At 45.8% G+C, this 60,557-nt stretch overlaps 1 protein-coding gene across 3 annotated transcripts; it reads right to left on the reverse strand.

Moving 5' to 3' along the window:
- Window positions 1-1,330: 1,330 nt before the first annotated feature.
- TM9SF4 (transmembrane 9 superfamily member 4) lies at window positions 1,331-56,100 on the reverse strand. 3 transcript variants are annotated; one of them, XM_082431886.1, is made up of 18 exons: window positions 55,954-56,100; window positions 33,892-34,005; window positions 29,496-29,595; window positions 24,561-24,729; window positions 24,332-24,461; window positions 22,985-23,108; window positions 21,367-21,485; window positions 21,152-21,263; window positions 19,741-19,811; window positions 15,482-15,614; window positions 13,963-14,044; window positions 13,792-13,867; window positions 10,906-10,989; window positions 9,054-9,229; window positions 8,495-8,558; window positions 7,208-7,327; window positions 6,308-6,397; window positions 1,331-3,295 (listed from the first exon to the last, which is right to left on the reverse strand). In XM_082431886.1, the coding sequence occupies exons 1-18, from the start codon at window positions 55,966-55,968 to the stop codon at window positions 3,146-3,148; spliced, it is 1,929 nt and encodes a 642-aa protein (XP_082288012.1). In that variant the 5' UTR covers window positions 55,969-56,100; the 3' UTR covers window positions 1,331-3,145. The 3 variants fall into 3 exon arrangements, with proteins under 3 accessions (XP_082288012.1, XP_082288011.1, XP_082288013.1); XM_082431885.1 differs by lacking the exon at window positions 55,954-56,100 and adding an exon at window positions 49,825-49,905; XM_082431887.1 differs by lacking the exons at window positions 9,054-9,229; window positions 55,954-56,100 and adding an exon at window positions 49,825-49,905 and having other exon boundaries at window positions 3,158-3,295.
- Between the last annotated feature and the right edge of the window lie 4,457 nt (window positions 56,101-60,557).

Genomic DNA, 60,557 nt, shown 5'->3' on the forward strand with positions numbered 1-60,557 from the left:
CGGCACAGCCAAAAAATAAATAAATAAATTGTATATACACACACACACACACACATACATCAGAACATATCAAATTGTGTAGTTTCTGTCAATTATAATTTATATTAAAAATATAAACATAAATACACATTCTCTTTTTTAAAATACACATTCTTTTAAAAAAGCAGCTATAATAGTGGTTGGAAGAACAGGTCTTGGAGTCTGGCTGCTTCAGTTGAGTACTACTCCAGCACTCACTTGCCATGGGACCCCCCAGCAGGCTACCTGAAGTACTGGTGCCTGTTACCTCCTCTGTAAAAGGGGGCTAATAACGGAACATGCCTCAGAGGATCATATTCAAGATTAAATGGGCTAACACATGGAAAGTGTTTGTAACAGTGTCTGGAACACAGGAAGTATCCCATGAATGGCAACCAGCACCTTTCTCACTGAGGTTTGGCATTGGAGTGGGTGGGTCTAACAGGCAAATGTTGCTTTTGTTTGCTGTGCATACCCTACAGTGGTTAACTGTTCTTTCATCACCCATTCCACGTGACTCTGGTGGGCTGAAATTCACAGTATCCAGTACACTTGGGGTATGCAGCCTGTAATAGGACTCTATCCCCCAGGATGTAGTGATTGGTCCAAGATGTATGAACAGTAACCCAAGACGGGCCCATCAGAGACCTTTCCTAGGATTTATCTATATTGAGTATCCTGACATAAGGCGATGTCTTTCTTTTTCTTCTGGGCTTTCTAAACTGGCTAATTTAAGCCTAGAGTGATCTGTGCCATGCTTTCCCTGCCTCCCCCATAGGAAAGAAGACTGTTGACAATGGGACAAATGGTACAGAGAAAAGCACAGTGGAGACAGGGAGAATCTTAAGGCTATCCTTTGTGCGCCTGGATCTGTCCAGACCTGAAGCCAAATCACTCCTTTCCTTGCTGACTTATGAGCTAGTCAATCCTCCTTGGGGCTTTAGGCTGTGTGACCCATTTCCACTGCCTGCAACTGAAGGTTTCTTACATGACAGAGAGGTGAAGTGAGTTAGCAGCAAAATATTGGAGCTGGGAATCATTTAAAAACCAGGTCTCACTGCTACCAAAGCTCACACATGATTACCATCTCCTACTTGTGGGACCAGAGGGGCATGCTTAGTGATTCAGTATCGAGGGGCTAAGCAGATGGCAGAGGCTGTGAACAAGCACCAGGCAGGGGAAGAGCAGTGGCCTGGGCCCTAGAAAGCCTGACATGAGACTGAGCTTTGAGGGAGACCACTCAGCTCAACACACTCGGGGAATCTGTCTCACCTCAGACCTGTAACCCTTGAAGAGATTCAAGAGACATGACAACAGGACAATGACATATTTATTTACAACTGGACCAAAAAAAGGCATACAGGCATCTTTTAATTAAAAATAATGATGATGATGATTTAAAAAGTCAGAAAAATCGATGCTGTTTGAACTCTTTACAAGGAGTCCGTTTCCCCACTCCCCCCAAAAGAGAATTTCTTAGGGAAAAATCCAACATTCGAATGAACAAGACTCCATTATCATACTCTACTGCTTGGGTTCCCTTTCCTCCAACCTGATTCTTGGTGGACGCCGCTTGGCACTGCGGAGTCGCTGTGAGGCAAGGTTGAGAAGATCACCGGTTTGACTGGTGGAGCTGGTGAGGGCTGCTGGGGGAGTGTGGGGGGAGGGCCGGCGGTGAGGGTGGTGTGTTCCTAGCTCAGCCAGCATCCTGAGCTTTGTCTTGTGGTGGGCTTCCTCAAGGGGCTGCAGCAAGGGCGAGCGGCTGCTACTTAAACCCCAACCCCAGGGTGGGTTTGGTCTCTTGCAGCTTAAGAGCAAACGTCTGTGACACGCACGGGGGCGGGGGCGGGGGGTTAGGAGGAGTGGGCGCTGACAGGGAAGCCAGGCCTGCACGTCAGTTCCGCTTTCTAACTTAGGCTCCTTGCCTATTTCTAGGACTTGGGGAAGGAATGACAGAACTGACTTTCCATCTTCCTTCTCGCAACCAGTGTTCTGGGTGTTCCTCAAAGGAGGCGAGAACTCAGACAGGAGGTGGAGGGCAGGGGTCTGGCTAGAAGAGCTGTGCGTGGGCACTAAGGCTGGGGGATGTCAGGGAGAGCGCCTCTTCCCAGCCACCTCAAGGAGGGCATCTGCGGTCTCCAGGCCTTGTCCCGCCCTGGAAATGGAGGAGAGGGCCCCCCCAGCACACTCTGCAAAGAGCAGCGACCCCCACAAGGAAGGGGCTGAGGAGCATCCTGCGGGGTGAGGCCCCTCAGCCCAGACACAGACACACGGATGCTTGGTTTGGCTCTGGAAACACTTGGCCCTGGATCCAGGGTTTCTTGGCACAAAGACAGTTCATTGCAAGTCTCTCCTCTGGTCCAGCAAACTCTCACTGCTCTGAGCAGGGGCAACTCCTGCTGTCCTGGGGCATTTGGTGCCCAGTACTTCCAGGGGATTTCCTTGTAGCAACCAAGACCTGGGCTTGCTCCCAGGGACAAGATGACCTGAGGCCTGGCGGGAAGCCCCGCCTCGAGCAGCCCTGGGAGGAGGCTGGGGAGGAGAGAAGAGGGAGGAAAAGGGGCTGGAAGAGGCTGGTTGGCACTGAGGATGCGTGCCCAGGCTGAGCTGTGCTTTGTCGCGGCATCAGTGGTGAGGACGGGCAGCGAGAGGCTCAGAAATCTCACTGAAGCCCTGGAAGGCCCAGCGTTTCCTCTTCCGGTCAGTCATGGGGTGGCCAACAGCCCTGAGGAACTGAGGTGGAGACAGTGACCAGAACCCAGTGTCTTGATGGGTTTATCCATCCTGGATCCATTTGTTAAAAAAACTAAGGAAAAAACTCCAAACCAAAAATAAACCTGAATAAACAGGTCTGAGAGTTCCTGCTGGAGGGATCTTTCTTAGCACTGAAGAAAAACAACCCACAAAAAACTCATCCCCCACAGAACTGGAATAAGATGATGAAGAAAAATGCAAGATTTATCTATAGGCCCTCCCGCCCCCTATGCAGCCCCAGGATCCAGGAACACTGTGCCAGGAGTTACATTCCAAACGAGCAGGAGTTATTTTATTTTACGTGCCTGCAGTTCCCCACGTGGGGTGGCGTCCTGTCCGTGGATGGAGTGGGCCAGGCCACGGCCCACCCCCATCAGTCTATCTTCACAGCAGCGTAGATCTTGCGGACAAACATGTAGGCTGCATAGAAGCCGATGGTGCCCGTGAGAAGCCAGAAGGACAGGACCATGAGGGCCGTGTAGCCAAAGTAGAGGAGAGAGGGAATGAACTCGACGATGTCCAGCTGGGGCACAAGCAGGGGAGAGAAGAGAGGGCACACGCTTAGTGCCAGCCTGCCGTAGCCAACTGGGTGTCCCCCTACCTTCTCACTGATCTCGTGGTGAAGCTGAAGCCTAGCAAGGGGAAGGGGCCTGCCCCAGGTGGGCAGCGAGGGGCAGGTGGGTCTCACAGTCATGGTGAACCTTCATCAGTACCAGGGCCCGTGCACCGCCTTGGATGCTCACAACCACTATGGTAGGTTATTAACTCACTTTACAGATGGGGCAGAGTTACACAGCTGGGAAACAGAAGGAGCTGGGATTTGAACCTGGGGCTAGAGGGCTAAGAGCCTAAGGCCCAAATCCACTGACTCAGGCCATTTCTTGTGGGGGTAGGAGGGAGTGGGAGTCTTCCTGGGGAAGGGCCTGGGAGCTCGCTGGGAGATGGGGCTGACCTCAGGGGCCAGTGCCAGAATGACAAAGGCAGCAATGGCCATAGCTGTCACTTCTTCACTCTCCACAGTCCCCAGAACAGTACAGTGAGACTCCTGGATGCTGGAGCACAGGAAGTGGGGGCAGGAGAGAGGCGTCCAGGGCTCCTGGCTTTAGGAACAGAGAGCCACCATGAGCCTGTCTCAGCCTACAGTCCTCTCCACCTGAGTGCGCTCTGTCACTTTCGTTACCCTCTCACGGGGATTTTTATCTTGGAGCATTTGAACTCCTTTGCAGAGTTCTGAGGCCTGGGCAGGGATGCTAGGGAGTCTGGGGTGTGGTGGGTTTGCTGGGCCAAGTGGAACTAATCTAGGACCTTGGTATCAAGACCTGCCCAGCCCACCGGGGCCTGAGTGGGGCCTGTTCTAGGGCTCATGGGCAGACACATGGTCACAAAATGCCAGAAGCCCAGAAGAAAATAATAAGGGTCACTATTTGAGACCGTCTCCCTGTAGTCAAATATCCTCAAACTAGGGGTGAAGGCCATGTTTTCCAGCTCAACTGCCTGTCTCCTTTTATGAGCTTTCTTATGACTGAAGATGGGGTGAAGGTGAGGGGGGAAACAGGGCAGTGGTAAATCCAGTGGTAAAACCAGGAAACGGATGAGGCAAAAAGGCAGTGCTGGAAAGTTCCTTAGAGTTCAGACAGGCCAAGGCCACCATTTTACAGACAGGGCTCTGGGGCTGGAGGAGGTTTTCGGAGCAGAGAAGAAAGCCTGGGCCAGAGGCAGGAAGGGCAGGAGGCTGAGACGTGACCCTCGTGTAGGCGGCTATGGTAGCAGGTTTTGCTTGCCCAACACTGGCTCCTGTCTTCCTTCTTCCTGGTGTCTCGGGTACCCACTCCCTACTTTGTGGTCCTACTGGGGCTGTCGGTCCTAATACAAAACCTAAGCTAGTCAATCAGAGTATGCCATCCTATTGGACATGAGGAACAGTGAGGGATGGCATGTAGCCTGGGCCAATGAGTGTCTTCCCTGGGATTTATAACATAATGATAGAGGAAAGATGTTCTTTTAGTTCTAGAGCTGCAAAGCTGAGAAAAGGAGACTCTAGGGCTGCTATTGGTCACTCTTCTACTTTGTGGAAAGATCCTGCCTGCAGATTGAAGCCAAGAAAACACACACAGAGCTGAGGAATAAACACAGAGCCCTGATACCATCTGAGCTGCTGGATCTAACGAAGCCTGAAGCTAGAACTCCAACTTCTTATTAAACTTACATCAGCCAAAACATTCTCTTTTTTGCTTAAGCCAGTTGGAACTGGTTTTGGTCACTTTCCATTCAAAATAGTTCTGATTAATATGGGCTGTAGAGAAGGAAAATTAGATTTGTTCTGCAGTGTTCCAGGAACAAGACTATGGTCTGAAGATGGAATTTACAGGGAGGCAGATTTCAGTGTGCCTTGATAACGACAGGAGCTATCCAGAGAATGGAAGCATCAGGAGGGAGTGTCTTCTGTTGCTGGATGTGCTAGAGCAGGGGTCAGCAAGCTTTTTCTTAAAGGACCAGATTATAAATAGTTTAGGCCATGTGGCCTCTGTCAAAACTACTCCACTCTGCCATTGTAGTGTAAAAACAGCCTTGACAATATGTAAATGAACAAGCATGGCTGTGTGCCAATAAAACTTTGTTTACAGAAGCAGGCCTGCTGGCCCATGGGCTACAGTTGGCTGACCCCTGAGCTAGATGATCACTTGTTGGGATCGCTGGAGAAGAGGGCAGTCAGCAAACTGGAAGCAGGGGTGGAGCACTGCACTCAAATATCTGGACAGTCCTTTCCAACCTGACATTTTCGGGAAAGGGAATTCCAAGCTTCGCCCAGCTGACCTATGCCTCTAGTTTGGGAATACACCCTGGTTCTAAGCAGAGGACTTCTCGGTTTGGGGTTCTGGATACCCAAAGTACAGCGGGTAAAACTGTCTTCAGAGTAAGCTCCAGAGGTAACATGGGGTCCACCAGAGCGACCCCAGACTCCTCTCCATGGCCCATCTGGTTTATGTGTTACACACAAATCTAATAAACCTGCTGTGGGGATCTGTCTGTATTCTTACTCTTATGCCACTCTTTGGGGACAGTGAGCTCTGTGAGTATAGCCGATTTCCTACATCTGAGTGCTAAAGGCTATTTCAGCAGTTTCTGCTTTTACCTTTATTAACGCTTCTCATTTACTTTCATTCTTTCAAGTTACTGTTCTTTTTTTTTTTTTTTCTTCTGTCTTCTTGTGGTGAACACTGTATTAGTCTCTCTTACTTCCTCTTAAAAGCACTGTAAGGTGATATACTCCCTTTAAGTTCTGCTTTGGTTGTATCTCACAGGTTTTGCATACAACATTCTCACTGTCATTTATCCTGAAGGCTTTTGTCACCCAAACATACTCTCTTTTCTAAAAAGATTATGTTCTAAGAGCAGGAACAGTTCTAGGATGACTTTGGTCCTCCTCATTCTTGGCAGAAAAGTAAGACTTAGACACTTGGGGTTTTCCCCAGCACCCTCCCCACCACAATCCTGCCCCGAAAGGGCTAGGGGGCTCCCTCATGCAGGGTGGTACCTTGTTAACAAAATAAAAGATGGCATAGACCAGGACATAGAATGCAGATCCCCCGGAGACTAGGAAATTCCTCCACCACCAGCGGTAATCCTGAGGAGGAAACACAGAAGGGTCATCGCTGTCTCCAGGCAGAACCTCTTCCCCAAGTTTCAGAGCTGCCTGAGGAACTAAAGACCCTGGGTAAGGACTGTAATATTTGGGGTGATGCGAAGCTTTTATACCTTGACTGTGATGGTGGTTACACAACTGTATGCATTTCTAAAAACTTACAGAACTGTAGATTAAAAAGGGTGAACTTTACTGTTTATAAATTATATCTCAATTAAAAAAAATCAGCAACAACAAAAGAACATTATTAACAACATTAGCATTTCTTGAGCAAACGCTCACCATGTGCCACATACTGTTCTAAGTGCTCTGTGTGAATCAGCTCACTGAGTCTCTGCAGCAGCCCTCTGAGTTAGGCCCGGAAGGCACACGGAGGTTAAACAACTGCCCAAGATCCAGAGCTACTAACAGAGGAGCCAGGGTTTCAGCTCAGGCTGCCTGTCCCAGAGCCCTTGTTTTGCCCGCCAAGAGCTAGTCCCCAGATGGAGGGCAGGTCACCCAAACTGCATCAGCTGTTGAAGAAACCACTACTGGAGCGGACTCAGTACTGATGAGTCTACTGTCATTAGGTCGTGGTGACTTCCCCGCAAGACTATGCAGTGAGGTAGGGATCATTAACTCTAGTCTACAGCTGAACAAATGGACGCTCGGCAAGGGGAAGTGATGTACTTGCCCAAGACCTCATGGCCAGAAGAGGCAGGACCACATGAGAAACCCAGACAGCCTCACTGACCCAATTCAATACTGGACCCAGCTGCCCCCACCCCAAACTGCGGGCCCCATTCCCCTCACCTCTGCACACAGCTGGAAGTACACCATGACGATGCTGATTTGTGAACAGGACACCACCAGGATGATGAAGACGAGGAACAGGAAGCCGAAAAGGTAATAGAACTGATTCTCCCAGATTGCCTGCGGATACACCACAGCCGGCCTTCAGCTAGCCTGCCCCCACTGCCCTGGCATTCCCTGCTTGTGCTCGGGAACTCCATCCCTTAGTCAGGACTGGCAGGAATGGAGACACCATCATGACACCACTGGGGCCTGCGGGCCTGGCTCGTGGCTGACTGGTCTCTCCTCCCTGGAGCAAAGGGTTCCTAGGGAGGGGCCGGGGCATGGCTGATCCCGAGATGGGCGGCCCCCGCCTGAACTCAGCAGCTTGCGGAAAATAATGAATCCCACTCCGATCAAAATTACACAGCAGCCACCACTACCTGGGGCAGCTCACCATGTGCCAGGCACAGTGCTACGTGCTTTACGTACAACACCACATGTCAGCCTATGAAAGCATGCCATTGTACAGTGGAAGAAGTCAAGGTTCAGAGAGGCTGGTGATTGGCCCAGTGTCACACAAACAGAACAGATGTAGCCTCCCTGCCCAGGCAGCCAACCTGTCCTAGGCAGGGCTGGGTGGGCGAGGGGGTCTCAGCAGGGACGGGCTGGGCCACTCCAGGGGAGTGGATGCTCGTCCAGCACTGACTTAGTGCAAGACCCTCTCTCCATGCTGGGCGCTGAGCTGCGTCAGCTGGACTTAGATGGCTCTGAAGAACCGTTCTGCCAACTTTCATCTTGGCATGCCTGGGAGAGGAGTAATCATCATTACAACAGCAGCTACAAGTTAACAAGCATTTCCTGAATGCCAAGCACTGTGCCTTTTATAGACATTATCACGTTCCAGCCTCACGAGGATCCTGAGAATCATCCCCCACACTTTCCTAGGAGTTTCGAGTAACTTAGGTAAAGACACGTAGGGACCCAGAAATCAAAGCAGACGCAACAATGATATTAATAATGGTGGTGACTGACTGCAATATTGCAAAAGCAGCCAAAGCAGCTTCTATTTACTGAGCCCTTCCCACACCAGACCCCGTACATATGGCACATCTCACATAACCTTCCAAGCTGTCCTGAGAGGCAGGACTGTTACCCTATTTTAGGGCAAAGAATGGGGGCTCTGAGAGGCTAAAAGGTCTGTCTGAAATTTCATAGGCGGTAAGAGGCAGAGCACCTAAGTGGAGGGGTAGGGACTAGGCTAGTGTGGGTGACGGTGAGGGGTGGGGAGCAAGTAGCGGTACTCACACTGAAGATGAAGAAAAGCTCGATGAACATGGCGCCGAAGGGCAGGATCCCAGCCATGAGAATGCTGCGGAGAACGGGAGGGTTAACACTGCTGGGAGACCTGGGCCACTGGAAGCTTCAGGCTCCCTCCTGAGCCAGCAAGAATGAGAATGCATACACTGCTTGGTGGGTCTAAATCGTTCGGCATGCTTTTGTACCATTATAGCCTCTCAAGAGGTGGGCATCATTCTCCCCATTTTGTAGATGGGAAAACTGAAGTACAGAGAGGTGGCGTGACTTGCCCAAGGTCCAAGGTAGTCTTTACCTGTCACCCTGCACCTTTCCACTCCACCCCTTCCCTGGCCAACACCGAGTCTGGCTACAACTTGGTCCTCTCTATCTTGGAGTGAAGCTAAGCTTTCAGGAAGTCTACTAGAGCCAGCCGGGGCTGCAGGAGCACCTGTCATAGCCCCCACAGGGGGAGGGTACCCCTGTCCATGTCTTTCCAAGGAGATGGCTCAGGGGAACGTTGGCCTTGCCTACTCCAGAAGCCCCCGCCTGGCCCTTGCCGGAGACTCACCCCACAAATCGGTTCATGTACCACCGCTGCTCAGGGATCTGCCGGGGAATCTGGTTGGTGCGCACAGGGTTGTCATATGGCTGCTTGCGGAAGCCGAAGTAGTAACCCAGGTAGACAAGGGGCAGGGAGATCCCGAACCACATGCATAGCAGGGCCACCATGGTGGGGAAGGGCACCTGTGGGCACAGCACCGTGAGGCTCCACAAGCCCTGAAGCCCAGGCTGGGGCCGTGCAGGGGGAGATGGACCTTCTGGGTCCCAGGCAGGAAGGGCACAGCAGGGCCACCATGGTGGGGAAGCTCCTGCAGACACGCCCCCCACAGGGCTCCTGGCCAGACTGTCCTGGGGCTGACCCCAGCCCTGGGAAAAGCAGAGGGCAGATGGAGGGCCAGTTGAGCCATGAAGTGAAGGAACCACGGCATCCTACAGGAGCTTGTCACCAGGGAGGACGTGGGGAAAGAACAAGGAAGGAGGGACTGACAGCATGAAGGGGAGAGGAAGGGCTGGAATGAAGGGAAATTACGTGTGGTCTGTTAAGTGAAAACAAAGGGGAAAAAACAGAAGTGCACAAATAGTGTGTTCCCAATTTCGCTCAATGAAAACACCACAATATACCACTAAGTGAAAAAAGCAGGATATAAAACTGTATGTAGAGAACTCCGTTTTAATAAAAACACCCCAATACTTATATGCATACGTGCCTGGAGAGGCCTACACCAAAAAGTTAACAGCACTTCCTCAGATGGGGTATGGGGCTTTGGAATTGACTTTTCATTTTTTTTTAATTCCCCTCTGCACAGTCTTAGGTTTTTACAACTCACACAAAATGGAAGAAATGAATTAATATTTGTAAAGTGTTCAGAACAATACTTATTCCAAAGTAAGCACTATATAAATGTTTGCTATTATTTTATAATTTTAAGATTACATTATTCCATTTTATATATATCTAAAAAGAGGTTAAAAGACTGCAAAAACAGGGAATTCCCTGGCAGTCCAGTGGTTGGGACTCTGCGCTTCCATTGCAGGGGGCACGGGTTTGATCCCTGGTCGGGGAACTAAGATCCTGCAAGCTGCATGGTGCGGCCCAGCCAAAAAAAAAAAAGACTGCCAAAACATACTAAAGATCTACATTAACTTTTCTGTACTTTCCTTTCTAAAATTTCTGCAATGAGTGTTTATAGTGAGCAGCTGGTAACTGGGAGAAAAATGTTGAGAGACAGAAGGGAGACAGGTATAAAAAAGAGGAAGTGAGAGGAAGAGCACGACCCTGTCTTTCCTGAGGGCAGCTCCCTGGACCGCGGGGAAGGACCAGTCCTCCCGCAGCCCGGACTGCAAGCCTCACCCAAGGACCTTCTGTGGGCACCTGCCAGTGGAGGGGGGGCGGCTCTCTCCGCTGGGGCTAGGATGGCAAACACCTGCCCCACCTCTCCCGCAGCTAATCCATCAAGACCATCTCCCCACCCCCAACTGAGTCCACAATCCTCGTAGTGGGGCTGGTGCTGAGCTCGGGGCAGGGACACTAGGAGGAGAGCCTTGTTTTGGGAGACTGACCTCGTCAAGTCGTACCAAGCAGCTTTCCCTTGGTTGAGACAAGGGAAATTCCCCAGTTGGCCCCTGGAGTGTGGAAATCTCCCTTTAGAGAAGTGAGCTTTGGTCAGCTGTCTGAAAGAGCCCACGAGAAGGGCAGGACAGATGGATGCATAGGGCTGGAGAAACCCTGGTCAGCCCTCAGCCCCCAGGGCTGGGAACAGCCCTCTGGGGACTTAGAAAAGGGAAGGAAGCAGCAGGAAGTGACCTGCAGGAATGGGCCTGAGCACAGCTGGCCCTCCCTTGCCGGGAAGGGCACTTACCGCCCCTGATGAGTGCTTTCCCCAGATGAAGCAATTCAATATGAAGCAGATGCCAAAAACCACGCCAGGGTACAATGTCGCCGTCTGAAAGCAAGAGAGACCAGGCTGGGGAGCTGCATCTAGGGAGAGTTCCCGCCTGCCCCATCAGGGCTCCCCGACTAGAGGGTCTCAAGCCCTCCCTGTCCTGTAGGACTCAGCGCAAGGATAAACCCTTCCAGAAAGCACTCCTTGATCCCCAGACTAGGCAAGCCTCCTGCTCTCTGTCCCTTTAGATCCCTGAACCGCACCGTCCTTGCCCTCATCCGAGTTCATAATCATGCGCTGTTGTTACCCCCACAGACATAAGCTCTCGGGAGGATCGCGTCTGCTCACTGACGTGCTCCCAGCACTCAGAGCACAGCAGTGTTCAATAAGCATTTGTTGAACAGGAATGACCAAACACAAGTTTTACTCAGCACGTAGGTCTGGGCCTCAACCCAAACCGTCCAGAGTGGTGGGTGGGCTTTAATCGAGTCTTAGGGGCGGTGGGTGCTCGCCTCCACGCGCATCAGTCGTCTCACCCCATCCTCACTACAGACCTAGATGGGAAGGGCTGTCACTATCCCTTTTCAAGAAGAGGACACTGAGGCCCAGGAACGTTAAATGCCCCACACCCCAACTTCACACAGTCAGTTAAGGGTGGAGCAGAGGTTCAAACCCAGGCAGTCTGACTCCAGAGGCCCTGCTCCTGACGCCCTGCGGTGTATTCTATCCAGTCAAGACCTCTGGGGCTGGGGCTCAGGCACTGGGAACCAAAGCCCTAGACCTACAGTGGAGCCTCCTTTACTCCTGCGGCTGCCTGAGCATCCAAGAGGGTCTGACCATGATGCCTGAGGCTCCCTGCAATCTGGTGCTCAGCCGCACGGCCAGTTTTATTTACCTTTAGCCTGTAGCCTCCCGCACCCACTAACTGGCCACTGCTCCTCCACGCCCCTGGCCCCGGGCCTTTGTGAGGTAGTCATCAGCATCTCAGGTATCCGCCGTCTGAGTGCCAGTGCTGGACCAGTGGCCTTCTGTATACAGTCTCCTTCCAACCACACGACGACCTGAGACGCAGGTGCAACCAGCCCCCAGTGGAGAGGTGGGGAAACCAAGGCTCAGAGGGCTGGTCAAGGTTACCAACCAAGGAGATAACAGAGCCAGGACTGGGATCCAGGAGGTTCCAGAACCTGAGGCCTCCTTGCTGGCTGCCTCCATCCAGCTGAAACCCTCCTCTCCGAGGCCCAGCTCAAATGTCATTTCCCCCCTTCCTGTGTGTTCCTGCTTTACTCTGCTGTGTAGCAGGGAATTCCTCATCTGTCCTCCTGGCTGAAATTTATGGACTGGGCACTGTGCTAGATACCAGGAAGAACAGGAAAAATGTTCAGACCCATAAATGGAGAACAACATAAGTGGCACTCATAGGCACAAGGCTCTGCCCAGGCCCCTCTGGGACGCCAAGGAGGACCCTGAAGTTAGAATTGGTGGGGGAGGAAGAGTGACCCCAGAGCTAAGACTTAGCCGCCCACGCAGGGCCGGAGGAGAGAAGAGCAGGTGTACACCTGCACAGCTGTGGCTGCAGCAGAGGCCCACCTGTGGAGCGAGGCAGAGCTCCACACCAGGGGAGGGTCAGAATCTTGCAGGGAAACTGAGGAGGCCTAGGACAGCCAAGGGCCCAGGCAGGAGGCAAAGATGCCTGAACCTGGGCAGGAGTCCTGGGGATGGAGATGGGAAGAAATTCGTGGACTATCTGGCAGGAGAACCATCCACACTTGATGTATGAGAGGAGGCAGGGGTGCTAGTGAGTCGGAGGAAGAAAGGGAGCCACCCAGGTGACTGCCTTGGGGGCCCGGGAGGATGATGGTGCCACCGGATGCAGGGAGCAGGTTTGGGGCAGAGAGACGGGGTTTGCCGGGGGACCAGTACAGGGAGACTTGGAGGGTATCTGGTGGGAGACCTCATCAGGGAAGTCTCACCAGGGGAGGAGAGGGCTGGGTTTTACAGCTCTGAAGATCCCTGGGTCTCGGCACACAGTAGCCTGACAAAAACACCTGATGCATCAAGAATTTAGGAAGCTCTTTTTGATCTTTCCAGAACAACCACTGTCACAGCTCTTCTATACTGAGGGCTTATTAATTGCCAGGGGTATTTGCCAGAATTGGGATAGCCTGAGTTCCCCTGCGCTTTTGATAGCTGTGAGAACGGTTTCAGAAGGCTTGGGTCTAGAGGCTTCTCTGAATTTGGCACCAGGGGTTTCCCTGGTCCTCTAAGGGCTCACTTGCTCTGGGAGAAGGGGCTCAGGGCTCCCTGGGAGGCAGGGTCAACTCCCAGGCGTCCTCCGGTTTCTGTGGTCTTTTCTGCAGCCAAGAACTCTCCTCACCACCAGCAGGACAGTGAACATCAGAAGTGGACCTTACTGAAGAGGAGCAGAGGCACCAGAGTCTGGAAAACAGGCTGACGGTGACGTGGGGCCTGGCTTCTCCCGCCCCGGCAGGTAAGTGTTCTCACAGCTGCCCTGCTGATCAGGTTTTGACCTTAAACTTTGACACCTGGGATGGTGTGTAAATCCTGTTATTCTGAATCCCCTATTTCTTCTTGTGCTTGAGCCATGGGACAATGTAGGCTAAAAATCACCTAAGTTCAATTCCCTCTTTTCATGGATGCGGCTACTAAGGCCTCAGAGGGAAGCACCCGTGGGTGAGAGCCCAGCACTCCTGGCCCTCGGGTGTGCTCCTCCCACCCCAGCGGGCTGCTGCTCAGCACCTGGCCCTAAACCCCCACCAGAGCCTGCCTACGCTGCTCCCGAGGAGCCCAGGAGGAAGCTTCCTGGCTCCCCAAGAACACGGGGAGGAGGTTTAGGACACTTACACAGAAGGCTCCTTTCTTCCACCGATGGCCTTTTAGAGTGCGGTACAGACGGCCGGCGGAAAATCCACCGAACACCCTGTGGGGAAACGGAAGGGATCCACACAAGGGGACCTGTTAGCTGCAGTGCAGGCGGTCTGCGCCAGCCCTGGGACCCCACTCATGCACACGTACCCCATGAACATGAAGAGGAAGCAGGCCGTGGTCATGAGAGCTCCCCGGCTGGAGGGTGACAGCATCCCAAGCATGGCCACAACTGAGGAGGGAGGGGCAAGAGAGGGAAAGTCAGGGTCTCTAGGCCCAAGGCCCAGTGGCGGGCTGGCTCACAGGGCCCCAGGGCAGGTGAGGCTAGATGAGGCTCCCTACTCCCTCTCCCTACTCTACTGGAGAAGACTGGGTCTTAGCTGGGGTTCAGAGGGGTGCAGCAGTTGCTGGGCCACGGCTGGCTGCATCTTTTTCTTTTTTTTTTAAATTTATTTTATTTTTATTTATTTATGGCTGCATTGGGTCTTTGTTGCTGCGCGCAGGCTTTCTCTAGTTGCGGTGAGTGGGGGCTACTCTTCATTGCAGTGCTCGGGCTTCTCATTGTGGTGGCTTCTCTTGTTGCGCAGCACGGGCTCTAGGTGCGTGAGCTTCAGTAGTTGTGGCTCGAGGGCTCTAGAGCGCAGGCTCAGTAGTTGTGGCATAGGGGCTTAGTTGCTCCGCGGCATGTGGGAATTTCCTGGACCAGGGCTTGAACCCGTGTCCCCTGCGTTGGCAGGCGTATTCTTAACCACTGTACCACCAGGGAAGCCCCATGCATCTTAATGGTAATGGCCAGCCCACAGAGCACTTGCAACCAACCAGGCACTGAGCTAAGAGCATTACGAATGCCAGCTCACTGAATCTACCTCATCAACCCTCTGAGGTGGAGGTTAGTTCCCACATTCCTCAGATGAGGAAACTGCGGCTCACGAGGTTAAATGAGAGGCTCACAGAAGTTAAATGACTTGTCCAAGGTCACAAAGCTTGGAGGCATGAGGCTGAGATAGAAATTTAGGCAGATTAGTTGTTAAGAGATTAGATTTTGAAAGTTCTCATCACAAGAAAAAAAAATTTGTAACTATGCGAGGTGATGGATATTAACTAAACTCACTATGGTAATCATTTTGCAATATATACATATAATATCAAATCATTATTTTATATACCTTAAACTAATACAGTGTAATATGTCAGCAAAAAAAAAAAAAAGAAGTTAAAATGGTAAAAAAAAAAAAAAAATTTAGGCAGATTGACTTCAGAACTGCCTGTAACTACTATATATTCATTTTGGGGGTGTTTTCTGAGAAAAAAGACCTGATTCCAGTCCTAATCCTGGTGCTGAAATGGGTAAGTCACTTAATGCCTGACTGCAAAAGGAGGCCAACCTCAGAGTGCTGATATGTGGCTTCATTGGTGGTGTGGATGTCGGGGGCTATCGATGGTGCTGGAAAGATCTGAGGAGGAGCAAATCACCAGGGCCTGTGGCTGAGAGGACCAGCCCTCTTGCTGGGATGGACGGCTCTGTCTGGCGCAGAGATGTTGACATGCCCCCCTGCCCCAGGAAGGGAAGCCCACCCTTTTCTCAGACTCAGGCCTGTGCTGCTCTGGTGACCACAGCTCCCCCTCCCCAAACCCTCACCCCACCTCCATCCCTGCCGGGCTTACTCACAGATGACGATGAGGATCATACAGAAGAGCTGAATGCCTGAGCCCAGCAGGGAGCTGAGGATCATGGGGTACTGGGGGGGCCTGAAGACGTCGCCGTGCACCAGCTTCCACCCGGACTCTTCCATCGTGTCTTCCTGCAGCAAAGGGCCAGAAAGCGAGGCTCTTCTTGGGCTCCGGAGAAGGCAGCTCCTGCAGGGACCACCCCCAAGGACCCACATCCCTGACCAGGGCTGAGGGTCCCTCAGGTGTCAACCAGCTCCACTCTGACACAGGAGTGTAAGTGACATGAGAACGTATTTCCCAGAGAACTGTCACACGGAAAAAGGAGGGCACAAACGTCGGCTTACAGCTATATACAAGGAAAATCTCCTCCCCACATTCCACAAACCAAATGCATGAAAAAATAACGTAAACCAGCACACTAAAATGTTAACTGTGATAGTTTTTGAGTGGTGTCTTTAGAAGCAACTTATTATTTTTTTAACTGATTATAAAAGTAAAATAGGCACACCTTATTTTATTGTGCTTCATTTTACAGCACTTTGCAGATATTGTATTTTTTACAAATTGAAGGTCTGTGGCAACCTGCATCAAGCAAGTCTATTGGCACCATTTTTCCAATAGCATTTCCTCACTTTGTGTCTCTGAGTCACATTTTAGTAATTCTCACAACATTTCAAAATTTTTCATTATTATTATATCTGTTATAGTGATCTGTTATCAGTGATCTCTGACGTTACTAGTGCAATTGTTTTGGGGTGCCGTGACCTGTGCCCATATAAGATGGCAAACTTAATCAGTAAACGTGTTCTGATTGCTCCACCAACCAGTTGTTCCCCCATCTCTCTCCCTCTCCTCCAGCCTCCCTATTCCCTGAGACATAACAATATTGAAATTAGGCCAATAACCCTACAGTGGCCTCTAAGTGTGTAAGTGAAAGGAAGAGTTGCCTGTCTCTCACGTTAAATCAAAAGCTAGAAATGATTAAGCTTAGCAAGGAACATGTGTCAAAGGCTGAGATTCCTGAAAACTAGACCTCTTGCACCAAATAATTAGCCAAGTTGTGAATGCAAAAGAGAAGTTCCTGAAAGAAATTAAAAGTGCTACTCCAGTGAATACAGGAATGATAGTAAGAAAGCAAAACAGCCTTACTGCTGTTACGGAGAAAGTCTGAGTGGTCTGGAGAGAAGATCAAAGCAGCCACAACATTCCCTTAAGCCAAAGCCTCATCCAGAGCAAGGCCTAACCCTCTTCAATTCTATGAAGGCTGAGAGAGGTGAGGAAGTGGCAGAAGAAAAGTCTGAAGCTAGGAGAGGTTGGTTCATGAGGTTTAAGGAGAGAAGCCCGTCTCCATAACATAAAAGCGCAAGGTAAAGCAGCAAGTGCTGATGTAGAAGGTGGCTACACTAAACATCAGATATTCCATGTAGACGAAACAGCCTTCGATTGGAAGAAGATGCCATCTAGGACTTCCATAGCTAGAAAGGAGAAGTCAATGCCTGGCTTAAAAGCTTCGAAGGACAGGCTGACTCTCATTAGAAGGTAATGCAGCTGGTGACTTTAAGTTGAAGCCGATGCTCATTTACCATTCCGAAAATCCTGGGGCCCTAAAGAATTATGCTAAATCTACTCTGCCTGTGCTCTAGAAATAGGACAACAAGCCTGGATGATAGCACATCTGTTTACAACATGGTTTACTGAATACTTTAAATCCACTGTTGAGACCTACTGCTCAGAAAGATTCCTTTCAAAATATCACTGCTCATTGACAATGCGCCTGGTCATCCAAGAGTTCTGCTGGAGATGTACAATGAGATTACTGTTATTTTCATGCTTGCTAACACAACATCCATCCTGCAGCCCATGGATCAAGGAGTCATTTTGACTTTGCAGTCTTATTATTTAAGAAATACATTTCATAAAGCTATAGCTGCCATACAGTGTGATTCCTCCGATGGATCTGGGCAAAGTAAACTGCAAACCTTCTGGAAAGGATTCACCATTCTAGATGCCATTAAGAACATTTGTAATTCATAGGAAGAGGTCAAAATATCAACATTAATAGGAGTTTTGAAGAAGCTGATTCCAACCCTCATGGATGGAATTGTGGGGTTCAAGACTTCAGAGGAAGAAGTAATTGCAGATGCAGTGGAAACAGCAAGAGAACTAGAATTAGAAGTGGAGCCTAAAGATGGGACTGAATTGCTGCCATCTCATGATAAAACTTCAACGGATAAGGAGTTATTTCTTACGGATAAGCAAAGAAAGTGGTTTCTTGAGATGGAATCTACTCCTGGTGAAGATACTGTGAAGACTGTTGAAATGACAACATTGAATTTAGAATATTACATAAACTTGGTTGATAAAGCAGAGGCAGCGTTTGAGAGGACTGACTCCAATTTTGAAAGAAATTCTGCTGTGGGTAAAATGCTATCAAACAGCATTGCATGTTTACAGAGAAACTGTCCATGAAAGGAAGAGTCACTTGATTTGGCAAATTTCACTGCTGTCTTATTTTAAGAAATCGCCACGGCCACCCCAGCCTACAGCAGCCACCACCCTGATCAGTCAGCAGCATCAGCACTGAGGTGAGACCCTCCACCAGCAAAAAAGATTAGGACTTGCTGAAGGCTCAGATGATGGTTAGCATTTTTAGCACTTAAGTATTTTTAAATTAAGGTATTTTTTTAGACATACTGTTACTGCACATTTAATAGACTGCAGTATAGTATAAACATAACTTTTATATGCACTGGGAAACCAAAAAATTTGTTTGACTCCCTTTACTGTGATAATCACTTTATTGTGATGGTCTGGAACTGAGCCCGCAATATCTCGGAGGTATGTCTGTATGTGCTCTTACTTGTGTAATAAGAAAAGTAAAAAAATTTTTTTGATATATGGCATGATATTCAAATGAACAAAAAGTAGTAAATGAGTATTGTAGACAATTTTTTAAAACTCCAGAAAGACTGAACAAAAAATATAAAACTCAAAAACATTCATAGATTAAAAAATAAACCAGAAAGATAGAGAAAATGATTTATATACTTAATAATACCACTGTTTTGACATATTTCCTTTAGTCCTTTATGTATGTACATGTGCATATAACATTTTTAACAATAAAATATTGTATTTACTGTGTAACAATACTTTGTTATTTTAAGCTGATGTATGATCATGAGCATTTCCTTATGTCAATAAACACTCTCTACAATTACTATTTTAATGTCTGTACAATTTTTCATTGTATGGCTGTACCATAATATAACCAATCCATTATTATGGAATATCAGGCAATTTCCAGTTTATTTAAATTATAAAATAGGCTGCAATAAATATTTCTAGACCAAATTTTTGTGGTTTTAATGCTTTCCTTAGGAAAATTCTAGAAGATAGTGGATCAAAACAAGTTAACTAGGACTTCCCCGGTGGTCCAATGGTTAAGACTCTGCGCTCCCACTGCAGGGGGTGCGGGTTCGATACCTGGTTGAGGAACTAAGATCCCACAGGCCGCACCAAAAGTTAAAAGTGCAGCCAAAAGTTAAAAACAAAACAAACAAACAAGTTAACTATTTGGCAGTTCATGATATGTACTGCCAATTAATAACTTTTCAGAAATCTACCAGTTTACACTTGCATGGGTGGCATGAAAAGGTGCTTATCTCACATTAACCTTGCTGGCAATTAGTACTATATATACGAATCTGTGCTAATTTGAAGGTCCAAAACTGTCTTCTCATGACTGTTTGACACTGCACGTTGGGGGCTTATCCCTGAGGTAAAAACAGTTTCTCACATGTTTACTGGCCATGTATGGTTCCTTGTCTGTAAATTTTTTGTTCCTTATCACATTAGAGATTTTAGTGGTTCTTTTTTTAGAGATTTTATACCAGTTCTTTTAACTATCATCTTTTAAAAAATTTGTTGCATATATTATTTTGCCATTTCACTTTTCTGTTGTTTATATATCTTAACATGCAGGATTAAGGTCAAATTAAACCAGTTTTCTTTCTGTGATTTCTTCCATTGTTTTTACGCTTAGAAATTAGAAAGCCTTAGCCCCATCACTTTGGGTCATTAAACATTTTGTTTTCCTTTTCAATATTTGGTTTATGCTATGAATGATAACACACACACAGAGAGGCATGTGCGTGCGCACGCGCATGTGCGCGTCCTGGTCTGGTAGGTCCAGAGCCCCACTGCTAGACTGCCCTCCCTCTGCAAGTCCATCCCTCCCCAGCCAAGACCTCGTACAATGTCATCCTCCTTATTATAGTTGGCGATGTCCTTCCGGAGGGTCCGAATGATAATCATACTCAGGATGCCTGAAACAAACAGGGGCGGGGAAGAAGAGGAATCGTCAGCAAAGGAGTCTTCCATGCTGCTTGCCCTCTGGGCACGCGTGGCTTCCTCTAGAGGGAACTGGCTATGCAGCCGCCCCAGGTCCTCTCCTGGGCATAGCTCCACCCCAGCTACAGGGCAGGGGAAACAGAGGGTCACCCCCCAAGGAGGGGGAAGAATGAGCTGCTGGGATGGGCGGAGGCAGTCACAGGACACCGCTTGTATTCCAGGGAGAACAGCATCCCAGCTCCTCCAGGGCTTGGTCCTTCCAGCCTCTCCAGCCTCACCTCCTCCCAGGCTCGCCTCTCACTTGCCTCTGGTTATTTGTTGCTTTTAGTTATCAGGTCACAGCCCCATCTCTCTCTCACCTGCGTGCCTGTAACCCAGGCTGTTCCCTTTACCCGAATGCCCCACTCTGTCCTAACTCCTACTCACACTTCAAGACATCTTCTCCTCTCAACACCCCAAACAGTTCAGAGGCACCCCCATTTGTACTTGCACAGCACCCTGTTTACCTATCTAGGCAGCACAGTGTAGTGGTTAAGACAATGGGTTGTAGGACCTTGAGCTAACTTAATGCTTTTTGGCTTAGCTCACGGGGCTGCGAGGATGGGGATGCGTGTAAAGTGTTTATTAGCACAGCAGCTGGCCCCTGGGTAAATGTTTAATAAAGACAGCATTATCTTTACTTCTCCTGATACTGAAACGATCAGTTTCATTCTGCCTCTGACAACCACCCTCACCCTGCTCACTGCCCTCTTGCCTTCTGGCTTCTCACCAAGCCTGGCGCACTGCAGGGCCGTGACCCTTGCTGGAACCGTCTTTCCCTAGGTCTCTGAATGGTGGCTCCTCATTCAGAGAGGTCTTCTCTAAAGCAGCCTTCACCCTTTCCTCAACAGCCATGCACATGCTTCACAGCACTTAGCACTATCTGGAACCCCACTACTTCTGTGCTCTCCTGTCTCTCTCCTGCCCCCAGAATACAGACCGTGAGGGCAGAGACTGGGTTGGGCTTGCTCAACACCACATCTAGCATGCGGCATGGGGCCCGAATAGGACGAGCAACGACGAAACACTGTTGAATGAGTCAATGAAGGTGTGCATGAAGAGGCGGCACAGTCTTCCCCTAGGGAGCTCTCCAGAGTAGAGGGTGAATCTTGTTTACCTCTGTGTACTGATGCCTTGCACAGAGCCCTAATGTCTGCTTTTGACCTATGCTTGGCTCCAAGGACACCCTAGAAGTCCCCTGGGAGTGATGTGACACCACAGCCCCTCATCCCTCACCCCCTTGTCCTCTCCACCCTCCAACCCACAGCTCTCTCACCTGACAGGAAGAAGACCACCACGACGGAGTTAATGATGGAAAACCAGTGGATCTGTACATCACTCATGGTCAGGTAGGTGTCCCAGCGAGAGGCCCATTTGATGTCACTCTCCTGGCGGTGGGGAGGAAGCACTTGAGAGTCAGGCCTCCACCTTGACAACTCCTGCCCGGACCAGAGCCCTCCTCCCCTGCTGTGGGCTCCAGCCCCTTCTCACCTCCCAGTGCACAGAGTAGGTGAAGTACAGCTGATTCTCCTTGGAAGGGTCAATTTCTTGGGGCGAGGAGTTGGTACCCTCAGGCAGGGTGCATGAGCTCTTCTCGTCTGTTTTGAGGTCTGTGAGAGACAGAGACTCAGTCTGTTCCTGCAAGGGCTGGTGCCACTACCCAGGGACTGTTCTGCGGGTGCCCTCAGAGGCAGCGTGCTGCGGAGCAGTGGCTGAGAGAACAGATGGCAACTAGAGCTTTAAAACTGTGCTCCCTTGGGTGGGATGGGGAGGGTGGGAGGGAGCCCCGAGAGGGAGGGGACATAGGTATACATAGAGCTGATTCACTTTGTTGTACAGCAGAAACTAACACAGCATTGTAAAGCAATTATACTCCAATAAAGATGAAAAAACAAAAACAAAAAAGAAACAAAAAACTGTGCTTCCCAGAGCCCTGACTTTCCAAAGGGCCTCAGGGGCTGCAGAGAGGTGTTTGTGGGGAGGGGTCTGAGTCCCTATTTAGTCAAATGAATTCTTCCTTCACTCAATTCAAACATTCATTTGCTCATTCAATCCGTCCCATTCAACAGGCAAAAACAACACTGACTCACTCTCTCATACGTTCACTCACTCATTTAGTCCCCAGAGTCCTGGCACTTTAGTAATTCAATCACTCAGATGCTTCCTTCCTTCATTTACACATTTGTTCATCTTGCTATCTGTCCATTCATTCAGCCAACAAACATACAATAAATAAGCACCTACTATGTGCCAGGTACTGTGCTGGAGAGAAAGTGGTGAGAAAAGGAGACAGGGTCTCTAACTTCGAAGAGCCAGTGGGGGAGCAGCTGCTGTCAAACACTCACACAGTAAATGTCAAGCTGTAACCATGACACAGACGGGAGGAGAGGCAGTATGATGCCCCGAAAGTGCAAGGTCTATGTTTTACATAAGACTTCCGCATATGACTTTGTTTGACTATGAGGTTCCACAGCTTAAAAAAACTCCAGAAACTCACCACCACTGTGGACAAAAGGCCAGGCATGCTAAATGGAAGTGCACCCTGTGGTGAGCTAGGGCTGCCAGGCAAGGTGAGGCCGACCAGATCCTGTCAGGCCCACAGGGCTGGGCCTGGGCTCTCAAATTCCTGCACAACTGTTGACCCGGGGCCGAGTTTAGTCTACGCCAATCACCCACACAGAGGAGCAGAAACACAGAAACCTGCTGCCCAACAGCTCTGTCGGTACCCCTGCCCCTTGTTCTTCAACCCTTTGCTCTTGAGCTGGCTGGTTCTTATGATAGGCCCAGCAAAGCCCCAAACTGCTGTTTGGTCTTGGCCACGTCACTGACCTCTCTGAGCCTCTGGCTCCTATCATAATCAGCACATACCTCCCGGGGTGGCTGGGAGGTGGTAAACTGGTAAGGTGCTGTGCCAGGCCAGGAGACAACATGTCAGCTCTCCCATTGCCCCTCACCTTCTCTAATGGGAATGTAGTGACCCTACCTTCGCTGGGCCCATATGCCACACTGGGGCCTATCAGCCATTTCAGGAATCAAGGGTGCAAAGACCCTGGGTGTGGAAGCCCAGGCCCGTCCAGCCCTGCCCCTCTGGTCACACCTCCCCACTCACCCTCCAGCCTGATGCTCTGGGGAATCACCTCGAAGCGGACGACGCGGTATGTGTGCTCCTGGTCCTCTTCCAGGTCCTCCCGGTGGTAGTAAAGGATGAACGAGAGGTGATTGTGCAGGTAGATCTAAGACAGAGCAACAAAGAGAACAAAATAGCTAGGAGCCAAGAAACCACCAGAAAAATCACACAGGGTGACCAACCAGGTATGAGGTCCCTTCCCTCATCTAGCAGACCCAACTGTACCAATGTTCCAAAAACACTGCTCTTATAGCAACCTGTTACTCATGAACCCTCCAGGGCTCTGTGGGGCTTACTAGGTACAAGTTCAGACCCCTTAGGCTGGTGTTCAAGGCCTTCTGTCACCCTAACATACCCAGCTGTCGTCACCCTCTCAGACATGTTAGTTCGCCTGGTCTCCCTGGGTCCCTCCCTGCCCCGTGAACAGTCCCCACCCTGAACGCCGTTCACGGGATTCACTTAACTAGAATGCCGTCCCAACTTCACTCAGCTCAAGCCTACCTACTTTTCAAGGCCCACCTCCTCCGTGACAACCTGAACGCACATTAGCTCCCTCTGAACTCCTCTGGCATTGACCGTCAAAGCACTGGCCCGGTCAGGATTGGGACTTAAGATCCAGGATATGACACTATCAGTTCTCTTCCCAGTTATGAAAGAAGCCCTTGGAGGACAGGGATTGTGCCTCAGAAGAAACGCTTTTGTTCTTTATTCCCTAAGTAATATGTGTTCAGTTTAGAAAATGACAAATATAAGAGGATCACTGTTACAATCAATGCCATTAGCATATTTCTCAGTGGCTGTGCTATGAAGTGCTTACACAGATTATCTGATTTACTCTGCATGACAACCCCAAAAGGCAGGTATGGCTATAACATACATTTTACAGATAAGGAACCCAAGGCTTAGAGAGGTGAAAGAGGTAGGCTTAAGGTCACTCACCAACTAGTAAGTGGTGAAGGCAGGATTCAAAACCCAGGGAACCCGCATGCTCTTGACCACTCCTGGGCTCTCCCTCTTACATACTGATGAAATTCCAGACTTCTTTTTTTTGGGGGGGGGGTGGTTAATCTTATAATCCATATAATCATGTGGAATCTGAGTCTTCAGGCACTGTGCCTTCCACCTCCTGTGTATCATCCGCCAGAGCCCTGCCCACAGCACTCAGACTTCTGACAGGCCATGGCCGGGGGCACCAGGAGGAACTTGTCTTGGCCATCCCCACCTTTTCTAAGCCTAGAGCTACATGTTTCCCCCTCCCCTGTGGCCCCAAGTGCTCGTGACTTTGGGGAGTGGCTCCCCCAGCCCTCTGAGCACATCAAGACACTCTACCTTGTTGACATCCGTGAAGCCGAGCCGGTAGCCGTGTTCAAACTGCACGTCTTTCTCTTTCTTCTTGTCATCGCCGTCGCGGTTGGAGTAGAGTTCCAGCCGGGTGGCCACAGGCAGGTTGTCTGCAATGCTGGAAACCCAAGGCCCCACTCAGTCCCTCAGACCGCCTCTCCCTCAGCGCCCTCCCCTATGGGAACTCGACGCCGGCAGGGAGCAGAGGACAACTCACAGGTGGACATAGTAGTCCTCGGAGATCCGCTCGGCCACGAGCCGGCTCTGTTCCACGGTCAGGATCACCGGCTTGTTGGACTGGCTGCACAGAACCTCACACTTCTTTTCGCTGTTCATGAGAACCTGGAAAGGGGTGTTGACAATCCGGTCCCCTCTCAGCACCTCTCCTGCCATAAGAGAGACAGATGGAGCTCAGAGCTTCAGCCCTGAGGTTGCTGAGGTCAGCAGAGCCACGGAGACACAGGGCCCACCTGCAGGGCCTTCAGCAGTCCTGCAGCCTGGCACTCAATGCATTACCCTGCCTGTTCAGGCCAGGCTTGCCCACCTGACGCCCCCTTGTTGTCCCTCCTCTCCCTCTGTGCTCTAGCACCACCAGACTCTTCAGAGCACGTCAAACATGCCACGTCATTCTGTGCCTCTGGGCCTCATGTCGTTTCCTTTGCCTGGAGTGCCATTCCCTGCCCCACGTTCCTGGGAAACTCGTCCTCACCCTTCAAGCTCAGCTTCTATTCCACTCTCCGAGAAGCCCTTCCTGACCTCCTCAGGACTGAGTTCGTCACTCCCTCCTCGGATTGCCCTCTGCACAGAGGCAGCATCGTACAGTGGTGAAGAGAGGGCTACTGAACCCTGGCTCTGCCACTGACTAGCTTAGCAGTCTTGGTAAGTACCTTAACCTCAATGAGCCTCAATTTCCTCATCTGTAAAATGGGGATAATAGTACCCATCTCACAGGGTTACAGTGAGAAATAAAGTACCAGGCACAGAGTGGGAAGACAACAAATACTATCTTTATCACCAGCATCACTTCTGCACCTTTTCATATGTCAGTGATGTGACTTTGTACAATATGTTGATGGGTTAAGTTTTTGTCCTCATACCTCATTATGAGCTCTTTAAGGGCAGATAATGTTTCCTATTTATTTCTCCATCTTCAGATCCTGGTTCAGGGAGGAAGGGAGGTAGGGTAAAATGCAGCACCTGAGATTTTTCAGCCAAAACATCTTTTTAACTTAACGAACTGGCACACGCCTTGCATGCCTACTGCCTCAGAGAAACCTGCTGCCAGACATCCCAAGAGCAGGCACCGAGCAGTTAGGGCCTATCAACTAAACCCAACGGTGATTTCATTCTGAGCCATTCTAACACTTCTACTGGGATGAGGTGGAACTGGCGCAAGCCGAAGGAGACCTACCAAAGCCCACAGGCGGCACTAATGCCCACACACGCCTGGTATAACAGCTGCCTACCAGTGTGGACCCACTTGATGTGGGACTCTTGGCCTAGTCATTCATTCGTTCATTCATTCATTCCTTCCCAAACATCCACTGGATATTGGTTATATGCTGGGCTCTGGAGAAATAATGTTGAACAGACATATGGAGCTTATGGTCTAGTGGAAAGACAGATTGATTAATCAGGATAATGAGAAGATACAGTACAATATGAGGAACTTGCTCTAGATGTGGGGGAGTAGGTCTAGGACAGCTTCTCTGAGGAAGTAATGCTTGAAGTGAGCTCTAAAGGAAGAGAGCCTTAACTAGGCAAAGAGATAGGGGAAGACTATTCTAGACAGAAGGGAACAGCACGCACAAAGGCTCCCTGCCTGGTTGGGGGGCGGGGGGAAGGCAGGGGGACGATGCAGTAAACGTAAGAGGCCTGTGCGGCTGTAGTGCACACAGCAAGGGTGACTTGAGGCGCGCTGGAGAGACGGGCCGGAGCTGGACCTCAGGGGGCCTGTGGGCCAACGGGAAGTTTGATCTCTATCAAGAGAGCCACAAAAACCAATAAAGGGTTTCTAACAGGGGCAGCAGAAGACATTATCCAGTTCTGGTTACAGATCACTCTGGCTGTTTTGTGAAGAAAATATCGAAGATGCACGGAACTGGCTGGGGGCGATGGCAGTCAGCTATGCAAGTGGGCGGTGATGGTGGCTGGATTAGAGGGTATAGTGAGGGTGGAAACAAGTACACAGATTCAGGAGCTACTGAGGAGGTGAAATCTAGGGGGGTTGGTGCTGGCTGACACAAAGGATGAGTGAGGAGTGGTGCATATCAGGAAGACTATGAGGCTTCTACAACCAAGTTCCAGTTGGGGGGAAAATGGGAAAAACAGCAAATTTAGACTGAAGGCATTTTTTCAGTTTGGATATGTCAAGTGGCTATGTCAAGCAGGCAGTCAGATATCCAAATATGAGGGTCAGAGGAAAGGTCAGGGCTATCTATAGATAGAAGCTGTGAGTTGTTGGGATACAGATGGTAAGTGGCAGGGCCACAGGCTTTACCACAGTGGGGAGAACCACTCAGCTGTGCAAAGTAGCACTCTGACAAGTGTGGATGAGGCCACTCAGGAGAGGGGGGAGGGTAAAAAGGGGCCTGGATGAAGGTCTCTACACCTCTCCCCCACTTTCCCCCTCCTTTAGAAGGCTAGTTATGCAGGTGAGTATGCAAAACCCAGGGATGGACTGGCCAGTGGGAGGGCAAGAACACCAATAAGATATCTGCATGGTCCACTGCTGAAATGATCTGGGTCATCCTCTGCCATTTTACAGATGACAATGCTGAGAACCAGACCCAGATAGTGACTAGCCTATGACAGTGACTGTGGTAGTGTTAAGCCCCTGGGCTCTTTCCTCTACACCATGCCCTACCACTCACTTCTTTTCAGTAAGGTCAATAAGGAACTCACTTGAGGAAAGAAAGAACATACAGAGAGAGGAACAGGGCTGAAGATCAAGTAAGGTGGGTATCATTTCTTGATATTTAGAAATTATTGATACATTTAAACTAAGAAAGAGGACATACTGGCCTGGAACAGCTCACTTCTAATACGGAAGTATTCATTCTAATTTTTAAAGCTGGGAGCAGACAGCCAGCCACACTAAACGAGCAACAAGCTGAGTGGACCCTCTAAGCGAGTCTGATGTTATATTCCAGTACTTCTGCCGCAGACATGCCCCCCCCGCCCCCCCCCCCGCCACGATATGAATCTCCACCAACATGATAATCAGGAGCACAGCCCTTGGACAGCCCAAATGAACCTTTCTGGAAAAGGCAGTCTGGACAACAGAAAGAATTCTGTTTTTAGAGTTAAAAAACCTGGGTTAAGATCTCAATTTCTCTACCCATTGACCATGTGACCACAAGCAAGTTTTTCAAACCTCTGAAGCTACTGTGCCCTCTACTATGGCATGGGGGCCATCATACCTGGCTTTGCTGAGTTACAGTTGGAACCAAGTAAGACAGTGCGCAGAGTGTACTGCTTAAGGCTATGGACCCTGAAGCCAGAGTTCCTGGGCTCTGCCACCAACTTGGTGAGTGACCTGTAGCAAGTGACTTCACCTCCTGTGCCTCACTTCCCTTATCTGTGATAAGGGGATAGTAAGAGTAGCTACGTCAGAGGGCTGTTGTGAGAATTAACTAAGGTAAGCACAGACGTGCTTAGAACAATGCCCGGCTCATTGTTAGAGCCCTTTAAGTATTAACAGTGATGATGATGAGGACGTAGAGTACAAGGCTTGCGACCCAACAGGCACCCAATCAAGGCTGTTTCTGCTCCACTCAGGGAGGACAATAACTTTTACTGAATGACAACTATGTGTCAGACACTGGGTCAGAAGTGGCAGAGAGAGACATGTAAGACATGATCCCGCTGCTCAAAGAGCCCCTAGGCCACAGAGGGAGGCACCACACAAAGCTGGAATGAGATACACTGTGTCAGGATAACTTTTGTACACGGAAGTTTCCATTTCTATGAGGCAGGAACATTCCCCAGCTTCACGGAGGTTAAGGTCACGCAGCATCACACTGAGGTGTGCCCAACTGCTCAGCCTTGGGCTGTAGATGAAGCCACACCAGCTCACAGGGGAAGGGAGGAGCTGCTGTGAGGGGTCTGGAGGACACAGCAGGTCAGGCTTCCCAGCAGCGGCAAGGTGGCCGGGGCACGGCATGGTGTGGAGAGAAAAGAAGGGTAAGCGGCAGGCAGCAGGAGCAGTCCAGGCCCCGAGACCGACCTCCGTCCAACTGCACAAGGCGAGACTTCGGGACTGGCGGTGCTGCCTGCTTTTGGTCGAGGCCTGCCCCAGCTGGTCTGGGACATCCAATACCTGGCAGTAGGTACACCTGTTGGCTAGGGGTTCTGGAAACATCTGAGCCATGGGTAGCCCCGATGGAGAAGGCAGCCCTTTCAGGGGACTGCTCAAGAGCCAGTTCTCTCCTTTCCCCTCCCTAAGCTATAAGAGAACAGGAAAGTCTCTTAAGTTCCTTGAAGTCAGGGAGGGCATCCTTCCAAGTTTTTATCTCCAGGACTTAACACTGAGATGGCAGAGTATGTACTAATAATCATGTCCTCAATAGAGGCCACCAAATGTCTTTTCCTTTAAGCCTGAAATTCCAGCAAAGAATTATCTGAATTAAAATAAAATGGCTGCTATTTATGAACACACATGCCAGACACTGCACTGGGTGCTTCACACATTATTTGAGGCAAGGCCTGCACAGCTTAGCAAGAACTATGGTGATGTCCCTGCTTCCATTAGGGCCAGAGATAATCACTCATTCTTTTAATTAAAAGCAGAGCAGGTTACAGAAGCCGCAAGAAACAGAAGGGGATATCTAGAAATCAAGGAGAGCCAGTCGGAGCAGTAGCTAAGGGCTCCAGCTCTGAAGCCTGACTACATGGATTCCAAGCCCAGTTTAGCCATTAATTAACAGTATAACCAGAGGCAAGTCACTTACCCTGTAAAATGGGAATAAACACCACAACTACCTCCTTCAGGATGTTATGAGGATTAAATAAGCTAATCTGTATATAAACTATGTAGAATGTTGTGCAGCACACGGTAGGTGCTATATAAGGGTTAACTGCTATTAACATTATGAAAAGATCTGGGTTCCTCTTTGGGATAGCGTGACAGCAGTGTGAGAGAAGAACTTACCCAGATTCTCTGCCTTGTAGGTTATTTTGCTGGGCTGGCAGAAGGGCAGTGAGTAGTATTCATAAGGCAGCTGGGTGCGAGAGCTGGTGAGCTTCACAGCCTAGTGGGAGAAGAGAGGCCATTATTCCTCAACCCAGAAATCAAGATGACTGTTCCAGTAATCCTCCCTGGTACCCACTCATCTTTAGTATACTCGGCATTATTACCTAATAAGCAAACTAACCGCAGCAGACACAACTCTGGTATACTATACAATTATTTCACAGTTCACTAGTTTTAGATTACATTATAGATTTTGTTTAAAATCACAACCAAATCCAATATATACTCAGAGTCCTTAACATGCTGATATCCTTTGACCCTATAATTTCACTTCTGGGCATCTTTCCTAAGGAAATAACTCCAAATAAGGGAAGAAACTTAGGAACAAAGAGCTCCCTCCTCATTCCTAACCACAGTGGTCTTTTGCCTCTAGTTCCCTGAGCCCGGCCAGCCCTCTCCTGCTTCAGGCTTTCAACCTGCTCCTCTCTGCCCGACTCGCTGCCTCCTTCTCACATTTGGTCTCAGCTTAAATCCCCTCACCTTCGAGTCCTTTCCTAATCATCTTATCAAAGGAATTCCCTCATCTTCTGTATTTCAACACTTCTAGTTATCTTTGTAGCACGTCTGATAAAATGTAATTATTTTATGTTTTTGTTTTTGTTTTCCAGAGAAATCAGTCTCCCCTACTAGAATTTAAGATTAAGCTCCATGAGGGCAAGGACCATATGTGTCTCGCTTACCTATGTAACCACCGTGCCTACAGATCTAGGTACACAGTACATGCTCAATAAATGTTTGCACAATGAAAAAAGAGAGAAAAAAATGGAAAAACAGCTAAAAGCCCCATAATGGGAAATTGGTCAATAAACCACAATATAATCGTTCAATTAAATATTATGCAACCATCAAAGACGAAGTTTAAGAAGACCATGAAGAAGAACATTTAGGAAGTGATGCAAGCACACAGAATGCAGCTCTGGAAACAGTGACAGCCACAGACAACTCCCTAAAACATGGATAAAATAGAACCAATCAAAATGTTGCAAAAAAAAAAAATTAATTAATTAATTAATTATTTTAAAGTTTTTTTTTTGATGTGGACCTTTTTTTTTTTTTTAAAGATTTTTTTGATGTAGACCATTTTTAAAGTCTTTATTGAATTTGTTACAATACTGCTTCTGTCTTATGTTTTGGTTTTTTGGCGGCGAGGCATGTGGGATCTGAGCTCCCTGACCAGGGATCAAACCCGCACCCCCTGCATTGGAAGGCGAAGTCTTAACCACTGGACAGCCAGGGAAGTCCCAAATTTTAACTTAAATGCAACTAAAATTATCTTTGCTATTTAAAAACTATTAACCATTCCTCATACACCATCTGAGAGTATAAATAATTTTTAGAATCCAGGTCCACAATCCTTACTTAAAACTCTTGCTTTGGAATTAGGAATTTTTCTAATTTTAAAAGAGCAATGTGGTATATTATAAAACCATGGGTTTTATAACACCCCCCAGCTGGGTCTGGAGCAGTACCCCACATTCAATGACAAGGAAATGCAAAAATATTCATACTAAGTGGGAAAAATAAAGTTAATAAACAGTTCAGGTCAGGTCTCGCCTACAATGAGTTTAGAAAAACTCTAAGTTTCAGAGCTTTTAGATGTTGGATTGAAGGACGGGGGACCTCTATTAAGCATTTCATGAACTGCTTGAGGCAAAATGACCAAAAAGTTATTGTCTGTTATAACAGCCTGTTATTTTGCGTTTCTTAGCTTTCTCTCCTTCTGGACAATCAAAAAAGAATCCACATTACAAAGAAACTGAGTCTCACCTTTATGTCCCCTCCTGCCCTCTCCCTTCCCACCCAAGGTGTACGCTCTCACATGCCCCGCTTGGCAGGACTGAAGCCAGAACTACCCTGTCCTCCCCATGCCACAAGCTTTGCTCTGGAGGGGGCTTCTGGCAGAGGCACTGGGAGGAAGGGTACTGCGGTGGTTAAGAGCCGGGCTCTGAACTAACCCTATGTCTCCCTCACAATGTGACCTTGGGCAAGTTGGTTCACTTCCTCGGGCCTCAGTTTCCATAACTGTAAAATGTTCAGTAAATCCCTAAAACATACAGTATCTGCCTCACAGGGCTCTTGGGGGGCATCTTGAGCTAAGCCATGCGTAATGCCTGGCATGTAAATAATCCTCAATAAAGGTGACTTTAATTATTGTTCCCGAAAATTACAAGTCTGACTTCCAAGGAAGAGGGATGCTCACAGTAATGCAACACATGGAATGGCGCATTTGCTTGTTACTACTACACAGTTCTAAATGCAGACACTTTCTAATAGGCATTGATCGTATGTATGTATCCACCCTACCAGGCTATGTACTAGGAGCTGGTGACGCAGCAGTAACCGAGAAAGATAATATCCCAGCCCTTGTAGAACTTGATTCGTGGTAGTTTTCGTTTTTCCACAAATGTATTATATTTTTAACCTCTAAACTGGTTAACTCCCCCTGGATAATGAAAAGTTGCTTGCATCTAATGCCCCAAATAAGCATGACATGTAGCAATTGGTAATTTTGTAAATGCCCAAAATGTGGTGGCAAACAAAGGCACATGACAGCATGTCAGGTGGATGGCCCTTTGTGATTTTCTGGGCTTCTGTTCCCCCTTTTGAACACTGTGATGCTTAGGACAGGATAAAAACTTTATTTTCACACAATCTCACTGCTTTGCTTTTGCACAGACCAGTAAAGATGTGGTTCCCATCAACAAGAAATGTACATTTTAGGAGCAGAATTTATTTTCATTACTTTATAAGTTTTGCTAGTCCTTTGTACAGAATCACTAAGGATTTGAAGGACTACTTAAAAACTTCAACTGTACGTTATTTTGCCTATGGGGGACCAATGTGGTAGTCTAGAAGCTGGGGGTTTATGGAAGCGTGAGAATGCCGAGTACCCTACACTGTAAACACTGCACAGAAAAAAAGACTAAGAAAAATAACCCAAAGTATTAAGGGTGGTTATATTCGGGTGATGGTAGAGAGGAGTCCCTATAGCTGGGAGCTCTGGTACAAGGTCACACCCCTTGTCTGGTGGCCAGTCCCCTCGCCTCAATGTGGGAGAACTCTGCAGCTGGCCACTCCAGTTCCAGAGCCTTCCACAGGACTCTGTTGTATCACAGCTTAATATCTCCCTCTGCCCAGTCCTGCTTCCCTTACTCCCTCCCAATTGCCGACCCTGAGCGCCTAGCCAATAAATCTCTTGCACCAAATCTCCACCTTAGAGTTTGTTTCCTGGGAAATGAGATCCAAGAAGATCCACCACCAACCCTCAGCCGTGTTTAGGGCTCTGAGAATGCCAGCAAGAGTCCGAGTCATTAACCAACGTGCCAGTCTGCCCACTGCCCTGATCAACCATATTTTAAAGGACTCTCCCATAACCCTGTCACAGGTGACTGACCCACAGGTGGGCATCTAGGCTGAAAAGGTGAGGTGGCCCAGTTGGATGTTCTTCTGGACTCTGATTTAGGGCAACGCTTTCAAATCCTAATCACTCATGCACCAACTTGCCCTATCTACTTACCACTTATTCTGCTATTTTCTTGGATATGATTCATTTTCAGGTAAATACCTTTATTTAAGAAGCAAACATTTTAACACTATTAAAAATGGAAAACCAACGACAGCCATGAAATCATGAGTTGAAGTAATGGCTATATTTTCTAGTATCATTAAAAGAAAACAGCTATTAAAATAAAACATACGTGTCAGCCACTTAAAATCATCTCATATACCATCACTCAGATATGCAGTGCACCGTTTGGAAATACTGAACTGGAGAATCCTGGCAGAAGCTAAAATTTAAAAAAAAGGCCATAATAGGCTGCGTATACACGGATGATATGAGTTATGCAGAGAAAGCCGGTAACAGAGAGGAGGATGGACAGAGGCAGAGATGTCACAGAGAAGGAGGCAGGTTGAGAGAGATGGAGACAAAGAAAGAGATGGACACAGAAGCGAGTGAAAGTGAGAGAGAAACAAAGACACAAGAAGAACCAGAAACAGAGCCAGAGCCAAAGAGAAAGAGAGAGAGGGACAGAGAGAGAGAGAATGCACTCATACAGGCAGAGATGCAGAGACAGCCAGAGGCAGAGAGAGAGGAGAGGCGGAGATCCCGGCACTGCGGGGCCCGAGGGACACCACTTCCGCCCCAGCCGTGCGCAGTGAATCCTCTTCCTCCCAGGCTAAGCAGCACTGGCCTGGGTTCTCTGCAACCACAGGAGGGACGTGACCAGCTCACCACAGTCCTCTGGCCAGGTTGCCCAGCACAGAGGCTCCCGCAGACCAGGAACGCACTTACCTTGATTTCTACAGGGTCGTTCTGGTGGAAGTTGATTGGTGCGACCCCAGGAACATAGAAGGCCCCTGTATCACACGTGAGAGAGAGAAGCAGCAGGGACCACGGCAACCAATCCTGCTTGGAAGAAGAGAGGTGGCAGTCGGAATGGGGGAAAGAGGTGAACAACCCTCTGGGGCACTGTCACATCTGCTTTAACTGACGCAGTCTCATCCCCACGCTGAGAAGCCTGAGGCCCCCCAAGGGCTACCCTCTAAATGCCCCCAAGGGTGCGATGAGGCACTGATCCTGCACTTCCAGAAACGAGCCACAAATTGAGCGCAGTAATTAACAGCAGGGCAAAAGGGCAGACTAATACAGGAGCCACGGCTCCCCACTCTTCGAGCAATGTTCCTTTCATCATGTCACATGTATCACTGCCTTGTTGGGCCAGCAGGAAACAAAGCTCCACAGTGTCCCATGAATTCCCATTTCTCTACATAGCAACAGGCTTGCTTTGTCAGAAAGCAAGCAATGTTACCAATACATTTTCCTACAAACCGTCTCCAAAATTGTCCTGACCCCACCGCCTCCCGTCCTCTGCCTCCTCAGCTCCGTTTACACCAGCCTTCTTGTTGTCTCCTGACAGCAAGTCCTTCTCCACCCCCTCAGGGCCATCACCTTCACTGCTCCCTCCGTCAGAATGCCCTTCCCACAGGTGCCTGCCTGGCTCATGTCTCATCCCTTATTTCATTCAGGTCTCTCTCAAATGCCACTTCCTCAGAGAAGCCTCCACTGACTAGCCCGTCTGAAATGGCCTCCTCAGGGCTCCTATTACCCATTCTCCAACCCCTTACTCCACTTCTCTTCGTGGACTTAGCTAATTGACATGGACATATATATCTGTTTACTTGTGTATTATCTGTCTCCCTTCACTCGAATGTAATCTCTGTGGGAGCAGGGACTGTGTCCCCAGTGCCTGGCACCTGGTAATCAAAGGCAAGAAAGATCAATTACCCACCTCAAGAAGTACCCCATCAAAGCATCTCTTTCCCTTCATTAATATGCTTCGCGCCCTCAAGGTACTAGAAGAGCTTCTTTCCCTCTGCCTGGCTTGAACAAGGAACTTTGTTGTCTACGCACCTGGATCACCAACTCAATTGCGCGGCTGCATCTACCTTCTCTCTCCACCCCTTTTACCGCTGTGGCATTTCAGACCCTCATTTCCTCCCATCGGACACTGGCCACAGCCTCCTGATCACCTTGTCCCCGCATCCTTCAAGTCACCATCACCACCACACACACACACACACACCCTCTCAGACGATTCTTTCTGGAACTCAGTGTTATAGGGAATCAGAATCACTCACTCAGGGGGCTTGCCAAAAATGTAGACTCATCTGTATTTTTACCAGGAGCACAAGTTGAGGAAAACTGGCTTTCAAAGTTTAAGGTTCTGAGCTTGTGCACTAGTTTAGATACAGAGCCTGGTCAAACTCTTAAAAGCAATATATTCATAGAGTGCTTTCCTCTGATCTGCTGTGATGTTTATAAGTATCTGTCAGCTGATGTGCATTATGAAATATGAAATAATAGTCTGACCCCAACAAAAACAGTGAAAAATGGCTAAGACAGTTGTATTGAATCTGGTAATCACAAGGTCAGCAGAATTAGGGGTGAAAGCAAGATCTTTAAAAGAAATGACAAGACAAAAAGGTGAAAAGTGTCTCATGGGGTAGGATTCTGTATAGGAAGTCAGTATGTTCCCCGCTTCTATCATTTTTTTTAACTTTTTATTTTTAAATAAATTTAGGTTTACAGAATATACTATGAGAGTTCCCATATACTCTTCACCCACTTTCCTCTAATGTTAACATATTACATAACCATGGGTAAGAGAGGCTTTTAAAAAAATAACTAGGTTAAAAAAGTTTTGAAAAAGCAAAACATATACAGTAAATATTCGCGAAGATTATGGAAAAACCCGAACAAACTTTTTGGCCAATCCAGTAATTCAAACAGTACAAATGGGTATAACCATGAAAAATTAATCTTCCTCCCTCTTCAGCTCCCCACAGACAACTGCTAGCACCAGTTCCTTGAAAATCCCTCTGGAGATATTCCATGCACGTACAAAGGGAAGCCTTTAGTAGCATGGGTTTGCCTTGATACAGCAACAACAAACAGATTTTTATTCTTTCTTTCTGTGAGAGAAAGCCTACTGACTGTGGGCTGGTTACAGCTTCTGATTTCCTCTCCATCAAGTGGAGGATTTCCTCCACTTGACCAGTCATCAGAAGATTCTAGCCCTCCCTCTTTGCTAGGCCTCACTGGGCAGTCCTTAGATTGAGTGCTTTGTGTGAGAGAAATAAATCCTGTCCTTTGTTTTCCTCAAATTCCTCTTTGAACCTGAATTCCAGTTAACTAAATGCAAGGAAGACAAACCCTCTATTACCGACATCAAATGTCAGCCAAAAGTCATTTAAAAATAATAACCCAGCTCTAAATTTTTGAAAAATGATGCAGAAAACAGACAATCCTCACACATAGACACTATCAACAAATCACAAATCAATTTATCTTAGAGGAAGGATCAACAGATGAAAAATGGCCAAGAATTATTTCCACAATATGCTAGAATCTTTGAATAATATAAGTTGGCAACCAAAAGCAATTCAGAAGTTCAGTTTAGAATTAATGACTATACCAAGATGATACTGTTAGTTTTAGATATTAAAATGTCACTGTTTCGATATTTTCATATGGCTGGAGGGATTATAAACTGAAACATTTCTGGGGGGCAACTTGACGCTATCAAAATCCTCCCTTCAAAAAAGTCCCCCAGAAGTGCATACTCTTTGACCCTGCAATTCTACTTCTAGACATGTTAAGAAAAATATGACAAATATGCCAAAATGTACATAAAAGGATGTTCGCCACAGGGTTATTTAAAATAGTGAAATAGTTCACAACTTACAATAGTAAAATGTCCAATGTTAGTGGAATGGGTTAAATTATGGTGTAACCACTTATCCTTTTATGTAGTCATTAAACATGATGATATACTTCTTGAGTAGGAATATTCAAGCTTTAGATTTATGTAGAAAAAGCAGGGGACAGAACCCTGCTCAGCAAGATACGCCCCTCTTTTTTAAAGTTATGTTTGAGAAAATGAAGTGATGTTTTCCTTTTTTGCATATCTGTATTTTCTAGTTTTTCTTTGGGGATTATACCTATTTATACCACTTAAGAAAAATAATAAAATAAATTAGGCAAAAGAAAACATCACTGTTCTGAACGCCTAGGTTAGAGCAATTCTAGCTTGGTATGGAATGAACTCTACCTGCTGGCCCCAAGATGCCTTTCCATCAGCACCTCCCACCTTTTCTTTCTAAGACTTCAGGAAGACCCCAAGTTTGTCTCTGCCCTTGGCAAGCAGACTTGCCCAGGTGAGGCTGCCTTCAAGGCCTTTGCTCAGGCTGTTTCTGACACTTGCCCTTACCTAATTCAAGTCCTACCTACACTTGGAGGTCCAGTTGAAATGTTGCTTCCTTCAAGAACCCCTCAGATCCCCACAGGAGGAATTATCCTCTTTCCTCCTTATTTTTCAAGGCACTTGGCAAATATCCCTATGATGACACTAGAGGCAAGAAATTGGAAACTACCCAACACCCAAATGAACTTTCACATCTATACATGTTCAAAGACTGCTGCTTAAGTTATTTGACAAGTATTTAAATCTGTACTTGTTTAAGGCCCTACTATAGCACTTTTCATGTTGTATTATGGTTTAAGTATCTGCCATCTCTCCACCTGCACTAATCACTTGTCTGGCTTTGTTGATGTGAGTACTCAACAAATCCTTATCAAACAGGCTAACAATAAGCATCAACTAACCTCTGATCTATAAAAATATAAAATCATCCATTCACATACAGGTTGAATACTACGGTTCTTAATCTTTGCTATATCCCCTTGATAACTGATTTTTTTCAAATCCTCAAATTTAAGGAGTTCTTGACACCTCCCACCTTTCCAGCTGTCCAAGGACCTACTGTGAGAATCCCTGAGACATCTATTACCTCTGTACCCTACCTGTACATCTAGGATACTGGTTCTCAACCCTGATGCACATTAGAATAACCTGGGGAGTAAATGGATTAAATTCCCAATCAAAAGACACAGAGTGGCTGAATGGATAAAAAAACAAGATCCAGTGATATGCCGCCTGCAAGAGACACATCTAAAGACACACACAATGAAAGTGAAAGGACAGAAAAAGATGTTCCATGTAAACAATAACCAGAAGAAAGCAGGAGTAGCTATACTTATATCAGACAAAATAGACTTTCAGTCAAAAGCTGTGCCTAGAGACAAAGAAGGTCATTATATGATGACAAAAGGGTTAATTCAATAGGAAGATAAAATAATTATAAATATATATGCACCCAACATCAGAGCACCTAAATACATAAAGCAAGTATTGACAGATCTGAAGGGAGAAATTGACAGCAATGCAATAATAGTAGGGGACTTTAATATCCCAATTACAATACTGGATAGAACATCCAGATAGAAAACTGTTAAACAGCTGACTTGAACAACACTACAGACCAAATGGACCTAACAGACATATATAGAACCTTCCACCCAACAGCAGAAGAATACACATCTACTCAGGTGCACATGAAACATTCCCCAGGACAGACTACATGTTAGGTCACAAAACAAGTCTTAACAAATTTGAAAAGAGTGAAATCATTCCATGTATCTTTTCTGACCACAAAGGAATGAAACTAGAACTCAATGACAGCAGAAAATGGGAAAATCTGCAAACAGGTGAAAACTAAACAACACCCTCTTAGATCAAAGAGGAAGTTGAACAAGAATTTTAAAGGTACCTTAAACAAAAGAAAATAAAAATACAAAATGCCAAAATTTACAAAATGCAACAAAAGCAGTACTAAGAAGGAAGTTTATAGTGATAAATGCCTACATTAAAAAAAAAAAAACCTCAAACAAACAACCCAACCTTACATCTCAAGGGACCAGAAAAAGAACAAACTAAGCCCAAGTTAGCAGAAGTAAGGAAATAATAAGATTAGAGCAGAAATAAATTGAAAAGAGAATGTTAAAAAATAGGGAAAAAAACCCAGAACTGTGTTGGTTTTTTGAAAATACTGACAAGCCCTTAGCAACCCTAAGGAGAAAAAGATTCAAATAAATAAAATCAGAAATAAAAGAGTAGACATAAAAAAAAAAAAAAAGAGTAGACATTACAACAGATGCCTAAGAAACAAAAAGGATCATAAGGGTCTATTGTGAACAATTATAGGTCAACAAATTGAATAAAAAGGAGACTGAATCAGTAATCAAAAACCTCCCAACAAAGAAAAGCCCAGGACTAGATGGCTTTAAAGGTAAATTCTAACAAACATTCAAAGAAGAGTTAATACCAATCCTTAAACTCTTCCAAAAATACAAGAGGGAACACTTCCAAACTCATTTTATGAGGCCAGCATCACCCTGATACCAAAATCAGACAAAGATACCACAAGAAAACTATAGGCGAATATCCTTGATGAACACAGATGCAAAAATCCTCAATAAAATACCAGCAAATTGAATTTAACATCTTGCTAAAAGGAGCATACACCAAGATCAAGTGGGATTTATCCCTGTGATACAAGGATGGTTCAACAAATGCAAATCAATCAATGTGATAAACTACATTAACAAAACAAAAGAAAAAATCACATAATCTTTTCAATAGACACAGAAAAAGCATTTAACAAAGTTCAACATCCATTCATGGACTTCCCTGGTGGAGCAGTGATTAAGAATCCACCTGCCAATGCAGGGAACACGGGTTTGAGCCCTGGTCCATGAAGATCCCACGTGCCACGGAGCAACTAAGCCCATGTGCCACAACTCCTGAGCCTGTGCTCTACAGCCTGCGAGCCACAACTACTGAGCCCACGCTCCACAACTACTGAAGCCCACACGCCTAGAACCCGTGCTCCACCACAAGAGAAGCAGCTGCTATGAGAAGCCTGCACACCGCAATGAAGAGTATTCGCCGCTCGCCGCAACTAGAGAAAGCCTGCGCACAACGAAGGTCCAATGAAGGCAAAAAAAAAAAAAAAAATCCATTCATGATTTAAATTCTCAAAAAAAAAAAGTATAAAAGGAACTTACCTCAATGCAATAAAGGCCACGAATGAAAAGCCCACAGTTAACATCAGTATTTCTTGCTTATCAAAAATATATGTGTTCTACCTCCTACACTGCTGGTGGGAATGAAAACTGGTGCAGCCACTATGGAAAACAGTATGGAGGTTCCTCACAAAACTAAAAGTAGAGTTGCCATATGATCCATCAATCCCACTCCTGGGCATATATCCAGACGAAACTATAATTTGAAAAGATCCATGCACCCCTATGTTCACAGCAGCACTATTTACAATAGCCAAGACATGGAAACAACCTAAATGTCCATTGACTAATGAATGGATAAAGAAGATGTGGTAAATACATACGTGTGTGTGTGTCTGTGTACACAAACACACACACACACACATATACAATGGAATATTACCCAGCCATAAAAAGAATGAAATAATGCCATTTGCAGCAACATTGATGGATCTAGAGATTATCATACTAAGCAAAGTAAGTCAAAAAGAGAAAGACATATACTGTATGATATCACTTATATGTGGAATCTAAAATACGACACAAATGAACCTATCTACAAAACAGAAGCAGACTCCACACAGATATAGAGAACAGACTTGTGGTTGCCAAGGGGGAGGCAGGGTGGGGGAGGGAAGGATTGGGAGGTTGGGATTAGCAGGTGCAAAGTATTATATATATGATGAATAAACAACAAGGTCCTACTGTATAGCACAGGAAACTATATTCAATATCCTGTGTTAAACCATAATGGAGAAGAATATATATATATATGTATAACTGAATCACTTTGCTGTACAGCAGAAATTAACACATTGTAAATCAACTATACTTCAATAAAATTTTTAAAAATATATGTGTGTTCTAAATTTCCCTTCCTAGGAAGCCAGAGTCCAGAGTTTTTTGCCTTATCTGATATGTGATGTGAAGCCAGGGCAGAGGATTACAATCTTTTATGGTTATCAAGACAATTAAATCTAAGAAGTTACTCCAGTTCTTTTGAAACAGAATCCTCCAATCTTAGCAGAGAGACACTGCCCTGGGGAACTCAAGGGCTCCATGAGAGCTCAGGTTGCAGAGGAATGAAAAGCAAATCCTGAAAGACTTCAATACCCTTTTGTTCCAAAGTCTCAAGCCAATGGAGCAAGTAGACACAAAAAACAAACAAACAAAAAGACATAACAGGGCTTCCCTGGTGGCGCAGTGGTTGAGAATCTGCCTGCCAATGCAGGGAACACGAGTTCGAGCCCTGGTCTGGGAAGATCCCATATGCCGCGGAGCAACTGGGCCCATGAGCCACAGCTACTGAGCCTGCGCGTGTGGAGCCTGTGCTCCGCAACAAGAGAGGCCGCGACAGTGAGAGGCCCGCGCACCGCGATGAAGAGTGGCCCCCGCTCGCAACAACTAGAGAAAGCCCTCACACAGAAACGAAGACCCAGCACAGCCAAAAAAAAAAAAAAAAAAAAAAAAAAAGACATAACAACAAAGAAAATACTCACCCTGGCGGAAAACAACATTAAAAAGTAACAAGAAGCCACAGAGTCACTGAGCACCTAAAAGTAAGTACAAGGCACTGTGGCACAAACAGTCCCTTCCTTCCATTTACCAAGTCCCTGCTTTGTGCTAAGCACTTTACAAACACGATTCAGGCAACTACAACTACCTGGGGATTTCTATCACCATTTCCCAGATGATTGCCAATTAACCTGAGACCCTGAGATTATATAACTTGTCCAAGATCAGAATGTACAGGAACAGGTATGCTCTTTTCAGGCAGGTGAGTTGCATTAAAAGATGATAAGCATGTAATGGTGATATCGATAACAATGGCAGCTAACATTTACTGGATACTGATTACGTGCCAGGCACACTTCTAGGTTCTTTTCATGCAATAACCCAATTAATCTTGACAACAATCCTATGAGATAGAGACTCTTACTATTCTCATTTCAGAGATGAGGAAATTGAGGCTCAGAGAGGCGGTATAACACTAGCTGAGTCAGAATTTATACCCAAGCAGTCTGACTCCAAGGCCCATGCTCTAACCAGGACAGAAATCAGCTCACTACATTGAACACCTACTATATGTCAGGCACTGTGCCAACCTCACAGAATGCACACCCACGAGGAGCTTTCAGCCAGCTGGCGGACAGAGACAAGTCATCAGCCAATGGCAACACTAGGTCCCAGATGCTAGGGAGGGCCTAGTCTCTTAACCTATCAGTTAAGAGGCTAAGAAGTACAAAGGAGCAGCAACAAGCCCAGTCTTAGAGGGATGGGGTGCAGATCTAAGAACTCAAGCCTACTCCAGGGCCTGAAGGGAAAGGAGAGGGAAGAGAGAAGTGTTCCAGAAAGAGCAAAACACAGGCACAAGGGCCTGGGGGCAACCATAAGGAGTTTATGGCAGGTGAGGTGTAGGCTGGTGCTTCTCAAACTTTAATGTGCATACAGATCACCTGGAGGGCTTATTAAAATGCAGAGTCTGATTCAGCAGGTCTGGGGTGGGGCCTGAGATTCTGTATTTCTAACAAGCTCCCAGGTGATGACAACATTTCTAGTTCATGTGAGTCGCAAGCATGAATAGGTCTGTGTAGACAGGAGACTGGAAAACGGGTAAGGGATACATCACACAAAAGCCACACTGAGGAGTTTGGGCTTTCTCCTTAGTGCATTGGGGAGACACTAAAGAACTTTAAGTAGGAAAGAGATACATCATATCTGCAGTTTTAAAAATGACTCTGGTTACCGAGTACGTGTGCGTATGTGTTCGGGGGAAAGGTGTGTGTGTGCAGCACATTTCTGCTCCAGAGACATAGTAATATCCAGCCCTAGAGGAGTCACCTATAAATTCTTGGTCAGATATGAACAGAAGCAGCAGCCAGGTGGGGAAGCAGAATGGGAGGCAGTGGTTCTGAAACTTGAACAGGCAAGGAAATCACCAGGAGGGATTATTAAAACAGATTCCTGGTCTAACCCCCCAGAATGTCTCTTTCAGTAGCTCTGGAGCAGGGCCTGAGAATCTGCACTTCTAACAAGTTCACAGGAGATGCTGGTACTGCTGGCCTTGTCTTGGGATCACACTTTGAGAACCACTGGTGTAGTGGAAAAAGCACAGGCTTTGTGGGGCCATACAGATATGAATTCAAAGCCCTGACCCACCACTTCCTAGCTGTGTGACTTTGGGCAAGTTTTTTAAACTCTTTGAGTCTCTGGTTTCTTATTTGTAATAAGAAAATAGTAAAATAATACTAAACTCATGGCAGGGCGGTTGAGTGATGATGGTGGTAAGGATTAAGTAAAGTACACATAGTGTGTGCTTGATAAGGCAGAGTGGCTTTGCTCTGGGTTGCACTGGAAGGCAGGAGCAATGAGTACGCTGCAAGGAGGGAGATGTATGCTCAATCTAAGGAAACTTCCAACAAGAGAGTTATCTAGCTAAGGAAATGGCCATAACCATGAGCAAATCAGAGAGAAGGAGGTGACCAAGGAAGGAGGTGAAAGGGGATATCCCTACCCTAGTGAGGAGAGTGAACCAGAAGCCTTATTACCTTCCGTGAAACTCAAGAAATTCATGATTCCCTTGAAAATATGGGACATTCCATCAACCCAAGCAACCTAAAGGTTGAACAAAACAAGGCAAAGTTCCACCCAGAGTTGGGTTCCATAAAGACATCTTTTGGGACTTCCCTGGTGGCGCAGTGGTTAAGAATCTGCCTGCCAATGGAGGGGACATGGGTTCAAGCCCTAGTCCGGGAGGACCCCACATGCCACAGAGCAACTAAGCCCGTGCGCCACAACTACTGCGCCTGCGCTCTAGAGCCCACGAGCCACAATGACTGAGCCCACGTGCCACAATTACTGAAGCCTGTGTGCCTAGAGCCCGTACTCTGCAACAAGAGAAGCCACCGCAATGAGAAGCCCATGCACCGCCACGAAGAGTAGCCCCCGCTCACCACAACTAGAGAAAGCCCGTGCAGCAACGAAGACCCAACGCAGCCAAAAATAAATAAATAAATAAATTTATTTATTTTAAAAAAAGACATCTTTTGAAGAACCTCAGGGTCAAGTAATCCAGGAGGCCAGAGAGGGGAAGTGACGTGTTCATACAGCAAATTATCAGCAGAGTAAAGGAAGTCCAGCTGTCCCAAACCTGGCAGAGCTGAGTGATCAGAAGTTTGTCCCCACTGTGGGAGCCATACTCAGAGATAATTTTAGGTCATGATTCGAGGTATCCAAAGAACTTGATGGCACAGATTAATTGCTTTTTGTCTCCCTTTACCCTCCCTCTCTAATTCTTTTCCTCTCCAATACTTTGTCTTCCTTGTCCCTCCCCCAATTCAGTGCTTTTCTACCAATAAACAAATCACTCTAGTCAGTTTCACACTTACCCTTTACTTCAGGATTATTTTGAAAAGAAAAATAATGAAGGCATACTAGTTCTACTAAATATTAAAATACAGAGCTATCCAAACTGGTATTGGAGAAGACAGAAAAGACTTCAACGTACAAACTGAAATAAGAGCAGTATTAGAAGAAAATATAGCTATACTTTTAAACAATCTTGACATGGAAAGTTTTCTAAGAAGAAAACAAAATCCAGAAGCTATTAAGAAAAAGAATATAAAGGAAGAAGGAAGAAAATGAAAAAAAAAATCACCATAGAAAAAGAAAAAGACAATTTGAATAAAAATATTTCCCACACACCTGACAAAGGACTAATTTCTTCAATACACCAAGAGCTCTTACAAACCAATAAAGGACAAATAACCCACAAGGATAAGAATGGGCAGTTAAAAAGAAAAAGGTTCAAATGGTCAGACACAAAAAGATGCTCAACATCATTCATAATCTAAAAACTGTAAATGAAAATAATGACAGCTCTTTTACCTTTCAGAGTCACAAAGTTTAAAAAAAATCTGAATACACTAGATATAGGTAAATTTGGGGAGGGCAATTTCGCACAATATATACTTAAATGGAAGGTAGAATTATTATTGAAAGACTGCTAACATAAGATATTAAGTAGAAAAAAAAAGTAAGATGCACAGCAGTGTATGTATAGCATAATCTCATTTGTCTAAATAAATTTTTTAAAAGAATGTACCAAAGCCAAAGACATCACAAGAAAAGGAAACTACAAATATTCCTCAGGAACACAGACAGAAAAATCCTTCACAAAATATTAGTAAATTGAATCCAGCAACATATAAAAAGGTTTACACATCATGGCCAAGTGGGGTTTAGCCCAGGAATGCAAGGTAGGCTTAATATCTGAAAATCAAATAATGTAATACACCATATAAATAGAATAAAGGAAAAAAACTATACAATAATCACAACTGATGCAGAAAATGCACTTGACAAAATCCAACACACATTCGTGATAAAAACTCTCAACAAACGAGGAATAAAAAAGAACTTCCTCAATCAGATAAATGGTAGCTTTGAAAAACCCACGGCCAACATCATACTTGATGATGAAAGACTGAATGCTTCCCCCTAAGAAGGGGAACAAGGCAAGGATGTCCACTTTTGCCATTTCTATTCAACATTGTTCTATAAATGCAAATAATGTGCACTAAAGCTAATAATTAAAGTCATCCAGATTAAAAGGAAAAAGTAAAAGTGCTTTTATTTGCAGATCACATATCTTGTATGTAGAAAATCCTAAGAAATCCACAAAACAACAACTACAACTAATAAACAAGTTGAGCCAGGTCACAGACTACAAGATCAATACATAAAAATTAATTGTATTTTTAGACACTAACAACGAACAATCCAAAAATAAAATTAAGAAAATATTCCAGGGATTTCCCTGGCAGTCTTAACTACTGGACCAGGTTTGATCCCTGGTCAGGGAACTAAGATCCCGCATGCTGCACGGTGCGGCCAAAAAAAAGAAAAAAAAGAAAAGAAAATAGCTCCATCTACAGTAGCTTCAAAAAGAATAAAATATTTAGAAATAAGTTTTCAAAAAGGACTTGTACACTGAAAATTACACAACATTGCTAAGAAAAACAAAAGAAGATCTAAACAATTGGAGAGACATTCCATACTGGATTGGAAGACAATATTGTTAGAATGGCAATTCTCCCCGGACTAATCTATAGATTCAGTGCAATCCCTATCAAAATCCCAGTAGGCTTTTTTGTTGAAACTGACAAGTTGACCCTAAAATTTACCTGGAAGCACAAAGGACCCAGAATATCCAAAACAACTTCAAAAAAGAACAAAACTAGAGGATTTATACTAACAATTTCTAAGCAATTATAAAGCTACAGTAATCAAGACAGTGTGGTAAGGATAAGCATAAAACCCAATGGAACATGGACTTCCCTGGTGGTGCAGTGGTTAAGAATCCGCCTGCCAATGCAGGGGACACTGGTTTGAGCCCTGGTCCAGGAAGATCCCACATGGCGTGAAGTAACTAAGCCCATGCGCCACAACTACTGAGCCTGTGCTCTAGAGCCCGCGAGCCACAACTACTGAAGCCCACGTGCCTAGAGCCTGTGCTCCACAACAAGAGAAGCTACTGCAATGAGAAGCCCGTGCACCGCAACAAAGAGTAGCCCCTGCTCCCCGCAACTAGAGAAAGCCTGTGCACAGCGACAAAGACCCAACACAGCCAAAAATAAAATAAATAAATTAAATAAATAAAAAAACAAAACAAAACAAAAAAAAACCCCCAATGGAACAAAATTAAAAGTCTAGAGATAAATCTTTGCATTTACAGTAAATTGACTCTCAACAAAGTTGCCAAAGCAATTCAATAGGGAAAGGATAGTCCTTTCAACAAATGGTACCTGGACAGTGCAAAAGGAACCTCACATCATATACAAAAATTAACTAAAAATAGATCATAGACCTAAATAGAAAAGCTAAAATGATAAAACTTCTAGGAGAAAATCTCTGTGCCCCTGGGTTAGGCAAAGGTGTCTTAGATACAACACCAAAAGCACAATCTATATTTTAAAAAATTGATAAATTGAATTTCATCTAAATCTAAGACTTTTATACTTCAAAAGATATCATTAAGAAAATGAAAAACAGGCCACAGACTAGGGGAAAAACCTTTGTAAATCACATATCTGATAGGGGACTTGCATCCAGAATACATAAAGTTTGGCAGTATCTTTAAATAGTTAAACATAAACTTAACATACTATCCAGTAATTCCAATCCTAGGCATTTACCCAAAAGAAAAGGAAATATATGTCCATACAATGACTTGCACGTGAACGTTCCTAACAGCTTTGATCACAATAGTCCAAAATTGGAAATAACCCAAACACCCATCAATTGGTGAATGGATAAACAAAATGTAGTATAGCTGTACAATGGAATACCATTCAGCAATAAAAACTACCAATTCATGTTACAACATGGATGAACCTCAAAAACATTATGCTAGTTAGAAGCCAGATGTGAAAGTCTATGTACTACATGATTTCACTTACATGAGATGCCCAGAAAAGGCAAATCTATAGAGACAGAAAACGCAAATCTATAGAGACAGAAAGCAGATCAGTGGTTGGCTGGCTGTGGGAACAGGGATTATTGGCTGCAAGTGTCAATCCCTTGACTGTAAGGGAATTTGTTGGGGTGACAGAAATGTCTAAAACTTTGTGTCATTATGAAGATGGTTGTATAAGTCTATATGAAAAATTACTGAACTGTACACTTAAAATGGGTAATTTTATGGTGTTAAATGATACCTTCATAAACCTGAAGAAAAAAAAAATCAGCTAGGGGGAGGTATAGACAAAACAAGTTTGGCAATATAACAGTAATTGTTGAAGTTGGGTAATGGGTTATAGAGGTTCTTTATACTATTTCTTCTACTTTTGTGTATGTTGGAAAAATTTTATAACAAAAGGTTTTTAAAAATAGATGTTTTATGTGCATAAAGATGTTCTGGAGAAACATTTTTTTAAAAATCAAAGACTATACCTGATGAATGGATGGGGGGGTAGCTGAGTGACTTTCTTTTCATTTATAGCTTTCATACTTTTTCCCACGTATATGGATTACCTATATTCAAAATAAATACATTGACACTTTAAGAAGGGGAAGGCTGCCTCTGAAAATACTTGGGCAAGTTCCCCCGAAGATGTGCAGAAAATGGGAGCTACAAGGTAAGAATGATGCAGAGGAGATTCTGGAGCCAGGTGTGTGGGTAACCAGACCAGATCAGTAATTCTTAATCTTGGGGAAGTGTTGCAAATCCCCCTAAGAATCTTAAAAAAGCTATAGACGCTGCTCCCAGAAAAAAACTCCAAAATGCAGAATCTGACGTATGATTCCAAGAGGATCAAAGGACCTAGAAGTTCACGGGCCCTTGATAAAGACCCCTGTACTGGATCCCATTCCAACTTTTGTGATTATCTGACTTAATTACCTCTGTAGCCCTGACAGCCTCATAGAGGATGTTTGACCCATATTTCATTTCTGTAAGGAAATTAGGGAGAAGCAAAGTACCTGCTTCTTGGGAAATTCCTTTATATCTTCTTTTAATTTTTAATTGATCACCACAGAAACTCTCACATGAGGTTCAGTTTGAAAAGCCAATTAAGTATTTAGGAAACATCTGCTGCACGTTCAGAGCCATGAAAGGAGCAGAGTCCTAGGAGAGGTGAACCAGTCCATTCAACGTTGTTTTGCTTTACTTGGTTTCCAAGTCACAAGACTGCAAAGGCAGCATGTCAAGGAACAAGGTGATGGCAATCTAGAAGCCCTTGTGCTGTAATATAACACCCTATCACTGGCAAAGATATGGGTGACCTGAAAAGTTATAAAGCTCGAGAGGCCTAAGAATCAAGGTCTTGCCCTCCCTCTCTACTTTATTCTTGGGGGCTGGGCACGCAGAAAATATTCACCTAAACAACAGCCCAATGAAGGACTACTAGGACCAAAAATTACCCCTCACCCCCCGCCCAAATTTGCACCACCCAGTTTGAAAGGTATGAACAATTAACTTCTTCCAAAGAAAATAGGAAGTTTCCCCTGAGAACTGAAAATTATTTCATTCACTCATATTTCTCTGTGGGCAGAAGTTAACCTTTTGTTTTCTGGAGCCCTCTGCCTTACAGTCGTCTTTCCCATAAACAGCATCACCTAGCGATAGTCTGGCCAATCTGAACAGCCTTCCTGGTTTCTATTCCGTGCCTTTCCTGCTGCAAAAGCAGCACCTTCCCTTAAGAGTAAGCTAGATTCTTCTTTTTCCTTTTCAAAGACACAGTCACCATTTTAAGATCACTCAGTAACTGCTCCCCAGGGCTGCGAAGAACAAAGAAAAAGAAAAAGAAAAAGGCTTTGGGGCACAGTTTGCCAACAGTTAACTGAAATCAGTTACCTAATCAGTTAAAGCTCCGTTAGAATGCAACCACACATGAAGGACAGCTAATGACAGCCAAAGACCACTTACCAAGCAGCCACCATGGAGCTAAAGACCTCAGGAAGAAAAACAAACAAACAAATGAACCAAAACAATCACACAAGCAAAAAAACCAAACCAGAACCAAATTAGCCACAGGAGACTGAAACGTAGCCTTTATTTCAGAGCCCAGAGACACAGAATAGCTGTTGAGCAGAGACACACAAAAAGACTCAAAGCTTTTCTTTGGGGGTAGGGAACAATCCACAGCAGGCTGTGGAAGTCCAGGTGAAACTAGTAACTACTACCTTCACCAAGCAAAAGACAACCAGACCCAAACCTTGAGGCTAGCAAGGGCAGAAATAAAACATAAAAAATGCACTGACCCTCTCTCTCCCCCTGGGTATTTGTAAAAGGACTCTCAGCCCAAGCAACAGGCTTAGATGGCTCATCTCCTAAAGACTTCAAACCTTGGGGTAGGAAAGTTACAGAGAGCTCTCTTTGCACTACGCATGTTCATCTCATATTTCATTTAATCATCACAACAATCCTTTGAGGAGCGTATCATCCTCATTTTAAAAATAAGGAAACCGATTCAGATGAAAAAGTTTTGAAGATGGATGGTGGTGATAGCTGCACAATAATGTGAATGTACTTAATGCCACTGTACACTTAAAATAGCTAAAATGATAAATTTTATGTTATGTCTATTTTACCACAATTAAAAAAAAATGTTTTTAAAGTAACAGGTTTAAAGAAGCAAATAGTTTGCCCAAAGTCATAAAACCAATCAGAGTGTCAGATTCTAGCCCAGGTCCTTAGACCAAGCCTTAGTTTCTTCATTTGTAAAATGGGCTTTTGTAAGGATTAGACGGAATAATGGATGAGCCTATGGTTTATCAAATGAAATGTATCTTGTGAGCAGAAATTTCCCCCTCAAAGTTAGGTAACATAGGGGACTACCACAACCTTTTAATATTGCTTTTGAATCAGAATGTCAAAATAGGAAAAATTTTATAGAGACCACCTCATTCAGGGGTTGCAAGTTCAACCGCCTAGAAGGGCCAGGCAAGTCACCTAAACGGGGAAGCTGCGGGGGAACAGGACACGAGGTAGTGGAAGAGAAAATGACGAACCGGGTCCTGCATGGACACGAGGGAGTGGAAGAGAAAATGACGAACCGGGTCCTGCATGGACACGAGGGAGTGGAAGAGAAAATGACGAACCGGGTCCTGCACGGGGAATGCTCCTGACGGGGAACTTGGGCCCAAATTTTCAAGAAAAAATGAAAATTGAGAGTTTTTGTAATGTGAAATCTCCCTATTAAATATTGGCAACTGATTAGAAAAAATTTAAAGGCCTGTGCCTGCCAATCTCCGTCCTCCACTCCCACCACCCCAGTCAAATCCATGTGAAGATGCGGTCCATAAACTGTCAATTTATAGCATCTGATCTACTTCATTAGAAACTGAGGCCCAAAGATGTTAAGTGACTTGCCAGGGCACCCAGACTCCCTTCTAAACTGGCTTACGAATTCAGCTCCAATTTGTGATTTGATTTTGTTTTTTAAGAACTGCTAGTAGCATTTAGCATACCCTCTGAATACAAAACCTTCAGGCTTCAAACCCTGGGAGGTCTGTCAGTTTAATGCTCGGGCATAGGTGAGAACTCATGGTAGGGGCAGAGAAGGAAGCAATGAAGAGGAATGAGACGGAACCAAGAAGTCGCGGGTGTCCCCAGCTGTGCCCCACTTGGGAAATACCAGTGTCAGCAAATGGTTCAGGGATCAAAGCAGGTTTGGGGTGGTAGGTGGCTCCTAACATTCGTCTACGGCCAGATGGCCCTGTTCATCCTGGGTCCTTCCCACCTTCCTGCCAGTGCCCAGAGATCAAAACTCAACCTTCTCCAACATTCTGTGACCTGCTTCTTTAATGCTGAGATCAAAGGGGAACTTTTGTCCAAGTTGTAAAAGAGAAACCAAGAGGCAACTTAATGCCATCTCTGGCTTCTCTGGACTTCCTGAGGGGATTAAGGGCACTCCTTTAAAGGGATTCCTCAGAGAAACACATTTGTACCAAGGCCTGGTGTCGGCGCCTCAGCTCCAAGGACGTAGTGACTCCTGCAGAACATGTGCCAGGTGGAGCAACTCGAGAGATCAGACAACACAACCAACAGACAGCCGCTTGGGAAGACCACAGGGATTATGGTCATGAAAAAAAAAAATCAATCTGATTTTATAGGCATATCAGCAAAAATCACCTGAAAGACAAGTACTGTAAACCACAAAATTTTCAACCAAGAATTTAGAAATCCTCAAGTCTAAATCTTAATTTCACATATGACATGTGTTGAAACAAACCAATAAAGCCAAAACCATCTGCCCCAGGCTACACGGTCGATCAGTGGCAGTGCTGGGACGAAGCTCCGGCTGCTGACTCCTGCTCCAGTGCCCCTTCCTCAATGGGCTGATGCCCACCCACATGTGAGGCCCCGGGGAGACAGCAACTTGCCACACGCAGGAGTGCTAGCAGAGTCCGGGCCTCCTGCCTCTTGTTCCAGGCCTCTATCATCCAGACTCCATCACTAAAAACGGTTCCTGTGCTTCTGACTGGGTTGGGGGGTCGGTGCGGGGCGGAACGGGGGGCGGGGGGGGAACTGGCTAGCACTGCTTCCATCTGCTCAAAGGAACCCTGAGGTCATTCAGGCCATTCCTCTGCCTCTGGACTGGATCAAACCCAAGTGACCTCAAACAGTGAGAACTGACCCGGCAATTCCACTCCTAGATATATACCCAAGAAAACTGAGAACCTATGTTCACGCAAAAACTTGTACACAAAATGATCATACCAGCGTTATTCGTAACAGCCAAAAAGTGGAAACGATCCCAAAGTCCATCAACAGATGAAAGGATAAACAAAACGAGGTCTATCCATACAATGGAATATTACTTGACCATAAAAAGGAATGAAATATTGATACATGCTACAACATGGATGACATTTGAAAACATTATGCCATGTTAAAAAAAAAAAAGTCAGATACAAAACACCACATATTGTTTGATTCCATTTATATGAAATGTCCAGAAAAGAAAAATCTCTACAGACATAAAGTATATTAGTGGTTGCCAGGGACTGGGGGGAAGGGGGGAGTGGGAAGTGGCTGCTAATGGGTTTCTTTATGGGGTGACGAAAATATTCTGGAAGTAGAGAGCAGTGAAGGTTGCACAAGTTTGTCAATACACTAAAAACCACTGAACTGTAAACTTTAAAAGGGTGAATTTTATGGTATATGAATTATAATCCAATAAAAAGGGAGAAAGATAAAACCCAAAACAGTATAAACAATGATTATGTGAGAGAAATACACAGAGTTTTATTCTCCAAATGGAGGTTTCTAGACTCCTGAGATGCCTAGAAATGCACTCAATGGACATTTCCCAAGTTCCATGAAAATAATATTCCCCAAAGCATATTCCATATGCTCAAGAGTTCCATAAGGAGTGAGATATGAGCCTGCTTCTCACCTCAGACCCAGCTAGATCAACTCAGTATCCTGTAACTTTATAGAGTCATCTAAATCCAGGGCAGGAGGAAGGCAGGAAAACTAGAGAGAACTTCAGTTTACACCAGCCATCTACTCCTATGCTGCAGGAAGTTCAGGAAACACCCATTGTGCTAACACAGACCTGGGAGGTGGCAGCCAACCCCCGGGGAAGAAGAACCAATCACTAAGGAGGGGAAGGGGGAAAAACACAGAAATACCACTTGAAACTTGCGTCCACAACCCTAACTTTCAAAACAAAAGAATAAACCAAAACCCAGCATGTTCCCACGGTCACTGAATCTATTAGCTCACTTCCTCTTTCGTTGTATGACTTGCCTCAAAACCCAGATACCCCAAAGCAGATCCACACACTTCCATTCCCGACAGCTGTGCAACAACCTATGTGTACGAGGGTGTGGGGATTGTTCTGACTTCCGTGTAATAAAGTGCTTAACACAGACCAAGCTCAAGTCCATCTGCCCACTCTGCCTGTCACACATATCTCCCTGTAATAAACTTGCTTCCATGCCTTTTCACTATTGCATCAAATGTGAAGTTTCTCATGTGCACTCTTTAAAATGGCCTCTGTGGGTCACTGTATACATTACATCCTCAGTTTCTTGAAACCAGTTACAGTATTCACCATGAAAGCACAGGACGACACTCCCAGGTGACACAACAAACACGAAATCACTGCGCTTTCCACTGTGCTTAGAATAAAATCCAAACTCCTTTCCATTGTTTCTCTGCAGACTGAGAACAAGCCCGCTCCCTTAATGTAACGTTCTGGAGAGGATGGGAAGGGGAAGCACCTAACAGAACAGTCTTTCAAAACGCAGTCCACAGACTACAAACTGTAGACTACAACCCACCACAATAATAGGCATGCTTCTAGAAACACAGCTCTTCCTGCCTCTCTCCCATTTCATCTTGTATCATTCTCTGCACCACACCCTGACTCCTCACCACATTTCAGTCCCTCCAGCCTTCTGTGTTCCTCAAACATACTCTTTCCCACCTTGGCCCTTTACGCTTGCCATCTCCTTTACCTGGAACACTCTTTGCATTGCTAGTTCCTTCTTGTCAATCAGGTCTCAACTCATGTCACTTTCTCTGAGAAGACTTCTCTGACCACTTAATGCAAAGCAGGTGCATCACCCTGTCAACCCCAATCACTACCACTTCACCTTGCCGTCTTCATAGCACTTACTACTAACTGACATTACCTTGTTCATGTATTTGTTTACTTACTCACTGCCTGTCTCCTCAGACTAGAAAGGCTCCACGAGGGTAGGGACCTTGACCCTCTAATTCACCAGAACATCCCTAGGTCTTGGCACAGAGCAGGCCCTCATATTTGTTGATTAAATAAATGTGTACCAGAAATATGTTAACTTATTACCTCTTAAAAACCTCAGAACAGGGCAGGAAGTTCCCAGTACAATGCTATAAATGCCACTTTATTGAACTTTTCCCTATGGCAAAAGAGGGTGTGACTTCTCCTGTTAAGTTCTTACGCCATCCTTGTTCTGAATGTGGTCCAGAAAAAAAATGGGTTTCAACATACCACTTTTGGGATTTTTTTCTGTGGTCTCAGACCACAAAAATCAGGCAAGACTGTGAAGACTTTTACCTGACCTCTGAGGTTCTAAACAAGGAATCCCTTTATTAAACAAAAAGGATAATTTATCAGTTGGTTAACAGAAGGAGGGAAATTTGTTATCAGCCAATAACCTACCCTTGTTTGGAGAAAATCAACACCAAAGAATTTAAACAACAATTTTCCTTTACTAAAGTCAAACGTCCTTTGCGTGCACTCCCAGGATGCAATTATCTGCTGAGGAAGCAACATACAGGAACACCTAGACAATCACTCTGGACTAAGTGACTTCAATTTTGGTTCTGGTCTCTTGACAAGTAGAATGTGAGCCGAGCTTCTGGAAGAAGAAAGGGCCAGCCCTTCATAGATCTACTTCCAGCGTTCTCTACCAGAAGCTAGCAAGTTCTGACCCACTTTCCAGGCACAGCTTATCCACATACCCTTATTCACACACAGGCTTCATCCTAAAGAGCTGTGTGGCCCTGTAGGGGCATAGGAAGGGGAGGGGGCCAGGCGGGGCTGGTACAGTGTTTTTCAAAACGTAGTTACAGACCACCTCGATCATAATCACTAGAGTGCTAATAAAAGTGCAGATTCCTGGGCATCGTCTAGCCCTAAGGAATTAGAATCTTTGGAAACTGCATTTTTAACAAGCCTCCCCGCACACACCCCGAGTCTTATGCACAGTTAAGTTTGAAAACCAGTGGGATAAAAGCTCCCTATGAGAGAGGCAGAGAGTTGAGAGAAGACAAGAGAAATGATTAGGGAAGAATCTGGGGATGGAGGATGGCGCGGGGGTGGGGTGGGGGGGGCAAAGGCATGCTTCCGGGTATCGGCAGTCAAGACAAGTGCGCGGTGGGAACAGCTGAGGGTAGAGGTGAAGACAGGGCTCTGGAAAAGATCTGACACAGGATTTGGGCTGGGAGGTTGGTCAGAGGTGAGAACGCATCCGCGGACTGGTCAAGACAGTGGGGAGGCGGAGAGAGAAGGGTCTGGACGTGAGAGGGAGGAGCGAAGGTGGCAATAACTGGGGGCTCTTCAGAGAGATCAGGGCTGGAAAGTGAAAACTGGGAAATGGGAGTCACAGGATGCGGAGACCAAAGCCAGAATAGGAACCGACGGAGGCGGTGGCTGAGACCTTTCCTCCGACCCAGTGCCTCCCCCAAAACTTCGGGCCTTGACAAGACTGAGTGCGGGGCAAAGGCCGGGGAGGGGGAGTTTGGGGGAGTCGAGCCCTGTCAGGGATGTCCCTCAGGCCTGCACTAGGGGTCCCTGAGGTGGCTCGGGCCAGGCATGGGACGCCGGAAAGTCCTGGGATCCCCCGGAGGGCCCCGCTCCGTCTCCGGCTCCCGGAGCGTCCTTCACTCACCATCACAGCCGCCATCTTGGATCCACGTGTCGCCGTAATGACGTCAGCGGAAGTAGGGTTTCCCTGGTTACGGAGTTTAACTCCGCAAGGTGCTGCCTGCCTTCAGTCGCTCCTTTCGTGGTGGTGAGTGGAGGGGCAAAGAAGAGTTAGCTGCTGATCGGTAGCTTGGTCTGGGGAGTCAGGTCGCTGATTAGGTGAAAAGAGAGAATGGTGTAACTACGGGAGCCATGTTAGCTCCTGGCAGAGCCTGCTCCTCCCACTCTTGACACTGCATTGTGGGTAATAGAGGTGTGAGTAAACGCACTTGTTCTGTGGACTCCATTTTTACTATTGGCAGGAAGACCCGTTGCCAGGGTTACCTGAGGCCCCTGATATGGGTGAGTGGGATGGATACCAGGGCTCTATTAGCAGAATAATTTGTAATTATATATTTAATTACTTGCTTGACTATCCTATATCCTCTCCAATAAAATATAATTTCTATGTGGGTAGGATCCTGTCTTTTATTTAACCTCGCTCTGCCTCATTCTCATCTGTGAAATGCAGAGGGGATGATTATAATACCTTCATCATAGGTTTATGATGAGGATCCAATGACATAATGTTACTATTATTCAATAAATAATTGTCATTATACTCTTATGTATACTCCTTCTGGCCTATGTTAGGTGCCCAACACAATACACTACTTATTAAATGAATGAAGTAAAAGCAGCATCTTTAGTGGAGGGAAACATCTTTGAATGTGGACTTAACCATGTGCTAGTTACCTAAGTGTGTGACTCGAGGCAAGTCACTCTACCTTCCTAAGCCTCAGTTTCCAGTAGCTGGAAAAGGAGACTCAAAAAGTTGTGGTGTTAAAATTGGGAGAGACCTGAAAGTTCTTTTGGTCCATGTATCACTGTAAGGTGGATACAGTACCAGTGCTATCTGCAACTGTCAGGAAAAGTTGTAAAAGAATAATAATGGTGGGAATTCCCTGGTGGCGCAGTGGTTAAGAATCCACCTGCCAATGCAGGGAACGCGGGTTCGAGCCCTGGTCTGGGAAGATCCCACATGCCGCGTGTGGCAACTACTGAAGCCCGCGTGCCTAGAGCCCGTGCTCTGCAACATGAGAAACCTGCGCAACGCAACGAAGAGCAGCCCCCGCTCGCCGCAACTAGAGAAAGCCCATGCTCAGCAGCAAAGACCCAACACAGCCAAAAATAAATAAATTAATTAATTTTAAAAAGACAAAAGAATAATAATGGTTAATAATAATAATCACTTACTGAACATTTGTTGTATGCTGCAGCATTTAACATTATGCTAAAACTATTCATAAGACTCTCTTATCTAATCCTACTTCTTGGCAGGGGGCAGTTGAACTCTGTTGCCCACCTACAAGCACCACTATGGTGAATTGCAAGACAAAGAAGGCTGCCAACAAGTCTTCCCATCTTTTCATGAGCATGCTGTTTCTCCCGCCAAGAGGTAGACTCTTGTTCTCCTCCTTTTGAATCTGGCTGGCCACATCATTTGCTTTAGCCAATAGAATGTGGTAGAGATGACTCTGCCAGTTCTGGGTCTAAGCCTTAAGAGACTTGGTAGCTTCTGCTTCCATCATCTTGGGTCTAAAGATGTCTGGCTACCCAGCTGGAGAGCCACATGGAGAGGGAGAGAGGCCCAGCCATCTCCTCAAGTTACTCTGGAAATTCTAGTTGAGCACTAGGCATACAAATGGAGTCATCATGGACATTCTAACCCTAGCTGAACTGCCAACTGAATGCAGCCACATGCATAACCTTATCTGACACTATATGGAACAAAAAAACTGCCCAGCTGAGCCCGGTTGTTTTAGATTTTGGATGAGTTTCTCGTGCAGCAATAGATAATTGAAACACACACTTATTAACTCTTGTGACCCACACAGGTATCCTGAAGAGGAGCACAACAGATAAATCCCCAAGGGGGAAGAAGTTTGAGAGACTAGGGGGGGAAATTTGCCTGGAGTTTCATAGCTAGTAAGCCATAGGTTCCAAACTTGCAATCAGTTCTCCTGGAGCTTGAATCCTGGGTGTTTCCCACCATTTCTGGATGCCTGAAGAAGGATGACTGATAAGGAACAAAGTTCCATATTCCTCAGTATTTCCATTTTTCCCCTCATACTTTCTGTTTTTCCCATAGGGCTTTCATGACCCAGTCTCCTTTAGTAACATACATACATCAGAATCTTGGAGTAAGACTGCTTGGGTTTAGATCCCATCTCTGTCACCCCCCAGCTCCGTGGTATGGGCAAATTTCGTTTTTCCCTTAATTTTTTTTTATTGTGGTAAAATATACATCACATAAAATTTACCATTTTAATCACTTTTAAGTGTACAATTCAGTGGTATCAAGTACATTCACAATCTTGTGCAGTCATTACTACCCTCCATCTCCGGAAACTTTTCATCATCCCAAACTGAAACTCTGTACCCATTAAACTCTAACTCTGCATTATACTTTCCCCTCAGCCCCTGGTAACCACTATTCTACTTTCTGTCTCTATGAATTTGCCTATTCTAGATACCTCATATAAATGGAATTATGCAATATTTGTCCTTTTCTGTCTGGCTTATTTCATTTAGCATAATGTTTTCAAGTTTCGTTCATGTTGTAGCATGTATCAGAATTTTATTCCTTAAGACATTTGGGTGGTTTCTACCTTTTGGCTATTGTAAATAATGCTGCTATGAAATATCTGTTCAAATCCCTGCTTTCACTTCTTTTGGGTGTACTCACAGAAATGGAATTGCTGAATCATATGGTAATTCTATGTTTAACTTTTTGAGGAACTGGCATACTATTTTCCACAGTGACTGTATCATTTTACATTCCCATCAGTTATGCACAAGGGTTCTAATTTCTCCACATCCTCACCAACACTTGTTATTTTCTGTTGTTTTTGTTATATTTAATAATAACCATGCTAATGGGTGTGAAGATGGGCAAGTTTTTTAACCTCTCTAAACCTCAACTTCCTCATCTGTAGAGCATGGATCATAAAAGACCTTACCTCATAGGATGGTTATGTGGGCTGAATAAGTTAATATATGTCAAAAGATTAGAATAGTGCCTGTCACATGGTAAGTGCTATATACGTGTTTGCTATTATTACTTTGAGGTCAGTAGGGCTGGGCTTTTTATCTCTGGAATGGTGGAAACATTAAGATAAAGGTATGTTGAGAAACTTGGACAACGTAACCCAACAAATCAGAAGGGGGATAAGGCTTGACTCAAATCCATTGAGTCGAGTCCATGCCTCCGTTGTACATCCAGACAGACAGAAAAAAACAAACCCAAACTAGAGGGGTCTTATAGGAACATCGAGGCATGTAGTTCCAGACACCTGCAAAAGTGCTTCTCCAAGGAAAATTGGAGGGTGGGGCTGGGCTTAGAGGAAGCAAATCCGATCCTTAGATATCTCCAAGGAGAAGGGTAGGATGTATTAATCTATGTCCTTCTCACACTGGTGTCAGTTATCTATTGCTACATAACGCACTACCCTAAAACTTAGTGGCTCAAAACAACAATGATTTATTATTTCTCTTGATTGTGTAAGTTGGCCATCTGGGAAATTCTGATGGTTTCAACTGGGATCTTTCATATGCTCTCATCTGACAGCTCAACTGGGGCTGGAGGGTTCAAGGTGGCCTCATATGTCTGGGAGGTTGGTGCTGACTATCAGAAGGGCCTCTCTCTCCACATGGTCTTTCATCCTCAACGAGGGCAGCCTAGGCTTCTTCACAGTGTGGTCTCAAGGGTCCCTGAGGGTGAGAGCAAAAGCTGCTAGTCACTTCCTAAGGCCTAAGCTTCAGAAATCCCATAGCATCAGCTCTGTCACAATCTGTTGATCAAGACAAGTTACAAGATCAGTCCAGAGTCAAAGTGGGAGGGGACCACACACAGGCACGAGTTCAAGGAGGCATGATTCATTGGGGGTCATTTTGTCACAATCCGTAGCGCAATCCTTGCCTAGGCCACCCTCCCCTCTCTCACCTGGGCATCTGGGGTGGCCTTCTACCTGGTTTTTCTACACCCACTCTTGTCACCTCTAATATCTATTTAACCGTCAAAGTCATCTTTTAAAAGACAAGAATCAACAGTTTCTTCCCTGTTTAAAACTCTCGAATGATTCCCACTGCGGTAACATAAAATCCCAAGTCCTCACCATGGCCTGCAAGGGCCTGCATGATCTGGCCTTGACTCCTACACTGTCCCCTTTACTCACCAGGCTCCAGCCACACAGACCTACTTGGAACTTGCCAAACTCATCTCTACCTCAGGGCCTTTGTACTTGCAATTCCTTCTCTCTGGAATATTCTTCTCTCAACATTTTGTGTGATTAGCTCCTTCTCATGATTAGGTCTCAGCTCAACTGTCACCTCAGAGAGATGTTCCCTGCCCCCAACACAGTTGGGAACACACACACACACATAGAGAGAGAGAGAGATACTTTGGTTATTTCTTATTGTCCTTCTTCCATGAAAGCCTACACTGGGTCTATGGTGTTCCCAACTGTGTCCCTGTTAAGTATGTGCTCAAAAAAATATTTGTTGAATGCTTGCATTATGAATTAATCT

The sequence above is a fragment of the Balaenoptera physalus genome, assembly GCF_965194825.1.
Source record: "Balaenoptera physalus genome assembly, chromosome: 16".
Taxonomy (NCBI): Eukaryota; Metazoa; Chordata; class Mammalia; order Artiodactyla; family Balaenopteridae; genus Balaenoptera; species Balaenoptera physalus.

Excerpts from the sequence above, each read along its gene's own strand:
- TM9SF4 (XM_082431885.1), bottom strand. The coding sequence starts at position 49,890 with ATGAGCCATCTAAGCCTGTTGCTTGGGCTGAGAGTCCTTTTACAAATA. Across the intron at positions 24,462-24,560 it reads GAGGACTACTATGTCCACCT|CATTGCAGACAACCTGCCTG; the intron begins GTGAGTTGTCCT and ends TTGGGTTTCCAG. Across the intron at positions 19,812-21,151 it reads GGTGGTCTTCTTCCTGTCAG|GCATCCTGAGTATGATTATC; the intron begins GTGAGAGAGCTG and ends TGTTTGTTTCAG.